General features: G+C 40.1%; 1 protein-coding gene across 1 annotated transcript; it reads right to left on the minus strand.

The window, feature by feature from the left end:
- Positions 1–3,994: 3,994 nt before the first annotated feature.
- Positions 3,995–46,924, minus strand: LOC138831809 (mucin-2-like). Its single transcript, XM_070028843.1, has 6 exons — positions 46,901–46,924; positions 44,314–44,478; positions 36,637–41,968; positions 36,165–36,325; positions 6,119–6,283; positions 3,995–4,582 (listed from the first exon to the last, which is right to left on the minus strand). Exons 1-6 carry the CDS (start codon positions 46,922–46,924, stop codon positions 3,995–3,997), a joined length of 6,435 nt encoding a protein of 2,144 aa, XP_069884944.1.
- Between the last annotated feature and the right edge of the window lie 25,165 nt (positions 46,925–72,089).

The raw sequence follows: 72,089 nt of genomic DNA on the forward strand, positions 1-72,089 counted from the left end.
TGTCAGAGATGGTTACAAGACTAAGCCTTCTGTGTCTGTTTATAAAAAAAAAAAAAAATCTGGTTAGAAAAAAAAAAAAAAAAGGTTATTTTGGTAAATTGTCCTGGGCTATTGTCTAAATGTTCTTAGAAACCAACGGAGTCACGGCCTGCCAAGCCTATGTATTACTTGCATCCTTAACCAGTCTGTGTAGGAATTTGGAGCCACTGAGAGACCCAGCTGTTGCGGTTGCTGCTGCTGTTGCTGCATACCTTAATGGGTAAAGTTCAACGGCGGCCTGACAGTCACCTGGAGGAACTCCTGCTTGATTCCATCACCTGAATCTGCTTCCTGGTTGAAAGCTGCTAAATCTAAGATCTGGTGGGACATTCTTTTGGGTGATATCCAGAAACCCTCTCTTCCCACAGTGGGTATTGGGGACAAGGATATCACTGGCTTGCTTGTCTTAGGCACTTCAGTGCATAGTGACTGAAAATCCACTTAGGGTCACAGCCTAGTTTGACTCTGATATGGTAATAACCTGAGTGTGTTATCAATAGAGGTAATACTCTTAGCCTTAAAATCTAGCAAGCTTCTGCATCATGGTGGTGCCTTAAGGCTGTTCTAAGATAAAGGTTCCGCAAGCCAAAGGAAAATTGGGCAGTTTTAAACTACAGCCACAAAGATGGTCAAGAGATTGTAAAGAAAGAGGGTGGTAAAGAAAGCCTTGGGAAAGGAATTGTAAAGAAAGAAGGAAGTAAAGAAAGCCTTGGAAAGAGAATTGGGGAAATTTGAAAAGTAAGGATTGTCTTTAAGACAAACCTCAGAAAGTTTAAGTATGTCAGAAAGTTTAAGTATGTCGCAAATGGTATGAGTATGTCTTAAAATTGGAGCTTACAAGTACAGCTGGTATAAAATTGATACACGGAGTCAGGACTGGTGAAAAAAAAAAAAAAAAAAAAGGGGGCAAATGCCACGCCGACCCCAGTAGAGTCTGCTTAGCATGGGAAACCATCTATCAGACCATGATAGGAGCCTCGAGACCTATCTCTGAGTTTTGGGACTTCACCGAAGTCTACCTCAGAGAATGGGGCTTTACAGAAACCTATCTCCAAGTTTTGGGACTTCACCGAAGTCTACCTCGGAGAATAGGGCTTCTAAGAGGCCTACTCCTGGGAAAAGGCTGGCAAAAACCCCTGGAAAAGATGTGTTTCTGCCTATCTTTTCCTCATAAGAGTGCCTATTAATCTTTTACTGTTTCTACTGCTCATTGTACTTACTCATTGTCAACATTCCCTTATTCAAAGCTCTTTCTTAAGAGTGTTGACGACTCCAATATCTGATGAGTGTCTTAAAAATATGACTAACTCACCAGAGTTAAGTGCTACCCTGAAACCCCTCTTATGGAGGCTAGTAGACAAGCCATAAGTAAATATAAAAGTATTGGGGGTTTCACAAAGTCACTTCAGCAGAAGGAATTGTTTGTAAGAGATTTACAAAAAGTTGTAGGCGCGGCTAGAACAGAAAGAATGTATGGCAATTGCTGAGATAACTACTTAGGAGAAAGAACTTCCTCATTTACTAAGAGACTTGCTAAATCTAAGTCTCCTTGGTGCTTACTATTAAAGAAGAAACAGGAAAGATCTTAATGGGACAGTTAAGGCCTCTATAGAAAAAAGTAGTGGTTAATTGGTGACAATCATCGAAACCCATTGTATTTCTTAAAAATAGAGGTAAAGCCGGAAACAAGTGCCTATCAGGCGACCAGCTGGTGACCGCCCAAGAATGAAGCCCTGCAGCAAGATTATGTAACCTTTTGCCCTTTCTTATGGAGACTTTTTGCTATAAAAGTTTGTTATCCTCTGCATTAAATCGCACTCAGCACTCAGCACTCAGCACTCAGCACTCAGCACTCAGCACTCAGCATCCACTCCTAATGTGTGTGAGTTGTCTGTTTGCCATCTCCCCGTCCTATTCCAGGTTCCTCCCCTAGGTATCCTCCGTCGTCCCGACAGAACCCAGTCCGCGGCACTGAAGGTGATAAACGTTTACAGTTTTCAATTCATACTGCCAACTTCTTATCGTCTCCCTGTGAGTTTGGGCTGCTTAGTAGCGCCATCTACTTCATGCTCTCCAGAACTGAGTGTGTTTGATTTTTTAAAATATATGGTTTCCTGCTTTCACTATATTTGATGTCAGTATAACATGTGGAGGAGATGGGGACAAACAAGTCGTTTAAGGATTCAGGTGGACCTGTTGCAACAATGAGAAGTACAAAATGTCATGTCAAAACCAACTTTACAATGTCAGTGTGGGGGGGGGAGGGGGTATAATTGGGTGGGGGGAAGGGGGAGGCTGGGAAGGGAGGTGAAGGGTAAACAAAGGAGGAGGCTGCAATGCTTGGTAAGAAATGTATGCATTATCCTGCCCATGTAATTGTAGCCCCTCTGTACAGTATGTTCTCAAATAAAATAAAATTAAATTAAAAATAAATAAATAAATAAAATATATGGTTTCCAAATGCATCAAGAAAAAGAGGTGTCTCAAAGAGAAAGACTGAATCAAACTATAAGCATCAGATCTAGAAAAAAAGAGGTGTCTTATTATTTATAGTGAAGATGTGTTATTTGTAGATAATTGCTGATTTTCAAATATGAAAATTGTGCATCTTGGAGGCAGCAGAAATGGGCAAGAGTTACTTCTACATGGTTCACAATTTGTCTTAAAAGTTCTACAGAGGAACGGAACCAGTTGAATGTGAGAGAGAGAGAAGGAGGTGGGGCTTAATTACATAAATTGATGAGAGAATTTGTTAGGTAAGTTTCCCCAGTCAGAGCTGAATAGCCCCACAATGGCTCTCTCCTGGCTGGAGAGCCAGGAAAACTAGTACTGCTCAGTTCAAAGGCCAGAGGTCTCAGAACATTTACTGCAGGAGAGTGGGAATCAGTCATTTCTCAAAAAAAAAAAAAAAAGAGCCCATCTTTATTTTAAGATAAAATTGTTATCTAAGACTCAAGACCCGGTGCCAGTTGCACTCATTGGAATTCCATTGCTTCTGGGACAAAAAATGTATATATATAATTTAAATTAATGCTAGCAAGTTTTGTCCTTACCTGTTACTTTATTTCTGAATAGTAGGAAGATATTCAATTGTATTTTAATTAGAGTTATGAGACTTTCAGAAATTAACTAATTAAGGTGATAGAGGCATTCTTATTACACCTAAATTATGAATGAAAATTGATAACATAGAGAAATTATATAACTCTCCAAAGTCATACATAAATGGGAATTAAATTTCTAAATTACATAATTTTATCCCTGCCATTCTTTCCAACCACATGCATGGAAAGAAATTAAGCTAGAAATATATTGGCACACATTTTTCTATTCATTTGACCTTACAGAATCAAAATAATTTTTATTTTGACACAGGAACTGTATTATACATACGTGTGTATATGTGCACTTTATGTTGTACTTTTATACATAATGGGAATAGTTCTGAAAACAGGTGCTTATTACCAGCAGATTGATTTCTTATTCCTCACATCTAAACCACCATTATACTCTTAGAATAAGGTGTCACCTAGGGAAAGGGATATTTAAGGTCAGTATATCCTGACTAGAAAGGACAAAGAAGACAAGAGCCATTCCATTCTACCCACAAGGGATTTTGGTAAAAAGTAGATCCATGCAAGTAACCATAGAAGGAGCAAGTCTCCTTCTCAAAGATGTAATCCAGAATCAGGACAGGTGGTTAAATGAACTGAGAGTCTGTTAGTTCAAATAACCTCAGATCTAAAATAAACCCAGAATTCCCACCTCATCAAGATAGGGATAGTAAGAGTGTGGGCAGAGAGCTCCTTGTCTAGGAGCAGATGAGGTACGAAGTGGACATGGAAACCAACTGTATGGTAAAACAGTGGCCGTGGTGGCAGCTAAAGCTGTGACTGTGGTGGTTTAAGATTGAAGTGGAGAGGTACTGACAGTCTGGTGACAGTAGTGACAGATTTTACGCTGACGGTGTTGTTTGATTGGTGGTACTTGTGGAGGGAGATGAAGTTGTGGTCATAGCTGCTGTGGTTTGGGGCTGGGTTGATGTGATGGTGGTGGCTGCTGTAATGGGAGTTGTTGCACTGGTGGTAGATGCTGTTGAAGTTGTACTTGTGGCTACAGTTGCTGTTGTGGCGGTTGTGGTTTGGGATGGAGTTGAAGCGATGGTGGTGGCTGTCGTTGCAGTAGAGGTTGCGCTAGTTGGAGTGGGTGTACTTGGGAGTTCAGTTGAAGCTATGGTGGTGCTTGCTGTGGTTTGGGGTTGAGCTGAGGTGACAGCTGTGGCCGTGGTTGTGGTGGGTGTAGATTCTGCCGCTGTGGTTGGAGATTCTGTGGGAGCAGGTTGAGCAGGAGCAGAGGTTACTCCGGGTGCAATCATGGTAGTCTGTCCATTTGGGAGTAGCTGGATAATAACGGAAGAATTGGTTGCTTTATTATTCACTAGAGACAGGAAGAGGACTCCAATTGCTGTTGTCACCACACAGGCAAGGAGGCAGGCCAGGAAGACTTTACACAGAGACCAGTCTCTGTAGCAACTTGCATTCCCCTGCAAGGGCATAAAGTAAAATGTCAGTGATAAAAACAAAAGTGTGTGACTGCTCAGCTCTTTCACCTTACTTATAATTTATTGTGTTCACATTGTCTGCATCACTAGTTATCTCTGACATATAGGCTTTACAAAAGAAAAACATGACTTATGTAATGGTAACCCCTCTGCACCACCTTGACAATTTAAAAAATCAATTTTGTATAGTTTATGTTAGTCAAAATAAAATAGGGATTTGGCTTAAAGTTCCAAAACAAAGAAAAAGAAAAACAGATTTTTTTCATCAAAATGCTTTCCCTTGATTTGAAAATGACATGTCTTCTCCTATCTTCTTCTGCTATTTTATTTTAAATAAAATTTGTATTTTGTAACGGTTTTAGATTCATAGCAAAACTGAAGGGATGATAAGCAGCTAACTCCAGCATCCTCCTCTAGATGGCGCCCTGTCATGCAGAGTCCATTGTTTAAGGGTGCACTCAGGCTGTTGTACGTTTTACACATGGATATATATTATATATTATATATATTATATGATGCATAATGATGACTATTCACCATTACAGCATCATTCAGAGAAGTTTCACTTTCTTAAAACTCCGATGTCTCTAGCTACTCCTTTGTTCACCCTTGTTTTTTAATCATTTTATGTGACCAGAAGAATATATTTTTGTTTTGTTTTGGGGGCTTGGGGTTTCTGCTTTATTTTGTTTCACTTCTCTTTGTTTTACAGTACTAGAGTTGGAACAAAGATCTTGTGTTTTCTCGGCAAGGGCTCTAGCATTTGATAGAGTTCCTCTGGTTTCCGTCTGGGTTTTATTTTGAACAGGGTTCTAAGAACTTTTGCCTGAGATTGGTCTCAAACGTTCATCTTCCTATTTCTATCTTCCCAGCAGTGGAATTATAGGTATGTACCGCCATGCCTAGATTAAAGACTTTAAAGATAGAACTATGAAGTACGCTTAATGCAGCCAACCAGACATGAAGCATGGCACGCTGAATGAGGTCTCTAAGGCTAATGGAGAAGCTCCAAAGAACAGCTAGGCTTCTAAGTCAAGGTTATGTGTTCCAGAGGCTGGAAGCCAGAGAATCAAATACAATGCCCTGGAGAGATTCAGAGTTGTAAGAGTGCAAGAAAATAATTACCAACAGACTAGGATTTACATAGTAAAAACAAGCATATTTTGAAATATGACAGTTTTCCGCCAGTCTAACTAATCCACTATACTGCTAATGCATTTGCTATTCTGGCCACTCTTTGACCATGTATTTGGCCTTATATTTATTCCTTTCATTTCCATAGGAAACCTGTTTTATTGATTTTCTTGATGTTCTCCATTTCTTGTGACTTTTTGGTTTCCAGACTAGTTCTCTGAATATAGAGATTATCAAATAGTTCCTTCTTGGGTATTGCTTTCAAGTAATCTGCACTGTACTAAAAATAATTAACTACATTTCGAAAGAATAGGAAAAGTGCATCTCTATGCAGAATGCAGAATACATCAGAACCTGGGAGACACGGGCTGTAGCAGGCATTACCTGCGGGTTGGGGGGTTCTGGGTGTGGGCATCCTGCATGCGTGTGGATACTTGGGCTCATCCAGACCCCAGGCAAGTTGGAAGAGACATCGCCAGTTACGTTGTTCGGAGGTGGACACCAGCCTGTGGAGCTGCAGGCCCCTTGGGCATGGGGACACGTGCATACCTACAGAGATGAAATATGGGTGAACCAGAAGCCATGTGTTGAATTTCTCGGATTAAAGTCTCTGTCAAAAACAAATACTGCGTGGAAGGGGGACATTTGGAAGAAAATGAGGGAGGGGGCCACAGTGCTCCAAAAGAAATGTACTCATTGCCTGACTTAGGTAATGTATTATGCGATTGGATGAACAGGCTCCGGTTGAAGTCACTATCAGTGGAATGTAGATGTAGATGTATATGTCATGTTGGAGATGGAGATCTTGAAGCAAATGAGTTGAAGTCATTTGACATCGTGGGGCAGTGGCAAGCACAGCAGCCCACACCTCCCAATACTAAGTCCAATGTCCTTCCATTAAACCATGATAGCTCTATGATATATACTAGAGATGGTGCATTATGTCAATATATAGCATATAATCTATACAGCGTACATTATAATTCACTGTACTCATGGAACATTCTCAAAGAGGCTTCTGTATTCACTTGCCACAGTGCTTTATTCACTGGAACTCGTAACCCCTTGCCAGAGACAAATCATTTATCTAGTTTATGCTCTCCATAGTCCCCTGCTCCTCTTAGGCATATATTAGTGTGAAAACACGTTCAAAGCAAAACAAAATTTCTACTTTCAAGAAAGTATTCACTAAAGGCACAAAGAACTTGTATATACTTAAGAAATTACTGCAATAATTGTAAAAAAAAAACATTAGGAGGAAGGGATAAATAAGGATTGAAAATGAGTGAATTTTGTGGGAAAGGCTTTGGGAAAAGATGTAAATTTGTGGGTAGGGGGGCTTGAACTCAGGGCCTGGACACTGTCCTGGAGCTTTTTTTGCCTAAGGCTAGGAGTCTACTACTAGATTCCCACTAGACTACCACTACAGCTACACTTCTGGGTTTTTTGGGTAGTTTATTGGAGATAAGAGTCTCATAGACTTTCCTACCCAGGCTAGCTTCAAACTGTGACCCTTAGATCTCAGCCTCCTGAGTAGCTAGGATTATAGGCATGAGCCACAGGTGCTGGGCTAAGATGCAATTTTTCTAAGGGGAGTCTGGAAACTAGACTAAGAAAATGAACATAGAATATGTCCAGAGATCTTGGGCAAATTGTTTTGTTATATTTTAATACTGCTAATTCATGTGGGGTCTACACTGCATCAATGAATGCAATGATAATGCCACAGATACATGGGGGGGTCTTCATTTCCTAATAACGTTTGCTTTCTCACTGTGAGTCAAAAGCATCTTTATCTCTCCTTGCTCTTCTCCAAAAGATCGTCTACTTGGAGGATGAGTGATAAGCACGTAAGTATGGAATGCCTGACTCTGAGTCAGGCACAGGGTGTGTCCCCAATAAGTGCTAACTAGATTGACTGTTATAATTGGCAGCATCAGGGTTTTTATTGTTATTACTGCCATTACTACTGTTTGCCTTCGGTCGTATTGATTTAACAAACCATTACTAAATAACTATGGAAGTCCATGGTCAGCCAAAAGTCAGTTCCATTAAGATTGTCACACTAAAACAAAAACCGTCAAACTAGAATCTGCATAGTCCTCGGTCCATTAGGAACTGCTATTTAAAACTACAAAAAGTACAATTTTCATTAAATGTAGAATAACAGACTCCCAGTAGTAAGCAATTCACTACGTTGGTTTTTCCCACAAGTATAATATCAAAAACAAAGACAATGGATTCATTTTTAATGAATAAAAATTAAGCACAATTGCATCTGTTAATCACTAAGCACATAAGAAAAGTTTGAACCTAACCTAAATTAACATTTGCCAATTTATTTAAGTGCCAATTCTGTTCTATTAGTTCTCCTGTAGCTGATGGACTTACTTAGGTATTTTAATATACTTTGTAAATATAGGAAAACTCATCCACTAGGGTGGATTAGGAGACATTTTTTCAGCTCTGATAGAATACCAGTCCTTTGAAAGAAGATGAGGAATGGGTGGACATTAAGATGGAAATCCTATGATATTGGCTGAGCTTTATAGTAACATTGCACCCTGAGTAATAAGTTTACTGTTGTATTGTTTTGATCCATAGTCCTGGTAGAGTCTCTAGACGAAATTGCAATAGTTAGTGAATGTGGATACTGTTTAGTCAGATCATTGGTATCAACTAATAAAAACTGGAAGTATATTACCAACATTTACCAAGAAATAAAATTTCATAGATTTCTTCTGCTAACTTTATAAGGGTAAGCTAAAATCTCATAAATTAAGATCTCTAAAACAAAAAAAAATAGCCAAAATCTATTTTGCTTGTTCTCAATTTTAAAAAAAATGTTCTCAATTTAAAAAAGTTGTATGGTACTACTGAATTTAGTCTTAAGAGAAAACATTTTAGAACTATATCACATATCTACAATAAAGTAAAAACACATCAGCTTTGAGATAATCCTGAGAACCGCCTGAAGATAGATGCTAAGAAACTACCAAGATGATGATATCTCCCTAAGAGGATTTTTTTTTCCATTTGAGTATTTGGATATCTTGAGGACCCAAGTGTAGTGTCATCTTAAGAAGTGACAAACAGAGCATCTTCAGGAAGGCCCAAGAGGGCAAATATGTCCCCTGGTGAATCAGGAGTCCCCTGTGACATTCTATCATTTAAGTAACACTTATGGAGCTGCAGGACTTTCTTCTCTGGTTTATTGCCTAAGTAATTAATGCAAGTTGATTGCCAAAGCTCTGCATGGCAAAGGCAAATATATCTTTCCACACTTTTCATTTATTCCTCAGGCAGTGAATTTTATAAGCCAATCATATCATTAAAGCTTTCACATTCACCTATAATAATTCCTAAAATATAATGTAGTAAAATATACCAACAAAGGTGGTGGTGGTGGCAATGGTGATGTGTGTTTTTGCTTTGGAATTTTTTTCTCTCCTGGGGGAGGGGGATAAAGGGAGAGAACAGAAAGGGAGGGAGGAAGGGTAAACAAATGTGATCATGCTACTCGGTATACACTATGTGGAAAATGTATGTAACTTGTGGGCAGGGATGGGAGGGGGTAACTGAGGGAAAGTAAAAGAAGTGGTTACATTGTACCCCAAAGAAAGGTACTCATTACCTGACTTCTGAAATGGTAGCCGCGCCTCTGCACAACATCTTTATGACAATAAAATTATTTTTTTAATTTGTAACAGTGTATCTAATACAGGGCTACTCTTTCTTGAAAAATGCAAACCTAGGGCCTGGAGTACAGAGTAGTGAGAGGATCACATAGCTTGGAAGTGGTGAGAATAATGTGATAACATAAGCAAGCTACCGACATGGAGCAGCAGTATTCACTCACCAGCTGGCTTCTGGAGGGCTCCGCATTCACTGTGTACGTTCCTTGCTTCCTGTCCATTCTTGGGGGGCCAACTGTACCAACTTAACTCCAGGAATATTCTCCAACGTATTCATGGCCCTTTATATCTGCAGTCAACAGAAAGAATTAAAACAACATTCACTGTGATGCACCCATACAGGTATGCGTTAAATTGAATAATATATAATCATTCACTAAATGAGTGCTCCACCTTAGAGGAGGAAATGAGGTGTCAATTACAGAAAGACACACGAAGACCAGCACTGCCCCTGGAGACTCCCGCACTGTCTTTAAGGAGGCATGAATACTTCATAAATACGTGCATCTACATCACATTTGGAGAATGTGATTGTAACTGTGGGACTGTTTGGGGCCTGTGGATGGAGAGAAAATGCTAAAGGGCAGATAATATTGTGACACGTGGTGTTTGTCTGTTGGGTAATCCTTCCTTCTCTTCATGTTGGACCTATCTTTCAGATGCTTGTCTTCTCTTTGTTCTACATCTCAAGGGAAAAAAATTGAATGTGCCGGTTTGTCATTGAGTTTTCTCTCCCCAAGCACTCATTCTTTTCTTTCCCTTCCCGGCTGATATCACCTCTTGTGTGCCTAAGGCCTTTGAGGATCTTTGGCTTTCAGTTACTCTGCTGATGCCTAAGAAAATTTGCCCCTTCAGAGCTAAAAAAATAAAAATAAAATGGAAGAAAGACAGACTCTTCAGTAAATGGTGCTGGCAAAACTGGTTAATCAGTTGTAGCAAACTCAAGCTAGATCCTTATATACCACCCTGAACCAGAATCAACTCCAAATGGATCAAAGACCTTGGAGTCAAAACAGACACCCTGAAAACATTACAGGACAGAATAGGAAAAACCCTAGGTTTCCTTGGCACAGGCTGAAATTTTCTTAATAGAGACCCAGAAACACAACAAATCAAAGAAAGGTTGGACAAATGGGATTGCATGAAATTGCAGAGCTTCTGCATGGCAAAGGACATAGCTAGCAAGATCAATAGAAAGCCCGCGGATTGGGAGAAGATCTTCACTAGCCATACAACAGACAAGGGTCTGATATCTAAAATATACCTGGAACTCAAAAAATTAAATCCTCCAACAACAAATCCTCAAAGAAACAACTGCCCAATAAATAAGTGGGCTAAAGACTTAAAGAGAAACTTCTCTGAAGAGGAAAGAAGGATGGCCAATAGACACATGAAGAAATGCTCAACCTCTCTAGCCATAGAAGAAATGCAAATCAAAACAACACTGAGATTCCACCTCACCCCAGCTAGAATGGCTATAATCAAGAACTCTAACAACAGATGCTGGAGGGGATGTGGACAGAAGGGAATCTTACTGCATTGTTGGTGGGAGTGTAAACTTGTTCAACCATTTTGGAAAGCAGTATGGAGGTTCCTCAAAAGACTCCACATAGAGCTCCCCTATGACCCAGCAATCTCACTTTTGGGCATTTACCTGTATGATCACAAACAAGACCATACTAAAACACCCAGCACAACTATGTTTATTGCAGCATTATTTACCATAGCTAAGATATGGAACCAACCCAGATGCCCCTCAGTAGATGAATGGATCAAGAAAATGTGGTATATAAACATAATGGAACTCTATGCCTCCATCAGAAAGATGGAGGAAATGGAAAGGAAATGGAAAGACTTGGAAAAATTATATTAAATAAAGTAAACCAAGCCCAAAGAAACATAGATCCCATGGTTTCCCTTATTTGCAATAACTAGTATATGTCTGAGACAAGCAGAAAAGGTCAGATAAGTTGATGTTAGGCAAAATTAACCCCAAGATAAGGACTCAAATGTTTTTTCTTTCATGCTATTGTTTCTAACATACTTATAAGATGATTTTTTGTTGCTTTGTATGTCTCTCCCCCCGGATATAACCCCTGTTTTCACTGTATTTGAAGTTGGTATAATTTGTGGAGAGGAAGGGAAAAAACAAATTGTTTAAATAGGGATACAGGTGGACCCATTGCAACAATGAAAAGTACAAGATGTTATGTTGAAAACCAAACTTTACAACTTTGGCTCAGGGGGAGGGGGGAGGGGGGGTGGAAACAGGAAGGGATGGGGAAGGGGAACTAAAGGAGGAGACAACAATGTTTGATAAGAAATGTACTCATTACCTTGCTCATGTAATTGTAACCCCTCTGTACAGTATTTTCAAAATAAAAAATGGCAAGAAAACCTGCCCCTTCAATTGCTCATGCCATTTACAAACATTAAACTCACTGGAGTCAACCTCCAGGGCAATAACGCCAAAACAAGAAAAGAATATTAAAAACCTTTTGGGAAGAGATTCTGTTGTTGTTGTTGTTGTTGTTGTTATTGCTTAGAAGGCTAATGATCTTAAATTGAAAAAAGCATTAAATCTTCTACTGGATTATTCATTCAACAGCTGAGAACATTCCGTTTGTAGATGCTATGCAATTTTTTTCTAGTGCAAACGCTTTAGTAGCCAAAACAGACCACAGACAGAGTCTTCAGAATCTTTTGGATTCTAAATTTGTTTGTTCTAAACTGTGACCCATTAAAACGTCTCTCATGAATGCCTTCCGCACTTGCCACTTGAAGAATTTTACTGAATCAGCTGCTGTGTTATATATGGCCTCTAACCTTAAAACATAAATTCTATGAGAAACTTAAGAAGAATTGAGAAGTTGGGTAGGGTTTGTTCTGATGAGCAACTTAAAAGGTGATGACTTGTGGATGAATCCTGAGGAACTCACACTAAGTGAAATAAGCCAATCACAGGTGAGCAAATACTATGCATTGCAAAACTCACATAACATCCTTAGAATGGTCAGATCCATAGAGACAGAAAGTGGAATGGTTACAACCAGGGAACAGGAAAAGGGTAGATGATGAATTATTATTTCGTGGATATAGAAGGTGATAAAGCACTGGGGTGGGATGGGGGTGATCATTGCACAACATGAAGAATGTACTTAATACCATTGAACGCTGTGGTGGTATTTGTACCGGGGCTTGAGCTCAGGCTCTCTCACTGTTGCATGGCTGTTTGCCCAACGTCAGTGCTCTACCATTTGAGCCACACCTCCAAGTCTGGCTTTGTGCTAGTTAACTAAGAGAGGGCTGGCTTTGAACCTTAATCTTCAATTCTCACCCTCCTGAGTAGCTAGTATGCAAGCATGCCCAGCTTGAACTGCACAATTAAATAAGGTTGTGATGCTAAAAGTTACAATTAAATAAGGTTGTGATGCTAAAAGTTATAATGTGTGTATTTTACAGCAATCAAAAGTTGGAAAACGAAACAGGTGGAAATACGGCCAATGATACCACTATATGCTTATAGGGTATAAGCATGTAGATGCTTATACCTCTGTGTATACCTCTTTATATACAAAGAAAATGAAAGATAGGAACGTATAATGGGCTCTGCTAGGGGGTGGGTATGGGTGGGAGGCTTGAGGGACAACATAGAGAATGGATGAAGGTGAACATGGTTGATGTACTTTACATGCCTGCATAAAACTAGAACAATAAAACCTACTGGAATTATTTTAACATTGAAGAAAGTGTCTTAGGTTAAGATCATTGACCCATCTTGAACTGATTTTATTACAGAATGAGACAGGGATCTAGTTTGATATTTGGTTTCCCCAACACCATTTGTTGAAGACACTATCTTTTTTTCTTCAATGTGTGTCTTTGGCTCCTTTGTCCAAAATCAGATGGCTGTAACTGGGTGGGTTTATTTCTAGAGCTTTTCTATTCTATGTTCCGCCTGTCTATCTTGATGCCAGTACCATGCTATTTTTTTTGTTACTATGGTTCTATAGTATAATATGAAGTGAGGAAAAGTGGTATCAACAGGATTGCTTTCCTTGTCCAAGACTAGTTTCACTATTCAGGGTTATTTATGCATGTAGATGAGTGTTTGGATTGATTTTTCTATTTTAGAGAATAACATTGGGATTGTAGCAGAGATTATATTCAATCAGACTGCATTCATACAGTTTTTTAGTGGTACTGTGAGTTTTGACTTGTGCTTTTTAGTCAAGTACTCTGCCATTAGAGTCATACTATCAACTTTCCCCCCCCCCCTCTCTCTGTGTTTTAATAAGATCTTATTTTTCCTGCCAGGCCAGACTTGGAACTTCTAAAGACCTCGAGTATATTGTTGGTAGTCTAGACATTTTTCTAGATATTATTTCTGCCACTCCATGAATATGTAAGTTCTTTCCATCTTTTCATAGCTTTTGCATGTATTTCTTTGATGTTTTATGGTAGAAGCCTTGTATGTCCTTAGTTGTTGTATGTCCTTGTTGCTTTGGGAAACTATTATGAATTAGTTTTCTTTATTTTTCTGTCTGTTCTACATATAAAAATGCTAATAATTTCTTTTGCCAGTCCTGGACCTTGAGCTGGGCCTGGGTGCTGTCCCTGAGCCAATTCGTGCTCAAGGCTAGTGCTCTACCACTTGAACCACAGCACCACTTCTGGCTTTTTCTGAGTAGGTTATTGGATGAAAGAATCTCATGGACTTTTCTGTCCAGGCTGGCTCAAACCATGATCCTCAGATCTTAGCTTCCTGAGCAGCTAGGATTACAGGCATAAGCCACTGGCTCCAGGCTCTAATGATTTTTATGTTGATTTTATACAGAGGTTTTCAATTACAATTCTATAATGTTGTATTGCTTCAGGTGAATACAGGATATTGTCCTCTTTTATCTGTTGACTGTCTACTTAATTTGTAAAGAGAAAAAAATTTTGGAAGAGATTTTTTTTTCAAGCAATTTTTTCCAGGGAAAAAAATAACAGGAAAAATACAAAAAAATTCTTTTTTATAAATTTGTATTTGGTGTTTTTTAATATTTTTTATTGTAAAGATACTGTACAGAGGGTTACAGTTACATGAGCAAGGTAATGAATCCATTTCTTACCGAGCATTGTTACCCCCTCCTTTGTTTTTTCCCTACCATCCCTTTCCTTCCCACCTAAAAATCAGATTTTCTATCTTGCAAAGATAACTTGGGTATTAGATGACTTCATTGGAAAGTGAGCAGAACAGCAAAGTGCACCGAAATTGTTACAATGAGCAGATGACCTGGGCGCCTTGTGCTTCATGTTAGATCTCCCATCTTTGTTCTTATCAGGATTTTCAACCAAAAAGAAATCTGAAAGTGTGTCTGAGAGGCGGTGGGAAGAACTTCTTGATAGTTGGCCATTTTGGGGAGGATGAAGGGTAAAAAGCTGAGGAATCTGTTTCCTAATCATCTCACCGAAAGAAAAAATAAATGGATGTCTCAGAGATTAGGTCAGAGCTATTTTTACTGTTTTTTGGTGGTAGTATGGGTTTTGAACATAGGGCCTTTGCTTTTTTAGACAAATGCTCTAGCTTGGACACACCATGGGCCTTCCCATCTCTCTCTCTTTTTTTTAAATAAGGTCTCATTCCCTGCCCTCTAAGGCCAGCCTTGGAACTTCTAAATAGCTAGAATAACAGTCTTGAACCACCATGCTTGACTTGTTTGTATAGATGAAGTTTTCATTATTTTTTTGCACAGGCTAGTCTCAAACTATGATCCTTTCTATGTCTGCTTCCCATGTAACTAGGAATATACGCATAAGCCATCATGCCTGGCCTACAAATTGTTGATATCTGAATTAAGATATCAATCAGATCCAAGATTCTCCTATGAGGAATTATGATCTGGCAGAGAAAAAAATGTTTAAAGACAAGTATGTTCCTTTATATCCACTTTCTCAGAAAAGTTATTTTCTGAAAGAATTCAATTAATAAACTAATAACTAATTCAATTAATAAACTAAGTGAATATGATCCAAATACATTATATTTATTTACAGAAATGGCATAATAAAGCCCATTACTACAACTTAATAGACACCAATAAAAAGTCTGTATTACAAAAATAATGTGGGTGAGGAAAAGAATAAAATGTAGGTTCACCAACCGTAGGAAATCTGCTGTCAAGTGGCGGATATTGACAATGAAGCCTTCTGTGGTTATTGCTAGCAGCATTCTTTGATGCATATCAAGATACAGTGTTTAAATACCTTCCACTCCATTTTGCTGTAGATCAAAAAAATGACTCTGAAAAGTTAAGTCTACTTAAAAATTTAAAAATGAAACCAGAATAGCTTTAACCATCATTTAGTTATAGCGAATGGTTCATCAGACAAAAAAGATTTGATGAAAATATCATTAACATTACAGAGATGTTCATGCCTGGGTCAGTGGGTGTACCACTGCTCATGGTTAAGCTTTTAAATACCTGCAAGAATTAAGTGTTATTATCCCCACTTTTCTGATGAGACATGAGGGCTTTCTGTGACCTTTTCTCCACCCTATGTGTCTCCTGGCTTCTCTACTCACTGTCAGTGCACATTTATTTACTGTCTAATGGGCATCATTTACTGTAAAGACCATAAAACTGTCGAACCGTCCAGACGTCAGTGATTTTTTGCTAAGATTCAGGGAGGAAACACAAATGTTTATTGGAAGCAGGGTGGAGCTGCCAACTAAAATGAGACATCCTCCGAAGGACAGAGAGTGATGGAAGGTAAGCCCCAAAGAACACCAAGGGCTCAACACTCCCCAGGGTGGAGACATGGTTCTTCGTGGCCCTGCAAGTTCTGAACAAGCATCAGACGGATGTCTAGATGCTCACAGAGCATAGGGATTGGGGATTAGCTGTGCAGTCCATATCCTTCGGAGAACAGTAGATGCCTAGATCCACGAGCCGAGGTTCACCCACCACTGGCATGATAGTTTTTGGAATGGGCATGCAAATGAATAGTCCAGAACTCCAAGACCCACTTAAAAGTTTGCAGCAAATACAGGTGTCAGTAGGATGGCAACCCAAGATAGAAACCTTAAAAAAAAAAAAAAAGTAAGATGTGTGAAGCTGGTAAATAGAAAACTCAGGCTTGTCATATTTAGAAACAGACTGCATTACCATATTTGGGGCCCAGATTCAAATCCTTAACTAGAGTGGATCCTGAAAGACTAGTGGTGTGGATTGCACCGCTGTTCAGGGCTAAAATACCCTGGCTCAGGGTCCAGAGTACAAATGCACCTCACTTGGGACAGAGGATGGGTGGTAACAGCTCAGACCTGTGGGCAGCTGGTGTTGGAACAGGTCATAAAACTCCTTTCTGACTCTGGGACAGTGATGGAAAGACGGATAGAGGAAGGACAAAAGGAGGCTTCGGTGAATTCAGCTTTGAGGAGCTAGTGGGAGCAGCAGGCAGTGAGGTAGAGAAATAAGAGAAGGGAGAAGAGCCCTAGAGAGGAGCCTTTCTTTTCTCTAATCATCTTTAGTTTTTGTTGAGGCAATGAACCCTTAGATCATAAAGATGAATTAACATAATAGTTCTTGTTTTCCTTTCTTTCTTTTTTCTTTTTCTTTTTATTGTGAAAATACTGTACAGAGGGGTTACAATTACATGAGCAAGATAATGAGTACATTTCTTATCAAGCATTGTTGCCTCCTCCTTTGTTTTCCCTTCCCATCCCTTCCCATCCTCCCTGCTCCTCCCCTCACTGCCCCCCTCAAGTTGTAAAGTTTGTTTTTTGACATAACAACTTGTACATCTCATTGTTGCAATGGGTCCACCGGTATCCCTATTTAAACAATTTGCTTTTTCCCTTCCCCTCCACAAATGATATCAACATCAAATACAGTGAAAGCAGGGGTTAAGAACCCATCTTTGTCAGGTGGAAAGATCAAGTTCACGGCCAAAGCTTGAAGCTCCTCAATGCATATGGATGGGTTTGTGGGGAGGAGAAGGGGGAATTGGAGCACAGTGAAGACTGGACTGGCAGGAAGATCCTGGGAAAAATGGGAAGGGCAGTCTGGGCTAAAGGTAAGTGTAGAACAGAAATAAGCATGAAAAAAATAACCTCATTTTTTTTCACTTTTACCCTACTGCTTAAGAGCTATTACACATACTTGTCTGTCCTCATGAAGAACGAATGGGTGGAAAAGCCAACAGCCACGACCCGGCTTAAGAGAGAACTTGCTGCTCCACACAGTCAGAGCGCCGCTCCGGAGCCGGCTCCTCACCTGCCAGATTTGCCATCGCTCGCCGTACTTAAGGTCTGTATTTCCTGTGTTTTTCATATTTTGATGTATTTTAAAAATATATCATTGTAATGTATACCTAAACACATAATTTATATGCTTCAAAATTCACCTGAATCTTGTTCAACTGTATTCTTCCCAAGTGTAGGGCAGATTTTATCCAGATGGCGTTTACATGCTGAACCACAGGGAGACTTTAGTTCTATTCCATTCCATCTTTCACTGTTTTATACTATTCTATCAATTGGATAGATACATTGCAATATTATTCTACTCTCTCGATGGCAGACACTGAGCATAGCACATAAACAAGGGTATTGTGAATATTCTGTATCTTCCTTCATGGGAACAATTATTAACTTTTATTTCTAAGCAGAGGACTCGTGGCTCATGACTGTAATTCTAACTACTCGGGAGGCTAAGAATAACAGTTCAAAATCAGCTGAGTAGAAAAGTCCATAAGGCTCTTATCTCCAATTAATCACCAAAAAGTCAGAAATGAAGCTATGGCTCAAGTGGTAGAGTACCAGCCTTGAGAAAAAAGCTAAGGGACAGCGCCTAGACCCCAAGTTCAAGCCCCAGTAGTGGAACAACAGCAGCAGTAGCAACAACAACAACAACAAAAGTAAGATGTTCTGAGGTGCAATTGTATGATACCATGACTGCAGATAATAATCATGTATACTTCCTGAAGCTGGAATAAAGGAGTTCAAACATTTTCATCATAAAGAAATGATGAGTGTTTGAGGAGACAGATACCACCTGGGGAAATTATTTGTGATGCCCACTAATTTCCATGGTGACCCTGTCATTGAAAATAGCAGCGTAGTCATGCAGTGGAGAAGAGTGTATTTCTGAGACAAAGCATTAATGATCCTCTTAGAAAGTGACCATTGCAATGGCCGTGCAAATTGTTGTCAGCATGAAGTGGGAAAGGAATCTGGATTGACCTGTATAAACAGCTCTGCTTTTTTCCCCCAAATGGGTTGAGACTATTACCTAGTCTTTAGTCATTCTGCAGTATGCCTGAGGCCAATGAACTTCAAACATTGAGTGCACTTTGCAGTCAGAGAATCTCACTGAACTGGTCTGCTTTCCTGAATTTCCTTGTGTTGGTAGGAAATCAGCACCTTTTAAGTAAAGCAGTGACAAGTGGGGTCCCAAGCAGTGGTGTAATCCCTGCGAGCTGGGCCACACCTGACCGAAAGACTAGTTTTTCCTTATACATACATTAAATCATTAGCATTTTTACGGTTCTTTTGTTCTGTCTCTTATCTAACACTTGATTTTAAATTTTGTACAGATGGAGAGATGATAATAATGCTTAATCAGAATGTGTCAATAATATCACTAAGTATAACCAAATTGCATTGTATGTATTTATTAAAAGTTATAATGCTACAATTCAAAATATGCTATTTCTTTGAGAGAAAAAGGACATAACTTATTTTGGTGTATAGCTTCTATGTGTTAGTTCCTTCCATTGGTCAAAAGTATCTTCACTAACTGAGAAAATATTTTTCTTATTTCCTCCAAATGAACAGGTGAAAATAAAACTCATCACAAGCTAGGGAAAAGATCAGTGTGTTAAAAACTCTTGACTATACTTTGATGTGTGTCTGTGTTTTTGCCTTGAGTATAGTTTGAACTCAGGACTTTATAGAGAGGCACTCTACCACTTGATCCATATTGCAGCAATCTCTGTTTATTTTTTTGGATCATGTCTCATTTCCCACTCAGCAGTATGCCTGGAGCTGCAATCTGCTTAATTTAGGGTTCCCATCATTGCTGGTATCACAGGGACTCAACATGAGTCCATGGGGGGAGTGGAGTCTCAGAAACTTTTCTGCCCCCCCCCACTAGCCTAGAACTGTGATCCTTCCTCTCAGCCTCCCATGTAGCTTGGAAAGGCCAGGCAATGCCACTGCACCCACCTATGGGTTGAGAAAAGGTCTCGTAATCTTTTCTGCCCAGGCTGTCCTTGATCTATTATCCTCAAGTTACTTACCAGCCTCTCAGTTAACTATGATTACAGGTATGAGCCACCAATGCCCACCCAGCTTATAATTACACATTTTGGGTAATAAATGCAGAAACATTCCTTCTATTAAATTATCAGGAAATGGATACAGTCTTGGTAATAGGTCCACTTGGGCAATATACCAAAGTAGAATAGTGGATACTCACCAGCTGGTTTCTGGAGGGTTCAGATAAATATTCACTGTGAATTTCCCATGGTTTCCCTCCATCCTTGAGTTGCCAGGATCATGAATTTCACTTCAGGATTATATTTCATGTTAACTCTCGTCCTTTATAGCTGCACCCTTGAGTAATATTTTCACTTGACCTATGTACCATGCAAAGAACAAATCAGTCCATAAATATCAGTTCCTCACAGAGGGCCCACCTTAAGTCAGAAAGAAATAATCCATTAATTACGTCAGAAATTAGAAAACCAATCTGCCCAAGAGGTATTGCTGCTGCTCAGCCTACACAAGCAAATTGGTAAGGTTACTTAATACTTTCTTCCATCCACTTTGGACATTGTTCCTCACATACCATTCCTCCAGAGTTCAAGACCAGTTTGTGATGGAGTTGTAAAGTAGATGAAGCCTCCATGGACTTCTTTTAAATCCAAGTGACCATTCTCCCTCTCCCCCTCCCCTGCCCCTGCTGGTTGGTTCTCCCTGGATCATCCAGGTTTCCATGGCAGCCTCTGCCCATGTTGAACCAAGTGCTCTGTACTACTCGGTCCTACAGCTTCTTTTAGGAAGAAAAGAGTCACACAGCTAAATAAATCGCTTAACTTCCAGTACACTTACCAAGCTCCTACAGAACAATATAGAAACCTAATCATTTGAGGTGTTTGGTATACTGTGAGCAATTTAGTTTCGTAGTTATGGTATACTGTGAGCAATTTAGTTTCGTAGTTAAAGAATTTGAGGAGGAGTTCCTTCAAATATTTCCTTTAATCTCGGAAAGAAACTCCTTATTCCTCCTTGTAGAATTTTTTTTTTTAAGAATTTTTTTTTAAATTACCTACTGAGGGCTGGGAAGTTGGCTCAGTGGTAGAGCGCTTGCCTTGCATGCTTAAGGCCCTGGGTTCAATTCCTCAGCACCACATAAGCAGAAAAAAAAAAAGCCGGAAGTGGCGCTGTGGCTCAAGTGGTACTGTACTAGCCTTGAGCTGAAGAGCTGAGGGACAGCACCCAGGCCAAGAGTTCAGACCCCACGACCAGACCCAAAAATAAATAAATAAATAAATAAATAAATAAATTACCTACTGAATTGAAAAGCTATCCAACTAAATCTAACATATGTCAAAGGAGGGCCTACCCTAAAGTAAGCATTAGTTTTTTCCCCCTAAAAATGGCATTAGAATACTTAAAAGTTTTCAAACAAATTCATCTAAGTAATCAAAACTAATGTCATGCAAATGAAGCAATCAAGGCAAACAGTTTTGTTCTCTGGAGAAAATGCTTATGTCAGTATCATTAATTGTCTAGACATGCATCAAACTTGTCAGATCAAAATTACTCCTGACAGGCTAAAATTAAAATATTGAAGGGCTGGTGAGGGAATTCTCATGTATCACTGATGGTTTGGCAGTTTTTATTATTGCTGTGTATATGCCTGTCATGTGATCTAGCGACTTTACTCTTTGAGATATTGCAAACAGACTAGTATATATGCCTTAAAAGACATGCACAAGAATATCCCTATGCCTTTATCCATAAACGATAAATCAAATAATGACAACAGATAAGTATGTTTTGGTATATTTATACAATGTATGAGCATACTATATAAACAAAACTGCACACATATAATTTTAAATTAGCTACATACAAAAATATATTCAAGTTCCTTCATTATTTCTAGGGAAAGGGATAAGCCACATGTATGATTCTAATATATAAATTTAGGAAGAAACAAAAGTAATCAGATGATGATAGAAGGAACAAAAGTAAGCAGATGATGATAGATGTCAGAGCTGTTTATCTCACAGTGCAATAGATTGGTTGATAGGTGAGGCTGAAGGAGATATTTCAAGTATGGACTTGTTCTGTTTCTTCATTTGGGGATGGCTTGTGTGTATATACGTGTATATATGTGATACTTATTAGATACATACTAGATCGCAATAAAGTGTAGACATGGATAATTGAAAATAAATTTGAAATGAGCAAACTTGGCCTAGAGAAAACAAAAGTAGTAGTATGCAATGATATCTATCCCCTGGAGATTCCTTCACAATGTGCCTCTGGTTAGTCTAGCATCCTTCCCACATGCCTAGTTCCTAAGACATCATGGAGAATGGTGAGCTTCTCTGTTAATGTCATGATGGACCCTGTGGAAACAAAGAAAAGAGATGATTGAATTCTCTGCATTGGGGAAGATCCAGTTGGCAGCTGTTTCTTCTCTCATTGCAAACTTCATGAACCTTGGCTGGGCTATTTGGGTCTTTAGATGTAAGCTTAGGTTGGAGGTGTGGCATAATAGGCCAGAGGTGTGGCTCAGTTGTAGAGTGCTAGTCTGGAAACATGGGTAAAACTTAGCACTCAAAAGTTTTTGAGGGGCTGGGAAGGTGGCTCAGTGTAAAGTGCTTGCCTTGCATGCCTGAGGCCCTGGGTTTGATTCCTCAGCACCACATAAGCAAAAAGAAAAATACCGGAAGTGGCGCTGTGGCTCAAGTGGTAGAGCGCTAGCCTTGAGCTGAAGAGCTGAGGGATAGCGCCCAGGCCCAGAGTTCAGGCCCAACAACTGGACCAAAAAATAAAAAATAAAAAAATAAAAAAAAATTTTTAAAAAAGTTTTTGAGTTATCTCAAGTGAAAATATTTAGGCCAAGGAGATGGACTTTCCTAAATAGTCCTTCAGGAGAAATGTTATAATAAGTGTAAATTTTATAGACCTAGAAATTATTCACTTTTAAAAAAATTAATAATTATTATGTTCTATATACTCTATTAACTATTGTGTATTCAATGGTAAACAGACAATAGTCACGCTAGGCTAGTAGTGTATAGGTTGCAAGAATATCTTCAGAAATTTGTTTACGGACTTTAGCTTAAGGGATTCTAGTGTCACAAAAAAGCTCTAAAAGAATACATGTTTCTCAAAATAGGGAAAGTTCCCATCCAAGGGGCATTGGGCAATCAGTGTTGTTCTTGTTTAATTTTCACAAGTGACAGAGAGTGAGTGTCATTGGTATTTAATGGAAAATGTGGCTAATAAGCCCCCAACAAAGTTCAACATGCTAATAGTGCCCAGGTTGAGAAAGTCTGATGCTGACACCATGAGCATGGAAAATATGTGGAAAGAGGAAGAAGGTGAGGGACGAATTTGAAAGTCTCCCAGAAAACAGTGAAAACCTGATGCTTGGGAACAGAATGAAACCAATCGAGCCAACACGTGTTCTCAGGGAGAAGAAGATAATGTGCACCTCAGCTGATGCGAAGCAAAATGGACTCCAAGACAGGGACACAAGAGGTTTTCTTTGTTGTTGGTGTTTTTAATGTACCACATGAGTTTTTGTTTCTTTTGTATGTTCTTTTCCCTGTGGTAGATCCCCTGTTGTCACTGTACTTGATTCTGTACCCTGGTATTGTATATATGTTTATTTGAATTAGGGAAGGGAAGGGAAACAAAAGAATAGTGAGACAAAGGACAGGGCGGAATCAATGCAACAGCGATATACACAAGACAGTATGTTGGGAACGACCTGTACAACCTGGAGGGGTGAGGTGGGGGAGGGAAAGTGGGAGAAAAATGAGGGAAGGGGTAACAAATTTCACTAGAAATATCCTTGTTACCTTACTTATGTAACTGTAATCCCTCTGTACATCACCTTGACAATAAAAACATTTAAAAAAAAAAGATTTAGCAATGAGCATGACACAGAATGTAGCTGATTCAATTGAGAATCCCTATCTTATTATTAGCCAACAAAGCATATAGGGTTTAAGTAGAACAGAAATTAACATGAACTTTCCTTCTAACATTTAACACCCCCTGTGGTACTGTGATGTTAAGACTAAGTTCTCTATGAAGTGCTGTTGGCTTAAGGTATGCAGGCAACTTCAAAGCTAATCACTTAAAAGGAGGGACTATTGTCTTTTTTTCTTTTCCCTTCTTGACAGCTGGAATGAAGATGATATGGTGCAGAATCTTGGAACCTGTGTTTATGGCAAACACCCTCCAAAGGATGGAGCAACAGGAGGAAGTTGAGGAGTGTGCACCAATTGCTTACAGCAAAACCCAAGAACAGTCTATAGTAGTGTCTTTCTAAAATAAGAGACATGCATTAATTTGGCATGTGATGCCATAACCACAGCATAAATAAGCCTCCCTACACATGTCATGGAACTTCTGTGTTATTCAAGAGCCTGGAGAATGGCACATTATTCTATTACTAGTACAGGAACTTTCAGTTCTTTCTTTTTTTTTTTTCCAGGGCTGAGAATCGAACCCAGGGCCTTGCACACGCTGGGCCAGCGCCCTTCCGCTGGGCTAAACCCCCAGCCCACTTTCAGTTCTTATAATAAGAATTGTCCCAATCACTAAAGAAAATTCAACGCAAGCCCTGCTTTCACTGTATTTGATGTCAGTATAATTTGCGGAGGGGAAAGATAAAAACAAGCTGTTTAAATAGGGTTACAGGTGGACCCATTGCAACAATGAGATGTAAAAGATGTTATGTCGAAAAATAAACTTTACAACTTTGGCGGGGTGGGAGGTGGGTGGGGTGGAGGGGGGAGGGGGAAGGGATGGGAAGGGGAAACAAAGGAGGAGGCTACAATGCTTGATAAGAAATGTACTCACTATCTTGCCCATGTAATTGTAAACCCTCTGTATGTTATTTTCACAATAATAATAATAATAATAAAAGAGAATCCAATGCTCAACACTTAACAAGTGTGTCATTGTGCAAAAGCCATGTATTGTGATATAGAGATATTTTATCTTTTACAAGAACATATATTTCTGGGCCTGGGCTCTGTCCCTTAGCTCTTCAGCTCAAGGCTAGTGCTCTACCACTTGAGCCACAGCTTCACTTCTGGCTTTTTCTGCTTATGTGGTACTGAGAAATCAAACCCAGGGCCTTGTGCATGCAAAGCAAGCACTGTACCACTGAGCTATCTTCCCATTTTTGAACATTTCTTATTCCACAAATCAATCAGCTAGTTTAAATGTATAAAAATGTGGATATTGAGAGTCATTTGAGACATTTAGTCTTTCATTCATTAAGTTGTATTAGAAGTGGACTATTTTAGAATTTATTGATAATGAGTGAATGCCACCATTATCTTAAATGCTGGGCCAATACTGGCTCTTTCTAAAATTATATGACCTATGTTATTTGCTTCTTTTATGGAAAAGTTGATTATTGTCATTGATAATTTAGACAAAATGATAGCCAAGAACCTGTAAAACTGCTTTTCTGAGCATTGGACTTTTCTTCAACAAAAGGATCATTATATTAATCACAACCCTCCTCTACTTTAAACTTACCCTTCCTTCTGCATTGCTTCAGTTCTGCTGATGTTGACTCTTTATCAAGAACAAGCTCAGACTTTCAAAAGATGTTCTCTAATACTCTCAAACAGAGGAAGCCAGGGTTCAGAGTTAGGTTAACCCAACCACCTGCCAATAGTCATCCACCAAACCATATCCACTTTCTTTCAAGGCTGAGGGCTTAAAAATCATGCTATGAGGGGTGGTAAATACAAAAACATGGCAGTAGGTCAGAAAAATTGGGAATTCAAATCACGGCAAATAGATCCAAGGTAGAAACCACAGGGAAACAAAGCAAGACTTCTAAGTCAAAGTAAAATGCTAACATCAAAGCTAGGAGGGCAAAAGAAAGATTGTGAAATCTAAGGGTCTTTGTGGAGACAGCTAATTCTGTGTGAAGCCAGAAAGTTACAAAATAATGTTCTTAGGATATTTGTCCTTCAGTGGGGAATCTGCTCAAAGTCCAGTAGGATCTTTTTTTTCAGTAAGGTGAAAGAATCAACCAGAAGGACCTAACTGGCCTAGAAGGAAAATTGAAAAAACAAAAAAACTGCAGTTATCAACGTTATCATGGTTCAAAGACAATCTGACTTTCTTTTTAACCTGTCATTTTTCTATCTGTGCTTCACATGAAACTGGAATGAAAGATGTGAATCACTATATCCAGTTCTCTATAAGTTAATATGAAGGCTCACTCAGACAGTCTTCAAACTTAGTCCTCACAACCTCCGTCTCCAAAGTAATCAGGACTAAGGGGCATGAGCAACAGTACCCAGATATCTACATTCGTTTACATTTTTAAAAAATTGAGGGCAATGTAATTAGATTTTCTTACCTACAAGAAATGTAGTTAATAAATATTACCTAGAAAAGATTAACTCTGGCATAAAACAGTCATCTCTACAAATTTCAGATCATTAAAGATAGGATTTTTAAGAGAGGCTCCTTCTTTGACAAGGTTGTATTGGTTAAGGCATATGGAAATGAGCAGCATTTCCATTCTTGACTCATGTAGTTGAATAAATAAGGTGCTTTAAGTGCCACAGTAACAGGTGTAATTACTGAGGGTTGTTTGATAAGACTTGGTAAAGCCTTTTTTGATATACTTCCGAGAAGCTAGAAAAATGGGTAGAAAAGCCTTTGACTAGTCAGGTGGTTTCTGTGCTTTTTATCAGCACTGAAGAGGACGTAATCGAATTGTCAGCTGAGAGATCATTACACGTAATTTTTGATGATAGATCCCACATAACCTCAAAGGGACTTAGAGAATCGAGGGTTACTGCGATAACAGAATTCTTTCTGTTCCCACCTACATGTTTATGTGAATGAGGTTTCTCAGTGCATCTGATAGGAACTGAACTTATGCTGAAAATTCTGTACTAAATCAATGAGCAGTTTCTATCCTTGTGCACCAAAACAATTGAACAGCTCGATTCTTTTACAGGTTCAATCCAGTTCCATCTAGCTCAAACTGGCTCAATCCGGTTGAAACTGGTTGGATCCAGTTCAAACCAGTCAGACCCGGCTCAATCTGGTTACATCCAGCGTGAACCGGTTCATATCAGTTCAATCCAGGTCGATCTGGTTTAATCCATCTCAAAATGCCTCGATTCGGTTCAAACTGGTTGGATCCAGTTCAAACTGGTCCGACGCAGCTCAAACCAGTTAGATCCGGCTTAAAACGGTTAATAACAGTTCAATCCGGTTTAATGCAGCTCAAACCGGCTCGATGCAATTGAAACTGGTTGCATCTGGATCAAACCGGTTAGAGCTAGTTCAAACCAGTCAGATCCGGCTCAATCCTGTGAGATCTGGCTCGAACCGGTTCATACCAGTTCAATCCGGCTCAAGCTGGCTTGATCCGTTTGAAACTGGTTAGAGTCAGTTCAAACCGGTTTGAACCGGCTCAAACTGGATCATGCCGGTTTAATCTGGATCTGTCCAGTTTAATCCGGCTCAAATCGGCTCGGTCCGGTTCAAACCGGTGAGATCTGGTTCAAAACGATTAGAGCCGGTTCAAATCAGTTTAGACCGGCTCTAACCAGTTCAAACTGGCTCATGCTGGCTTGATCTGGTTGAAACTGGTTAGATCCGGTTCAAACAGGCTAAAGCTGTTCCAAACCAGTTCAATCAGGATCATACCAGTTCAATCTGGATCTGTCAGGTTTAATCGGGCTCAAACTGGTCAGAACCGGTTCAAACCAGTAAGAACCCTATCAAACCGGATCTGACCTGTCAGAACCGGATCAAACAGGATCAAACGGTTTAGAACCAGTTCAAACCGGTTCAAACCGGTCAGAACCGGATCAAATCAGCTCAAACCGGATCAAACCGGTTCACACTGGTCAGAACCGGTTCTAACCGGTCAAAACCGGATCAAACCTGCTCTAACCGATTCAAACCTGATCAGACTGGTTAGAGCCAGATTGAACCGGATCAAACCGGTTCAAACTGGATCAGACCGGTTAGAACTGGATCAAACCGGTCAGAACCAGTTCGAACCGGTTCAAACCGGTCAGAACCGAATCAAACTTCAAACCGGTCAGAACCGGATCAAACCGTCCCGAACCGGTTCAGACAGGTCAGAACCGGCTCAAACCGGATTTGACCGGCTCAAGCCGGATCAAACCGGTTTGACACAGTTTGAACTGGTTCTAACCGGTCAGAACCGGCTCAAACCGGTCAAACAGGTCAGAACCAGATCAAAACGCCCCAAACCGGTTCAAACCGGTCAGAAACGGATCAAAACGGATCAAACCGGTTAGAACCAGTTCGAACCGGTTCAAACCAGTCAGAACTGGATCAAACCTGCTCTAACCGGTTAAGACCGGTCAGAACCGGATCAAACCGGATCAAACCGGATCAAAACGGTCAGAACAGGTTCGAACCGGTTCAAACCAGTCAGAACCGGATCAAAACGGATCAAAAGGGATCAAAACGGTTAGAACCAGTTCGAACCGGTTCAAACCGGTCAGAGTCGGATCAAAACGTCTCGAACTGGTTCAGAACGGTCAGAACCGAATCAAACTGGATCAAACCAGCTCAAACGGGTCAGAACCGGATCAAACCAGTCAGAACCCGATCAAACCGGCTCAAACCGGTCAGAACCGGTTCAAACCAGTCAGAACCCGATCAAACCGGCTCAAAACCGGTTCAAACCGGACATAACCACATCAAACCGGCTAGAACCGGATCAAACCATATCAAACCGGCTCAAACCGGTCAAAACCGGTTCAAACCAGTCAGAACCCGATCAAACCGGCTCAAACCAGTCAGAACCGGATCAAACCGGTCAGAACCGGATCTAACCGGTTAGAACCGGATCAAACCGGCCCAAACAGCTTCTAACCGGTCAGATCCGGATCACAAAGATCAGAACCGGATCAAACCGGTTCACACCAGTCAGAACCGGTTCTAGCCGGACAAAACCGGATCAAAACGGTTCAAACAGCATCAGACCGGTTTGAAATAGAACCAGTTCGAACCGGTTCAAACCAGTCAGAACCGGCTCACACGAGATTAGACTGGTCAGGACCGGTTCAAACCGGTCAGAACAGGATCAAACCGGTTTGAACCAGTTCCAACCGGTTCTAACTGGTCAGAACCGGATCAAAACATCCCGAACCGGTTCAGAACGGTCAGAAACGGATCAAACCGGATCTAACCGGTTAGAACCGGATCAAACCTGCCCAAACCGGTTCTAACCGGTCAGAACCGGATCAACCCGGTTAGAACGAGTTCGAACCGGTCAGAACCGGATCAAACCGATCAAACCAGTTCACACTGGTCAGAACCGGTTCTAGCCGGACAAAACCGGATCAAACCGGATCAAACTGGATCAGACCAGTCAGAACCGGATCTAACCGGTTTGGACCAGTTCGAGCCGGTTCAAACCAGTCAGAACCGGATCAAAACGTCCCGAAACGGTACAGACTGGTCAGAACTGGATCAAACCGGCTCAAACCGGATCTGACCGGTCAGAACCGGATCAAACCGGTTAGAACCAGTTCGAACCGGATCAAAACGGTCAGAACCGGATGAAACCTGCTCTAACCGGTTCAAACCGGATCAGACCGGTCAGAACCAGATCAAGCCGGTTAGAACCGGATCAGACCGGCTCAAACCGGTCAGAACCGGTTCAAACCAGTCAGAACCCAATCAAACCGGATCTGACAGGTCAGAACCGGATCAAACCGGTTAGTCCCAGATCTATCCAGTTTAATCTGGCTTGAGCAGGTTCAAACCGGTTTGGATCAGCTCTAACCGGTTCTTGCCAGTTCAGACCGGCTCAAGCTGGCTTGATCCGGTTTAAACCAGTTAGATCCGGTTCAAACCGGTTGGGACCAGCACCAACCAGTTCATACTGGTTTCATCCGTCTCAAACCGGCTGGTTCCGGTTCAAGCCAGTTACATACAGTTCAAACTGCTTTGAGCCAGTTCACACCGGTCAGATCTGGTTCAAACCGGTTTGGACCGGCTCAAACCAGCTCGTTCCGGTTCAAACCAGTTACATCCAGTTCAAACCGCTTTGAGCCAGTTCAAACTGTTCAGATCTGGTTCAAACCGGTTTGGACCGGATATATCCGGTTTGAACCGGTTCAAACCTGCTCAGGCTGGCTTTGATCCGGTTGAAACTGGTTAGATCCGGTTCAAACCGTATTGGACCGGCTCTAACCAATTTGAACAGGAGCTTTGATCCAGTTGAAACTGATTAGATCCGGTTCAAACGGGTTAGAGCCGGTCCAAACTGGTTTGAACCTGATCAAACTGGCTCAAGCTGGCTTTGATCCGGTTGAAATTGGTTAGATCCGGTTCAAACTTGTCAGAGCCAATTCAAACCGGTTATAGCCGGTCCCAACCGGTTTGAACCGGCTCGAACCATATCATACTGGTTCAATCCAGGCCTGTACGGTTTAATGGGGCTCAAACCAGCTTGATCCGGTTCAAACCAGTTAGAGCCAGTTCAAACTGGTCAGATCTGGTTCAAACCGGTTTGAACCGGTTCCGGTTCAAGCTGGCTTGATCCGGTTGAAGCTGGTTAGAGCCGGTCCAAACCGGTTTGAACTGGCACGAACTGGATCATACTGGTTCAATCCGGGTCTGTCCAGTTTAATCCGGCTCAAACTGGCTCGATCCGGTTCAAACCAGTCAGATCCGTTTCAAAATGGAAAGTTCAAGTGCTCACTGGATCTGTTTGAGAGAGTTCCCCGCTCACTATGTATTTGCCTGTTTTCTTAAAAACAGACTATGGTCCATTTAACTTCAGGAACAGGTGTCAGTTCCATCACTAGCCTTTATACTTGAACTCGAGAAATAATTGAGCTGCTGCTGCTGCTGCTTATCACCTCTGAGGTATCAGTGCATACTTCTGTGTGAATCCACCTTGGAGAAAGAGTGAGAGGTAATTAGTACAAGAAGCAAGAAAACCAATCTTTCCAGTAGGAACTTATGATGACTTCTCTTTCTGCCTTCCAGAAGAAAAGCAAGTGTGAAATTATATGTCATATTGCATTCTCTGACCTTTTAGCTCCATTACCCTTCTTTCTTGACTTTGATGAGGCAATCTCCATCAAAATTGTCTGAGGTGAATGATGGTTATTGTTGCTTTCTTTCCAACTCAACATGACCATCTTCCTTCCTTGTTAGCATCTCCTCCTAGATGCTTTTAGTCCTCTGTTCATTAATACGTGGCATTTCCTGTCATACTCTTTCTGAGTCTTTCTGCCCCAGTTACTATGGGAAAAAAGTGTCCATTCTGAATCTACCTCCTTGGGGAGCTGACTCTGAGATTTGGGTTATACAAACAACTGTGAATGTACTCAACAGGGTCCCTACTTTTTCCTTTCAGAAGCCCCTGAAAATTTACCAAAAAGGAACTTGATCTAGCAAAGATCTTATAACAACTAATTTCATTAGTGAAACAGCCTCTGTTTTACATATGTAAAATGATAATAACCCAGATTTAAGAAATCACTATGAATTCAGAAGCAAACAATGTATGTCCCACACAGATAGCTTCACAAAACTGACAGGGCAAGTTCTTAGTGAAAAATACTATTTGAATAGCTATTCAAATACTCAAATAAGCTTTCTAAAAATGTCTCTAAAATAGTGAATAATCAAAACCTCATTCAAAAGTAATGTTCTATGGTAGATGTATCATTAGCACTAATTAGTGAGCTAGACATCCATCTGATTTGATGTATTTCAGTCTCCCGGGGATAGAACTCAGGCGTGTTGGACCTCATTTACTCTCACCCTGCTAATTTATAATTCAGGAAAGTGAGATCCGCAGAGGAGAAATGAGACCATCGGTTTCATAATAATGATCAGGAACTCCCTTCCATCTCTCAAGCTAGTAGCTTTCCAAGTTCCAGAACAAGAAGGCAGATAGTCTACTGCAGAGTCCTTTAGCTCTCCTTTTGAAAACAAAGAGAAGTTTTTAAGTTAAGACCTAGAGTTGAGAAGGGATGAGAAGACCTCTTGGAAATGCTCATTCCTGGGCTTCACCCCAGATAACCTAACTAGGTGGCAGAGTTTGAGCTCTATTTCAATAACTTGAATACACAAGGAGTTTGAAAACCAAGATCATAGAAAAGAACTTAAAGAGAAGTGACAGAATCACCCAAAATATTTAAGTCTATTTTTCTGTTCTGAAAAAAAAAAAACATTTTAAGCTTTCAAATTATGGGGCTAATTTTTATCCATTCAACATTTGTCCACTTTTCATGTTGGGAATTAGATAAACAATACAAGCTCTCTGCATTCTCAAGGATGAGAAAAACTCATCTTCTTCTACACACACTGCATGCATGTGTGTACGTGTGTACACGCATGATTTTACCCTTTCAAATCATGTGGTTGCTTACAAATGCAATCACCACTTATAGCTTAAGGTTTCTGTTTGGAGTCAACTAACTCAGGATGTCATTGTCCCTATGCTCTAAATCACGTGAACTGTGACAACGCTAAGGAAGGACAGAAAAGAAACAAAGAAACTGGGAAAGCAATTTATCCTAAAAAACACTATAATGTCATGATTTCCAGGAAATCAAACTTGGGCCTGTGGGAATTAGATATTTCAGTGGTACCAAACATTAAATAAATGAGATCATTTTAAAATGTGTATAATAAAAGCAGCACCCAAATGGCATTGCAGTTGACCACATATTGGGCCTTTCTGTAATCAGGCTACCTATTTGACTATAACAAACTCAGAGATTTTTTAACCAGCCACATTTCTCATCAGGGATAACACTTCCCAGCTTCCCACAGAGCGAGTCATGGCCATTGATTGGCTGAACTAGTATAGCAGCTCCGGTTCTCTAATATTGGCAATTTTCAGGCAATGCATTTATTTTAGTTTCTCCTCTGAAGTGATTGACTGATGCAACTTTAAAAGTCCAGACAAGAGAATTCAAAATACACTGTGGTTAGGGACAGTTACATTTCTACTATCACCTAGTTAATTTGAATGTATGCAAACCATTCATGAGACACACAGAAAATGCAAAGAAATTGATTGTCAAACGTTCTAATAGAATTGGTTTTAATTCACTTAGTGCATTGTAAAAATGGTAAAAAAAAAAAAAAAAAGGAAAATTTCATATTCTCTTGAAGGATGTTTGTGGATGTTTGTCTTGTTTTGTTTTATTCTATTTGATTTTACTTGAGACAGATTTTCACTATATAATCACAGGTAGGCATTAAACTCAGTCTTCCTGCCATGGCCTATTCCAAAGCTGATGCTAAAGGCATGGGGTGGAGGGTGACACTCTTAAAAAAGAAATGTACTTATTACCTGAATTATGTAACTTTAAGCCCTCTCTCTATAACCTTCATAATAGAAATTAAAAATAAAAAGGCATGTGCCACCACACTGGTTTAAGAGTAGTTTTTTATTTTACTCAAATTAATTCCCAGTATTTATGACAGAATGAGTTTCAACAGATTAAAATTAATGAACCACTGTTAGATAACATTTTTATAATAATAATTAGTGCTTCTTAAAATGAAAATGAACAGCTGAAAAATATATTTTGATACATGTCAGAGATTTTCTCATATCTATGTTACATATTTTCCAACTCTACTAAAAATTCAAGTATGTTCTTGATACAGTTTTATCTTTTCTCATTCATTTACAGTGACATTTTCTGGGCAATAAGAATCTACATGACAACAAATCAAAAAGACAAGTGCTTGCCCTATTAGAGTTTACATGCTAGTTTTATCGCAGTGGCTAAATATTTAATAGCATTTGACTTGATTGTAAAAGTTATGGTTAAGTTAGATTAATATTTTGTTTTGTTATGGACAACACTCCTTTTTGCATTTATAAATACATACAATAGTGTTCAGAGACAAACACTCTAAACATCGAGTTCAGATTCTAACAAATGAAAGTGAAATCTCCCTTCCAGCTTCTATGGGCAAATTACAGTGATGTTGAGTTCATTTATTTTCTAAGATTCGACAGTCACTAGTCAGTGAGCTGACTCTCACTGTTAGATCATGTTTCTCTATGTTGACCTAAAGCTTTTTTCTCCATAATTTCAACTTATAGGCTCTGATAATGTTTTCTAGACATAAACACACAAACTACATTCTTCATCCAAATACTACTACCTCATGACTCAAGGTTGATTTTTTGTTTGTTTGTTTTTAGGAAATCCTTCTTTATTGTGTGTGACGGTTTAGGGGCTTGAACTCAGAACCGGTGCTAAGCTTTTGTGCTCAAGGCTGGCACTCTACCACATGAACCCACTTGAAACGCAGCTCCACTTCTGCCTTGTTGGTGGTCAGTTGGAGATGAGAGTCTCTCCGATGTGTCTTCTGTGAGTGGCTTCAAACCAGGATCCTCAGATCTCAGCCTTCAAAGTAGTTAGAATTACATATGTGAGCCACCAGCACCCTGCCTGGAAAATTTTAAAGAATCAGCTATTTGACATTTACATCCGTGATGACTATTTGTAATGACAGAGATGTAAGCAAAGAATACTCTCTGCTGTGAGGCGTGGTATTCTGGTATTCTGGGGCAGCATTGCCCCCTTTCCAACTTGCCATTTCTATGACCAACAATTTCTGTGGAGAAATGCATGCTTTCTCAAGAATAGCTGTACTTTTCTGGTCAGAACTCCTGACTGCTTTAAGGGGTAAGAGTTGTCCCACTCTTTTGATGAGAAAGAAAATGGTCTGGTTTTCCTGTTTTGTCACTGTTTTGGGATGTCTGTACCTTTCATCTTATATGTAAATTTATTTGATTTGGAGAGAGGAAGGGGAAGCACAGAAATGGTGGGAAAAGGTTGAACTAATTCATCAGTGATACTCACTAGTTACTATGTTGGAAATGAACTATACAACTTGGCGGGCAACAGGTTGGGAGGGAAAAAAAACTGGGAGAAAATGTGGGAGAGGATGACAGTATTCAAAAAGAAATGTATTCAATACCTGAGCTATGTAACTGTAATCCCTCTGTACATCACCTCTGCAATAAACACTTCTACAAAAAGAAAAGAAAAAAGAAATAATGAGTCCCATGTAAAGTGTAGTGTGTGAGTCTAAGGGGAAATCACTGGTCCTACAATCATTTAATTAAAGTCACTCTATAAGTACTATACACTTTTAAAATATAATAAGCAAGAGGAACTACATTATTTAACTTAAAAATATTTATGGTCTATGAATTATATCTCAATAAAGCTATTAATCAGAAAATATAGTGGGGAAATATTTGGGAAGCAAAGTGAAAGATACTTAGAAGTCAATTAATCAGAGACCAAACAAACCATGGTGTTAAAAAAAAATACTGATGATTTAACTCAGAATGCATTCGAGAGACCTACATATTAACAAGATGGAGCACCAAGACAGGTTACTGCTTGGTACTAGAAAAAGACAATTCCACAAGGACATAGAGCAAGAGTCCAATCTCTAGGTAATAGCAATGGTGTAACAAATCCTGTCAAGGATGGCAGGTTTTCCGTCCAAGCAAACACTGCAAACTGCCCATGGTGCATATAGATGAGGAGTGCAAGAACATTTCCCTTGAGGACAGGACCTGGAATCCATCAAGAGCTCTGCAGTCTTGCACTCTTTGCCAAATTCCTCCAAGAGTCCACTGGACCTTAGCTCCTGGCACAAACAGTCATGGAAAATATCTAGGCTTGGGTGGAGTGGGGAGGGGGGAGAGGGGAGACAATTAAAAGCACGTACCCTATTGGGAAGTAAAGGGTATTGAACAAGACACATATTCACCTCAACACAGAGGGTTTCACCAATATCAAAGGCTGCAAACTAACTCAGAGACAAGAACTCTAACAGTGGTGTCTGATCTGGAGTCCTGTGAGAGCTGGGGTAAGCAATCAAGGTGGTGAGAGCTATTGTACTGGTAGGTGAAGTACTCAGTAGAGGTGACTATCATGACGAGGGCCTCATGGGACTGCTGAAAGTAAAGCAACTGCAGCGTTGCCATTGTAGATTTGGTGGACCCTGTAGTAGCAGTCCTTTTTGTACCCCCAAGAGCACTGGCAAAAGTAGTGGTGGTTCATTCAGTTGGAGTGGTGGCTACTGTTGGAGTGAAGGGGTCAGGGGAGATGTTAGAGACAGCTGATGTCATTGCAGTTCTATGGTAGGGCGTGCCATTATAGTAGTTGGTTCTGTAGAGGTCCTGGCTGCCATTGCAGTACTAAGTTCAGTGGTGATAACTGATGTGGTAGAGGATTGCTGTCAGTGATTGTGGAAGTCAGTTGAATTAAAGTGACGGGTGATGTTGGAGTAAGGGACTGAAGGGAGACAGCAGTGGCAGCTAATGTCGAAGTTCATTCAGTGGAAGTGCTTTCAGACAAAACAATTGGTTCTGTTAAAGTTACTACCTACAGTGCCAGTAGTTGATTCAGCAAATGTCGTGCTGGCCGATAAGTTTTGGGTCTTGTACTGGTGGCATATGGTTCTGATTAAACGGTGGTTGCTGTATTTTTGGAAGGTTAAGAGAGCCAGTACTGGTCACTACTTTGGTTACAGCTTCAGAGGAAGTGCCTATACTTGTTGTTGTATGTGGTTCAGATGAAGCAATGGGTACAATTGTGGTTGGAGACTCTGGAGAATTAAAAGTAGTGGTCATTATTGTAGCTGTAGCCAAAGTGCTTAAACCTGTAATAGTTCAAAGGAAGCTGTGGATTTGTTGCAGTGGGTTGCTGGATGAAGAAAGTAGTGCTGTTAGATACCCACTATCTACTTCCCAATGCACTAGTCATTTCAGATGAAGTCGTCGTTCTTACTGTAGTTGAAGGTTGATTAAAGATTGTAGTAGCTGATGTGAATATCGATTCGGGGGAAGTGTTTTCCATTGTGTCAAGTAGCTCAGATGAAGTGGTGGCTGTTGTTGAAGAAGATTGAGTGGAAGATACCCAATATAGACGTAGCTTCAAGGGAAGTGCTTGAAGTAGTAGTCATTGTTTCCATTGAAGAGGTTGCCGCTACTGATGCAGTGGGTTCAGTAGAGAAAGAAGCAGTGCTGGTTTGTGTGGTTGTAGCATCAGAGGAAGTGTCTATTGTTGTGGTGATATCTTGCTCCGATGAAGTAGTGGACACAATTATGGTTGTAGATTCTGGAGAATTAGGACTCACAGTCAATGCTGTAGGTGCAGTGGAAGTGCTTACACTTGTAGTAGCTGGCTCAGGTGCAGTTGCTGATGCTGTTGAAATGGAGGGTTTTGTGGAGGAAGTAGTAGAGGCCAATGCAGGGTTAAACTCAGTGGAAGTGCTTCCAGTTGTACTGGGCATTTCAGATGATGCCGTATGTCCTGTTGTAGTAGAAGGCTGAGCAATGATAGTGGTGGCAGGAGTGGAGGAAGAGGTAGTGGAAGTGTTTTCAGTGGTAGCAGTTGGCACAGATGTGGTGGGGGCAGTTGTTGGAGAAGATTGAGTGGAGACAGAAGTGATGCCCAGTATGGTGGTAACTTCGGTAGAAGTGCTAGCACTGGTAATAACTGGTTCAATGGAAGAGGTTGCCGCTATTGTTGTGGTGGGTTCAGTGGAGAAAGTAGTTCTGGCTTCCGTGGTTGTAGCTTCAGAGGGAGAAACGACCGTTGTGGTGGCTGATTCTCTTGAAGGCGTGGCTGCACCTGTGGTTGTAGGTTCTGAAGAAGAAGGAGCCGTCATCACTGTGGTGGAAGTGCTTACACTTGAGTGAGTTGATTCAGGTGAAGTGGTGGGTGCTGTTGTAGTAGAAGGCTGAGTGGTGGTGACAGTGGTGGTGGGCCCTACTGTAGATTCAGCACTTACAGTGGTAGCGATTGGCTCAGGTGAAGTGGTAGCTGAGGTTGCTGTGAGGGGTTTAGTAGAGGAAAGAGTGCCAGCTTCTGTGGTTGTAGCTTCAGAGTAAGTGCCTATAGTTGTGGTGGTATCTTGTTCCGATGAAGTAGTGGACACTGTTGTAGATTCTGGAGAATTGGGACTCGCGGTTGTTGTTGCTTCAGTGGAAGTGCCCACACTTGTAGCAGGTGGTTGTGATGCAGCTGTTGATGCTGTTGAACTGGAGGGTTTTGTGGAGGAAGTAGTAGTTGCAGGTGCAGAGTTAAGTTCAGTGGAAGTGCTTCCAGTGGTACCAGGCATTTCAGATGATGCCGTGTGTCCTATTGTAGTAGAAGGTTGAGTAGTGGTGGCAGGAGCGGAGGTAGAGGCAGTGGAAATGTTTTCAGTTGTATCAGTTGGCACAGATGAGGTGGGGAATGTTGTTGGAGAAGATTGGCTGGCGACAGAAGTGATGCCCAGTGTGGTGGTAGCTTCAATGGAAGTGCTAGCACTGGTAGTAATTAATTCAAATGAAGAGGTTGCTGCTACTGTTGCAGTGGGGTCAGTGGAGAAAGAAGTAGTTCTGGCTTCTGTGGTTGTAGCTTCAGAGGAAGTGCCTATTGTTGTGGTGGTAGCTGATACAGACGATGTGGTGGACACACCTGTGGTTGTAGATTCTGAAGAAGAAGGAATGCTAATCCCCGTGGTGGTAGCTTCAGTAGAAGTCATTATACTTGTACTGGTTGATTCAGGTGAACCGATGGGTGCTGTTGTAGTAGAAGGCTGAGTGGTGACAGTGGTGGTGACAGTAGTCGGCACTACTATAGATTCAGCACTTACAGTGGTAGCGATTGGCTCAGGTGAAGTGGTAGCTGAGGTTGCTGTGAAGGGTTTAGTAGAGGAAAGAGTGCCAGCTTCTGTGGTTGTAGCTTCAGAGGAAGTGCCTATTGTTGTGGTGGTAGCTCGTACAGATGATGTGGTGAACACACCTGTGGTTGTAGATTCTGAAGAAGAAGTAATGCTAATCCCCATGGTGGTAGCTTCAGTAGAAGTCATTATACTTGTACTGGTTGATTCAGATGAAGCGATGGGTGCTGTTGTAGTAGAAGGCTGAGTGGTGACAGTGGTGGTGACGGTAGATTCAGCACTTACAGTGGTAGCGATTGGCTCAGGTGAAGTGGTAGCTGAGGTTGCCGTGAAGGGTTTAGTAGAGGCAAGAGTGCTGGCTTCTGTACTGGTAGCTTCAGAGGAAGTGCCTATTTTTTGTGTGGCAGCTACTTCAGATGAAGTAATGTCTGCAACGGTTGTAGATTCTGGAGATTTAGGACTCACGGTCAATGCTGTAGCTTCAGTGGAAGTGCCCACACTTGGAGTGGTAGTTGTAGTAGCTGGCTCAGGTGCAGCTGTTGATGCTGTTGGACTGGAGGGTTTGGTAGAGGAAGTAGTGGTGGCCAGTGGGGTTGTGGATTCAGTGGAAGTGCCTGCAGTGATAGTCACCGGTTCAATGGAAGTTGTAGCTGCTGTTGTTTGGGAGGGTTCAGTAGAGAATGACATAGTGCTGGTTTCTGTGGTTGTAGCTTCAGAGGTAGTGCCTATAGCTGTTGTGGTAACTGGTTCAGATGAAGTAGTGGCCCCAATTGTGGTTGTAGATTCTGCAAAATTAGGACGGGAGGTCATTGGTGTACCTGCATTGGAGGTTCCTGCACTTGTACTAGTCAGTTTAGGTATGGTGGCAGTAGAAGATTGAGGGGGTCCACTAATCACTGTAGGTTTAATGGTAGCGCTTTCCGTTATGCTACCTGGTTCATTTGAAGTACTGTCTGCCGTTGTAGTTGTAATTTCAGTGGAAGAAGTACTGGCGACTGATGAGGTAGTATGTTCCATGGAAGTGTCTGTAATAGTAGTAAACTCTTCAGTTGAAGTTGTCATGGAAGATTGAATAGATGAGATACTGCTGGCTTCCGTGGGGGTAGTTTCCGTGGAAGGGCCTATAGCTGTTGTGGTAGCTGATTCTGGTGAAGTTGTGATTGAAATTCTGGTTGTAGATTCTGGAGAATGAGGAGTGGTGGGCATTGTCATTATCTCTGCAGGAGAAGTGCTTATACTTGTACCAGTCACTTCAGATGAAGTGGTGAGAGCTGTTGTAGTGGAAGGTTGAGTTGAGACAGTAGTGGTGAGTAACATGGCCATAGGTTCCGCGGCTGTACTGGCACTTATTGTGGGAGACAGCTCAGTTGTGGCTGATGCGGCAGTGTGGGATGGAGTGGAGAGAGTAGTGGTAGCTGGTGTGGAGGTTGATTCAGTGGAAGTGCTTTCAGTTAAAACAGTTGTTTCAGTTGAAGTACTGCCTGCAGTGGTTGTGGTAGGTTCACTTGAGGTAGCAGTGGTGGCCAATATGGTTGTGGGTTCAATGAGTATGCTTCCAGTGTTAGTAATTGGTTTCGTTGAAGTTACAGCCGCTGTTGTGGAGGGCTCAGTAGAGGAGGTGTTGCTGGCTTCTGTGACTGCAGCTTCAGAGGAAATGCCTATAGTTATTGTGCTGCCTGGCTCAGATGAAGCAGTGGGTGCAGTTGGGGTTGTAGATTCTGGAAAATTGGGACTCGTGGTCATTGCTGTGGTTGCCAAGGAAGTGCTTACACTTGTAGTAGTCAGGTCCGATGAAGGGGTAGACACCGTTGTAGTAGAGGGTTGAATGGACAAAGTAGTAATGGCAGATGCAGAGTTAGATTCAGTGGAAGTACTTCCAATTGTGCTAGTCAATTCAGATGATGCAGTTACTCCTGTTGTAGTGGAAGGTTGAGTAGAGACAGTAGTGGTGGCTGAGGTGAAGGTAGGTTCAGTGGAAGTATTTTCAGTCGTATCAGTTGATACAGCTGAAGTACTGTCAGCTCTTGTAGTGGAAGGTTGAATAGTCACCAATGTGGATGAGCTGGCATTTATTACAGTGGTTAGTTCAGGTGATGCGGTTGCAGCTTTTGTAGTGGAGAGTTGAGTGGAGGAAGTAGAGATTGTGGATGTTAATTTGGAGGAAGTCCCTGTAGTGGTTGTAGTAGGTTCAGTTGAAAGGGTGGCTGCTTTTGGAGTGGTAGGTTCCACAGGGGCAATAATGGTGGCTATTGTAGTTGTAAGTTCAGTAAATGGGCTCACAGTTGTAGTTGGTTCCGTTGAAATGTTAGTTACAGTTGCCATGGGATATGTGCTTGTAGGTGTAGTGGAAGTACTGGCACTATTTGTCAGAGTTGGTTCCATAGAGGGGATAGCTTCTATTGTATTGGTAGATCCCATGGAGGCAGTAGAAGTACCTACTGTATTTGTTACTTCCGTGGAAGTATCTGTGATTGCTGTTGATTCTGTTGCAGTACTGGTTGTCACTGTAGAGGTAGGTTGGGTAGAGAGACTAGTGGTGGTTGATGTTGTAGTAGGTTCAGTGTAAAGGCCTTCAGTAGTAGTGATCTCTGCAGTTGAATTGGTTGGGGCTGTTGTAGTCAAGAGTTGAGAGGAGATAGTGTTAGTCAATGTAGCTGTAGATACGGTGGATGTACTTGCAATCGTAGTAGTCAGTTCTGTTAAAGAAGTGGCTGGTGGTGTACTAGTTGATCCACTGGGAACACCAGTGATGGGTGAGGTGGCTAAAAGTTCAGTAGAACTTCCTGCAGCAGTAGTAATATTTTCCGTTGAAGTAGTGGCTGCAGTTGTCATAGTGGCTTCAGTAGAAGTGATCATATTAAGCACCGTGACTGCAGGTTCCATGGAAGTTCCTGCAGTTGTGGTGGTTAGTTCAGATGTATCTGTGGCCACAGATGTGATTATAGATTCTGCAGAAGTGAGAATGGTCGAAATTGCGGTTGAGACTTCAGTAGAAGGGCTAACCATTGTAGTAACTGGTGCCGTTGAGGCGGTAGCTGCAGTTGTAGTGGTGGATGAGACGGGAGCAGTTGTGGTAGCCACCGTTACCACATGTTCAGAAGTGCTTGTAGTTATGGTAGCCACAGCAGGTAAAGTGCTAGCCGTTGTTTTGGTTGTAGGTTCAGTAGAGGTAATATTGCTGATTAATGTATTTGTAGCCTCTGTAGATGAGCCTGATGTGGCAGGTGTTCCTGTAGATTTACTTGAAGCATCGTTAGCAGTTATTGGGCTGGTAAGCTGCATTGAAGTGCTAGCAATCATTGGTGTGGTAATAGGCATATTTAAATTGGATGCAGTGGCAGTTTCAATTATACCTTCAGTGACTGTAGGTTTTGAACTTGTAGTTGCAGTTGTGCTAGTAGTACATGAAGGTGTCTCGCCTCTTTGGGGAATTTGGATAATAATGGAGGTATTCTCTTTTTTCCCATTATATACCAGGGACAATATAAGTACTCCAATCACTGTGGTTATTATACAAGCTGAAAGACAAACCAAGAAGATTTTCCAGAAAGACCAATCACTGAAGAAATTCTGTGCCACCTGTAAAGGATTTTAATAAGATTATTATTAAAGATGAAAATAAATGTTTCAAGAAAATTAATGCCTTTGATCATCTTTTGTATACCAGATTTCTTCTAGTTTTACAGTTCTAAGTAATAATATTAAGTCTTCAGTTTTGTACTGATATTTATGATGTGAGATAAGGGCTGAATTTTGTTCTTGGGTGGTTTTGTTCAGTTTTTTAAATCCATATTTACTGAAGAAAGTGTTTGTCCCATTGTGTGTTCCTGATATCTTTGTCAAAGCCAATTGGCCATGAAGCAGATGTATTCATGGGCTCTTTATTCTGCTCAACTGATAAATGGATCTTTTCCTCTATTTCAGTGTTGGAGATAAAACACAGAGCCTTGTGACTACTGGGCAAATATTCTTTCCTGAGCTTCATACATCTCCAGCCTTTAATGTAGCTGTTTAGTAATACCAAAACCACCCTGTCTTGATTACTATAGCTATCTAGTATATTGTGAAATAGAATATTTCATTGAGATAATTTATAAACAAAAAAGTATCATAATGCCTTTAAATAACAAGAAGGTACAAATTTTAACTTTTATTAGTCAAGCTTGTTTTCCTTAATATTAGTAATCATCATAAATTGACATAAATGGTCTGTCATTCAAATTGAAGAAATAATAAATGTCTTTAGACATAGAAACTCTTTATACCTTTACTATCACACAAAAAAAATCTACATATGTGGGGGGTAACTATTGTACACAGTTATGTAAGGGACCAAAAACATTATGTAGTTAAATGTTTCTCCCTTTCATACCTGCCTGTCAACTATCAGAAATTTCACCCTTCAGTGAGCTGCTTTGTAGCTCCCCATTTTCACAACATTAATTAATAACATATCCAATTTTTTCAGTAACCTTTCTTGCAAGTCAGTATTTGGCAGCATGACCTTTGGATTCTGAAAACATTTCTTGAAACAACTTCTGCCACCACTAGTTGAATTTAATTAGGTGAGATGCTTACTTCTTTTATTTGAGTCTTTCATCTATAATAGCTCATGGCAAGATTAAATTAAAACTGAAATTATTTTCTGGACTCTGAAGTACTATTCAATACCTGTAGTATTTGTCAGTGTTCCATGACAGTATCTAATTCTTGAAATCAGAGAACCTTAAATTTAAGTCCTATACTGATATTTTTGTTATTTCTTAACTTGCAAGTTTTTAATCTGCTTCTCAAAATTACATCAAAATTTGGCATAATAATTTCTATTTCAAAGGGTTTTTTGAGAAAATTAGTAATAAGACATGTCCCCTAGGTTATGTTTTTGCAAAGGTGGTTAAGAGCATATACAAGGGAATCTGACATATTATTTTTTAACTCTGCCTTTGCTTAGGAATTTTAATATTTGAAACAATGTCATATTGTGTCAAGCTTCAAAACATATAAGGTCAGAGCCAGAACAGCTTAAGAATGGGCCACAGTCAGAGTCAAAGGCAGACGGGAAGGCAATGAGACATATTACCCACAGACCAGAGCCAAGAGTTCTTCTGCCACCTGTGCAATGTCTACAAATAATGTCATATACTGCCCATGTGTTTGGTCTGTAGTCACATTCTCAGTACTCAAAAATAAGAGTCCCACATGTTTCTTTCTTTTTTTTTTTTTTTTTTGGTCCGGTTGTGGGGCCTGAACTCTGGGCCTGGGCGCTGTCCCTCAGCTCTTCAGCTCAAGGCTAGCGCTCTACCACTTGAGCCACAGCGCCACTTCCGGCTTTTTTCTTTTTGCTTATGTGGTGCTGAGGAATCAAACCCAGGGCCTCTGGCATGCAAGGCAAGCACTCTACCACTGAGCCACCTTCCCAGCCCCCCACATGTTTCTTGATTGTCTTTAATTCTCATCTATTTTCTCTACATTCTGTTTAAGTTCATCTACCAAGTCCCATATCTATATGGCATTCTTTGACGATTATAGATTCAAAGGCTTACTTTATCTGAAAAAGAAAGGTGTTAACTTGCTGTTGTTGTTTTTCTGTCGGTTGTGGGCCTTGAACTCTGGCCTGAGCACTGTCCCTTAGCTCTTCAGCTCAAGGAAAACACTCTACCTCTTGAGCCACAGCACCACGTCTGGTTTTCTGGTGATTAATTTGAGATAAGAATCTCGCAGACTTTCCGGCTGGGGCTGACTTTGAACCATGATCCTCAGATCTCAGCCTCCTGAGTAGCTAGGATTATAGGTGTGAGCTGCCGCTGCCCAGCTAAGATGCTAGTCTTAATTGATCAAATGTTTTCCTCCATATATTGGACCAACGATATTTTCATGTGGATTACACCTTAACTCAGAAAAATAGTATTAACCCCATACATTACTTGACAATGTTGACGTTCTCTGTTTGGAAATTCTGAGTTTCCCAGGGTCTCTGGGTTGGTGCAGACAGCAGTTAAATTGGCACCAGAATCTCCAGTTATAGCAGATGATGCAGAAAGCTGGCATGCTACATTGTGTACTTCTTGGTTTCTTGGGCTTGTGAATGGCTGTGGATTTTAAAAATAAACAAAATGGGAGAAAGCATAGAAAGCTATTATAAATAAACAACGAAAGTAATATAATTCTAACCAATCTAAATCAGATTTGAGACATCATGAAAATGTTTTGATCCAATACCATTTGAAGCAGGACTGAGGGAATAAGTGAATTTCAAGAGAAAAATCTACTTACATCTCCATCAACCACTCACATAAGTACAGACATAAAGTTCAGAGATAAATGATTTCTTTTAACCTCATCATACCTAATTCATTTGTTAAATATAATTATGTTGTAAGTTAATAATATTTAAGGAAAGACTAAAATGAGTGGAAAAGTAAACTATGTTTGTGGATCACAAAAATATTCAAATGCCAGTTCTCGCAAATCAATAGGCAGATTCAGTATTCTACCAATTCGAATTATGTATTTTTGCAAAAATAAACAAACTGGCTTTAAAAACTTATAATAAAATGCAACCATCCTTGTACAGCTAAAATAATCAAGGCATCATTGTGCTGTGAAGAATAGTGGTAACAGATTCAAATATATGAAAAGACCGAGAACAAGAATCTAGTAAGGAAAACCTAGACAACCCAATTTTTGAAAGCCATAAAATGTTAACCTTTAGTTCAAAATAGAGAAGTTGAAGTTTTCCCATTGGGAAAAAACCTTAGGAAAAATACTTCAACTTCAACTACTCATCAGAGAAACACAGGCACAGTAAAACACAGTGAGATACCAACATATACCCATAAAAAATGATAAATCAATAAAATGAATCAAATACTAAAATAAGACACATTTTTCCTCTTTTAGGACCCAACTGGTTTTCACTTCTAGCCTTCTTCTTTCTTCTTCTAGCCTCCAGCCCCATGAAGTAGCAGAAGACTTTTTTTTCTGGATTCTCTTGGCAGTGAAATGATCCTTGGTCATCTATCCCTAGTCCACCTAGCCCTTGCCGAGTGCTTTTCCATGAAAATAAAATAAAACACGGCAAAGGCTGGAACTCTTTCCCTTTGGGTCTCTTGTTTATATTACTGTAGTAGGTAAATACTTTCAGGTTGAATCAAAGTTGTAATTTTCTACCTAGACACTCGTCACCTCGCAACACCTATCCTATGATTTCATTTCTTCATATTTAGCCAAGTGATATGGCAGCATCTCCCACCATAAGCCCTAGATGGGAAGTTCACAGCTACAAGTTAGAATAGCCCAAAAAATGAATAACTCAAGTGTTGAGCAACAGGAAAGTAGATAAATTGTGGTTTATTGATACAAGAAGAAAGTTACATAGCAACCAAAAAAATAAATAAACAGTGCCCTACGTATAACAATAAGCAACATAACAAGATAACAGGAAGACAGCAAAAGAAGGGGTGACTTTGTCCAAAAAGAAATGTAATCATTTACCTGACTTATGAAATGGCAAATCTTCTGCACATCACCTTTACAATAACAATTTTTAAATATTTGATAATTTTAGAAGAAGCACACACTTTGTCATTCCACTTATATGCAATTGAATAAAATGCAGAACTTAACTCTAATGATGAAAGGAGTAGTTGCCTCCGATCAGATAGAGCACTGACTGGGAGCAGGTACAGGGGAATCTCCTTACAGCCTGGAAGAGGACCTTTTAGAGCTAAGTGATGTTTACCCAAAAATGCTATGTCTCTGTGTGCATTTATATATATACTCATATACATTTGTATAGGTACATAGAAATGCACCAAGCTGTACACTTACTATGAATTCATGTAATGTATGATTCATATGGGATCCATATCCTAAATTACCTCTACTCCTAAAGGAATATCAAAATAATGTTGCTATTTTCAATTCAATTAATACATAAGTTGCTCAACACAATTCTTTACCAAAAGGAAACATTCTAAGTAGTTATGTTGAGCTCAGTCTAAAGGAATTGATACATAATTTGCATCCCAAGCCTATACTTCACTGAGAGACTGCGTTTTGGAATCTGTATAAATCTCTGACAAGTCTAAACATGACACTAAATCTAGACAACTAGCATCCAAATGGACATCACATTTTCAATACAATTTTTATGCAATTTTGGTGCCATATTTCTTAGCTTATACTTGAAATATACGTATTTTTAAACTATTTTAAATGATTTTAAAATTATTTATTATTAATTCCATCACTCCCCAAGTTGTTGATATTTTAAGTTAGTGAACATCTAAAATAAAAATTCAATCATGTACATGTTGGTATAAAGAAAAAAACTTCTTACAAATAAGTAATGATTGGATAAATGAAATTAGCTTCCATGTAAAATTTTGGTTAGAAGTTGATTGCAATTAGAAAATTGGTGGGATAAGAAACATTGTTTGTGCTGTATACATATTGGAAATAAAGGTATGAACTATAAGAATATAACCCAGTGTCACTACCAACACTCACCAGCTGGTTTCCAGAGTGGTCCATATTCACTACGTACTTCCCATGTTTCCTGGCCATTCTTGAGCTTCCAAAATCACAATCTTAACTCCAGAAACATTTTTCAACCTGTTCATTGCCCTTTATACCTACCACCTTGAGAAATAATGAAGTTGATTAATATCAAATAGACCATGATACATAGGTGTCAGTGTGGATTAAACTACAATAAATAATCGTTGTTTATATGGGATCCTCCTTAAACGAAGAGGCAGAATGTTAATAAGTACTTAAAACACAGTACTCTACCTGGTTCCTGCCCAGTAAGCAGAAACTGCCATTGTGAACAATTCTCCCTTCCCTGCCCCAGTGTGTCATCTGGAAGGACCTTCCTTTGGCTTCATGAATAGTCCAGGCTGAAATAAGTGCATGTTGCTTATTTCCTAGTCAGATATGACTGCTCCCCCCCTTATTGGCTTTCAGACATTGGAGACTCACTTGCTGTTCATCAAATCTTAACTTTTTAAGATTCTTTTCATGCACTGCACATACTCTCTTTCTCTCCTCTGTCTCCTCTCTTTTGAAAAGTAAATAATCATATCACTTGGCTTATAATGCCTCAACTTCCAACCCAACATGAATCATTAATCTACTGAACAATTCTTGGCCATAGGGAGCCTTTTCAACGTCTACAAATTATGCTCTAAAAAAGATGTTTTCTTAGCTGCATAAATATCCTTGGCAGGGTTTAAGATAACTTCTAAATGAAAATTTTTTGGGTAGTGAGTGCCCAAAACCAGTATCTAGGGACTCCCAAATAAAACCGACCATAGAGTTGTGAAATGGTGCTGAGATGATACATCTAAACATATTTCTTAAATATTCATTAACTCGCAGATATTTTGTACAAATAAAATAAAATAAGTTGTGCTATTTTCTGTAAAATGTTTTATAGCACACTTTGTCTAGATATCTATCCAGCTTTGCAAAATCACAGGATGGTAAAGCACAAGGTCTGAGAGATCTGGAAATTTAGCCATGCCATTTAAAAGTTGTAGAAATGTGTGTTCACAGAGGAAGTGACAAAATCACTGTCTGATGAAGCTACTCTATTGCTCGTTCTATACTCAGTGAGTGAAAAAGGTCACTGAGACAATTATCAAGTTGGACATAACATCCATTAATATCTCTGGAGCTAGAGTTGATAGTGCATGCCTGTAAAACCCCAATATTTGAAAGATTGAGGCAGAAAGACAGTGAGTTCCATCCCAGCCTGCAATATATAGCCTGATCATATCAAAAAGAAAAGGAGGAGGGGGGGGGAGGAGGAGGAGGAGGAGGAGGAGGAGGAGGAGGAGGAGGAGGAGGAGGAGGAGGAGGAGGAGGAGGAGGAGGAGGAGGAGGAGGAGGAGGAGGAGGAGGAGGAGGAGGAGGAGGAGGAGGAGGAGGAGGAGAAAGAGAAAGGGGAAAGAAGGCAGGGAGTCAGGAAGGCAGGGAGGCAGGGAGGGAGGGATGCAGGAAGGGAAGGAGGGAAGGAGGGAACAATTCTGGTTACTAGGGAGAAATCCTAGCCACTTGGGAGGCTGAGGAAAATAAAAAGGATTGAGGTTCAAGGCTAGCCCAAACAAAAAAGTCCACAAGATCCCATCTCAACCCACTGCTGACTGCAATGGTGTGCCTCTGGCATCCCAAGCTACATAGGAGACCGAGATTAGGAGGTGAGACTAGGCAGAAAAAGCTGTGAGACTCCATCCCCATGGAGGGAAATGGGACTCTGTGGTATATCTGTGATCCTAGTGACAAGTAGGAAGGTATGCACCTCTACCCTATGCTATTTCCCCATCCTAAAACGGCTGGAGGCATGGCTCAGTGATATTGTGTTAGCCCAAGGAGCTCCGGGCTGAGTTGAAACCCCATCTCAAAAGAAATTATTAGGTTATATAACGCTTATTCATTGTACTCAGTAAAATACAAACTATTAATAGAACAGGACAAACGAACTGATATCATTGTTTAAACAAAAAGGCTTATTTTGATTTGTGGTTTTGGAGGTTCTGGTCCATGATATTTTTAAATAACAAATATCTATAACATGAGGGGATTTCATTGTGATATTTCTATACATTTATGTAGTGTACTTCAAACAAATTCAGTCCCTGCACATTGCCATTACTCCCCTTCCCTCTTCCTCCATTTTTTCAGTGTTTGGTGGATTTTATTCATTATATTGTCTCTCTATATAAACACACACACACACACACACACACACACACACACACACACACACACACACTATAATGACTGCTGATCCTCTACCCCTCAGTACCTCACCCTTTCCCCAACCCAACTCCCACCAGTCCCCTTCAGTTCCCCTTTAACACTTATGTCCTGTTACCATTTTTGTTATTATCATCCTCATTAAAGGTATATATTCATACACTGAGAGAGATAGATTGAGAAGCAACTATAACAAATATGTTAGAGGAGATGATTGCAAATCAGTGGTTGACCTTCATTGGAATCAAATTCAAATTACAAAAGAGAAAAAAAGGAGAGAGAGAAGAGGGTGAACTGGGGAAATCTAAAAACTAAATGAATGCATAGTTAGTTGAAGGTACATTTTAGTAATGTTACTGGGTAGCCATGCTCTAAAAAGACTTTTGCTATTAAATACATTCTGAACTCTGAAATCTGCCTTCAAATAATCAGATGGAAGAGAAATGAGATTGAGGACACAGAATATCACCTATGATTTGATCATTATTGAATACTACACACTGAAGATTCATTATATTTTTCTTTTGTTGTTGTTGCTGTTGTTGTTACTTTTGGGTGGTTACTTATTTTTTTATTGGGAAAATACCATATGGAGGGGTTACAATTACATGGGCAAGATAATGAGTACATTTCTTATCAAGCATTGTTGCCTCCTCCTTTGTTTCCTCTTTCAATTCCTTCCCAGCTCCCCCCTACCCCCTCCACCCCCGCCAAAGTTGTAAAGTTTGTTTTTTGACATAATGACTTGTACATTTCATTGTTGCAATGTATCCCTATTAAAACAAGTTGTTTTATCCCTTCCCTTCCACAAATTATACCAACATCAAATACAGTGAAAGCAGGGGTTATACCATGGGGGAGGGACATACAAAGCAACAAAGAAATCATCTTATAAATATAGTAGATGAATGGATCAAGAAAATGTGGTATATATACCCAATGGAATTCTATGCCTCCATCAGAAAGAATGACATTGCCCCATTTGTTAGGAAATGGAAAGACTTGGAAAAAATTATATTAAGTGAAGTAAGCCAGGCCCAAAGAAACATAGGTCCCATGGTTTCCCTTATCTCATTATATTTTTCTATCTACTTTATGTAACTGAATGTTTTTCAAAATGAAATGGTTAAATAACAGTAAAATGCTTGTTCATTTTGAATTAATGAATTTCTGCTATACTGGGTCAACAAGCAGGGGTCTGGGTAGTATGCATGGGGCTGAGGAAGAAAGAAGCCATTTGCCCTGCAGAGAACAGTAAAAAACATCCATAGATTATGTATTAAGCTTTTTGTTCTGTGTCAGTTACTTCTCTGAGAACTAAAGTAAAATAGCCCTGGACATTTATTCTGAGGGAAAAATACTTCTATAAATAATTTCTCAAAGGCAACAGAATCCCATACAAATGGGAAGTTTTACTAGTGCTGAACATGGGCACTGGATACCAAAATGTATTTATGTGATTTAATTTTATTATCGTTAAATAGCTGTACAAAGGGGTTTCAAATCAACATGCCCATTCTGAATGCGATACATCATGATCAGCATCACCCTTTCCATCCTTCTCCCCACAAGCTGATACATTTCATACTTCTAACTAACACATATTTCACTTTTATAGGAATACACACTTTACTTGAGGCTTTATTTTAAATGGCATCATGGTGCTGAGACACATACATTCTAAATTTTGCACTAGAATCCCCAAAAGTATTCCATAGATGAAATCCCGAGGTTTATGTCCTTATTTCTATAACATATGGAGTATTATCTTTCATTCTGTCACTGACAAAATATTGTCGGAGTCCTAAACTCATTTCTATTAATTAACGATTACAAGAGCCAATGTAGGATGAACAAATAAATTACCATGGACATAAATTTTAAGTATGAAATTCAAACTTTGTGTATTTTCCAAGCACACTCTTTGTTCATTTATTGTGTCACAGACCAAGGATGAGTTCCAAGTGCACCTGGTTTATTACAAGGTACAAAGAAAATTCAGGCATCTCTCGTCAGTATGTTGAGTATCTCCAAGGAAGCCTTTGATAGCTGTTGAAGTTTTTAAGCCAAAAGAATTTGGAAGTCTGTGTTAGCCAAGAATAAAAAGTCCTGTAACACCGAGTCCCTTTTATAGCCACGATAAGGCAGACTTTGTTAATATAAGTCCTCTGTCATTACAAAAGGAACCACACTGTAGTCTTAAATACTACACGAAGCTACTGTTTGGATCATATTTCCCACATCAGATGTTTTCTTAAGTGCAATTTCACCATGGTCTGAGGAAATCAAAACATGGTCGTATCTCTGCTTTGTTCTTTTTATGTGGTGATAAGCAATGTGACAGCTCTAGTTCTCTCATCGTTAGCAATTTTTTTGTAAGACAGGATATTATTACAGTTCATCATGTTGCAGGGAGTGATTAAATACTAACCAAATAGATACCAGGCTTCAAAACTTTTAGGACAACATCATGATTTACATTTTCCATGAACTAAAACTTATAAAAAGATAGTTGCTCGAAATGCATAGAAGTTTTCAAGTATCAGGACAGGGGGTGGGGAGGGTATGATCATGTAATGAGTGTGAAAAAAAGCTACCAAAAATACTACAAAAACACTACAAACTAGTCCTTGGAGCCAATTATTCTTTTGCACACCTCCAACAAATACAAAGTGACAACTAAATTAAGAGGTCATTTTTTTTCTTTCCTTGATATATGGGAGAGGATGCAGAGAGCAGTTCTGATATGGGCACAAGTCACAGAAACAAAAGTCGCCTTCCTGGCTGAAGAATGTAGGGGGCCCACTAAGTGGAGGCCACTCTATACCCCGGTGACCTCTGAAGGAGCCAGGGCTTGTCATTACCCTCATTGACATCATGGAGAGAAGTTTCCTCCAGAACATACCATACTGATCACCCTTAATCCTCCTAATCCCTTCCAGAATGAACTATCATTATCCATTTTCCTGTTGAAATACCAAAGTATTTAGTGATACCTTATGAGTCCCAAGAAAAGTTTGCTACTCTCCCATTTATTCGCCCATGTTGTTGTTAAATTCCCACTCTATTCTCTAATAGGTCACATTAGGTACCTAGAAAAAATTAGTAGATGGATAGAGATCTTTACCAACTTATTCTTTTTTAAGGATAAGAAAAACAATTTAAAAAAACAACTTGGAGACTCTGTGAAGATGTGCCAAGATATATCAAGGCAGCAGGAGCAAGAAATAAACTTTGACGGTCAACAGACATTACAATATTCAGGCTACTTGTTATGGTAGCATAACCTAGCATCTCCAGACTGACAAAGGGATCTTCATGATCCATTCTGAGACATTAAACTTTAGCAGCGTAAAGACTTCAAGGATACAACCTAGATAAAGTAAATGGTATGTCATTCTGTCATTCCAGTGCTCAAAATCAAGGATTAAATGTCTGTTCAGCTTACTTTGTCTCAGATTCCCAATGCATTTACAAAATCATAAATCAGAAGCAGAAAGATGCTGCCAACTCCAGCTCCATCAAAGCCTGGAACTTTCACTTGCATTGTTGTGTCCCTCACTTGCTAGCCTTCAGACATATTCTTCTTTCCACAAAGTTGGCAGAAGTCTGTGCCAAAGCACTTGTTTACCTGTGTTCTGTTTGTGATGTCTTCCCCCTCCCCACCCACCATCCTCCAGAGGCCCATTCTTATACACATAAGCAAACTAATGACTCTCTCAGAGACTCCTGTTGTTAATCGCCACAGAGGTGACATAGCTAAGAGGAATTCATATTACAGATGGAATTTAGGTTGCTGAATAGCTGATCTTAAAATAGGGAGATTATTTCATATTATCCAACTAGACCCAATTGTAATCACAGGGACTTTAAAAGTGGAAGAGAAATGGGTGATGGAAATAGATGTTATTAACATGAATAAAGATACATGATATTGCTGGCTTTCAAGACTGAAGACAGAGGCTTCAGCCAAGAAATGGTAGATTCAAGAATCTGGAAAAAAGTAGGAAAAAAATTTCCCTACTCTTCTAGAATGTACATCACTTTGTCAGTACCTTGACCTAATCTGAATGAGACCTGTGCTAAACTTCTAACCTTCCCAACTGTAAAGCAATATATTTGTGTTGGCTTTGGTCACTAAGTTTGGGGAGGGGGGAGATGTTTATTTGTTTGCCAGTCTTTGGACTTGAACTCAGGGCATGGGCACTGAGCTTTTTTGCTCAAGGCTAATGCTCTCTCACTTTGAGCCACAATATCTTTTTGGTTTTCTGGTGGTTAATTGGAGAGAAAGTTTCATGGACTTTCCTGCCCAGGCTGGCTTTGAACCACCATCTCAGCCTCCAGAGTAGCGAGGATTATAGGTGTGAAGTTTGTGGATTTTGTTATAGCAGCCACACAAAACAAACACATCATCTTTCAGGTCAAGTTTAAATCTGACTTTTTAATTTGAATCTATTCTTTACCTTTCTAACCTCCCAGGACTTCTTTGAACTTGCCGTATTCATCAAGTAATTAATTTTAATGGTATTTGTATAATTTCTATCCTTATTTGGGGGGTCCAAGTTAGGGAATATGCCATTTTTTTCACCAATGTGACCTTGGCAACTGACAGAGATAGGTTCTGAACAAGTATTCATAGAATAAACAGAGAAAAGAGTTCCATGTGTCTACAACAAATTTTGCAAGTAAAACACAAAAATTGAAATTCAGAGATGTTCAATCAATTACCTAAAACATGCACAGTGAAATTGCAGATTTGGCATTCAAACACAAGGCAGTCTTACTTTCAACTGTGGTCTTCCCTCTGGGCCATTTGTAATCCATTTCTTAACAAAATCTCCAGGGGGTGACAGAAGTGATGACAGTTTTCTGTATTTGCATGACTACATTCTCTATAGCTTGCCTTAAAAGCTACTAGAACTTTTGCAGCTAACACTTGATACCTTCCCAGAATTCAGTGAGACCCACTGCCTGTGGCATCCAAACCTCTACCCAAATCAATCAAGGCAGAATCCCAAAGGTGATTCAGGAAACACTTTTTAGAAATAGACTTAGAATATAAGCCAACATAAAAGACAAATAAGTACACCTGGACATAATTAAACAGCAATCTGAACATTCACAGAGTGAGAACAAAGGAGGATATTCTTAGGAGAGAATAGCAAGGGCTCACTAGCTATGTGTATATGACCATATAAAATGATCCTTATCAAAATGAACTCCAAGCACTGGAAGTAAGAGGTTTTTTTAAAGGTTAAGTCCCTTCTGTCCCTGTTTTTTATTTCTGTCCCCTTTTCTCGTATATAAATTTATCTGATTTGAAGAGGGGAAGGAGAAGCACAGAAACAGTGGGACAAAGGGTGAAGCAATTCAGCAGTGAAACCCACGAGTCACTAGGTTGGAAATGAACTATACAACTTTGAGGGGAGGGAAAACTTGAGGGGAAAAACAGAAAGAATGAGGGAGGGGATGACACTGTTCAAAAAGAAATGTACTCACTACGTGAATCATGTAATTGTAATCCCTCTGTACATCACCTTTACCCTTTACAATAAGTTTTTTTTTTTAAAGAATACAGGAAAACAAAGAGTGCTGAGCATTTTTATATTTTGACCTTTGAATACAAAGATGAAGGTCAGTGGCTCTTCATGATTTAGAATTTCAAATTAAGAATCCTGGACAAGAGTCCCTTAGCCAGACAATGGACAGTGTCTCTTAATTGCCAATCTTGCCATGACCTTTCCTGACGGGGCTGCAGCACACTCTCATTCATCCGTGCATGCATGCCACAGCATTTGCTGAACCTTCTGTTCCAGGCCTGGGGCCAGCACACCATAAGCATTTTCCCATTTAATCCTCACAACTGCATTCAAAGGCAGGCCATTCTCATTTCCCACCAGTGGCAGAGATTCTGAGGTGTGAAACTTTCCTCAAGGTCACAGCAGCAGCTGAGTTCCAGCTTTTCTCCTGGGAAACTTCATGCTCCTTTCAAAACCCAGTTTTAATGCCACCCCTTGGTCCAGCCTTGCCACGTGGCCACAGGCAGCCCTGCCCCTGTGCTCCTAGCAGGATTGCCTCTAACTGGCTCCTGGATGGGCCTGTCATCGCCTGTATATTCCTTCCTAAAATTGGAGCACCTCAACAAAAGCAAATGTTATAGCATTCCCCCCTCATCTTCTCTTAATTAAAAAGCAAAATAGGGAAAGCATAGACTGATATTTGCAAGGCTGGTTGCATAGCCTTCTAATCGCAATTTCTCTCTCTCTGTGTCTCTCTCTGTGTCTCTTTGTCTCTCTCTGTCTCTCTGTCTCTGTGTCTTTGTCTCTCTCTGTCTTTCTCTTTGTCTCTGTGTGTGTGTATCTCTCTCTGTCTCTGTCTCTGTCTCTCGCTCTCCCTCTCTCTCTCTCTTGCTCTCTGTCTCCCCCTCTTCCTTCTTCTTCCCTCCCTCCCTCCCCTTTTTGGTAACATGAGTCTGGGTTACATAGCATTAATGAATTAATACAGTTAAAATTAAGGAGAAAACAAATGTTCTATGCCTAGCACAATGGTCCATAATTGACCTCAGGCCATACCATGGCTTCTCTGAAATCAGTCCCTAGGTGAGTGCCACCTCCCCTCCTTCACCCCCAGCCCACACTGCCCTTAGGGCCAGGGTCTAGCAGCAAGACCACCCTGCAAAGGTCTACTGACCAGAGAAGCCTTAGTCCTCAGGGGTGGAACTGTACACTTTCTCTAACTTAGTGTACCTGCCATAAAATCCCAGCCAGCTTCACAAGAAAAGAGTTTGCTGCAGGGATTAAGGGCGAGGCTAAAATGAGAACAAGGTCCAGGATACATTAGTTTGGGAGCATTGTTGGTTTCTTTTTTTGGGGGGGGGGCGGTTGTGGGGCCTGAACTCTGGGCCTGGGCGCTGTCCCTCAGCTCTTCAGCTCAAGGCTAGCGCTCTACTACTTGAGCCACAGCGCCACTTCCAGCTTTTTTCTTTTCGCTTATGTGGTGCTGGGGAATCAAACCCAGGGCCTCATGCATTGCAAGGCAAGCACTCTACCACTGAGCCACCTTCCCAGCCCCTGTTGGTTTCTTTTTAATGAAAAAAAAAGTGGGGAAAAAAGAAAGTACAAGTGACAAATATATGGAGTAATGTTCAGCATCAGAGAGATGGAAATCAGAACTACACTGAGATTCTGCTTCACCCCAGTCTGAATAGATATGATCAAGAGATGGATTCTAGCAAAAGTTGGAGTGGTAGAGAAGGAAGGAATCCTCATATACCGTTGGTGGGAATGTAAATTAATCTAGCCACATGGAAATCTGCATGGATGTTCCTCAAAAACTAAAAATAGAGCTACCTGTGATCCAGTCATAATTCTGGGAAACACACAAAAGAATCAAAGTCTTCTTAGCATAGATACCTGCATACCCATGCTTATCATGGTACTAAGTTGACAGAAACAGGCTACTGCTCACTAATGGATGAATGGGTAAAGACGATGATATGTACACACAACATTATAAAAAAGAAGAGCAAAATGTTATATGCAAGAAGACCTGTGAGACTGGCAATCATCATATAAAGTGCAATCAGCCAGTCCTACAAAGTCAAGTATAACATTTTTCTCTCCTATGAGGATGTGGAGGACAGGGAAGGATTTTCTAGTAAAAAAAGGGGAGTGGGAAGAGTATTTAAGGGAATTGGGGATAAAAAAGGATGGGGGTGAACATGATCAAAGTATATTATATGCGTGCATGGAAATGTTTTAATAAAACTCATTATCTTGTACAAGTACTACACACTAATAAAATATTTATACAGTAAAAACAAAACACAGATGAAAGTTCCCCAGGCTCCAGAAACACTGGCAACAGTTTTCATTATCTAGTCAGCTCACCCAATCTAACAAGAGGCCCTTTTCTGTTGCTACTCTCATATTCCGCAGCACAGTTGGACAACTATGGTTGACAACAATTGATTAAATATTTCCAAATATCTAAGGATGGAGGATTTTAAAAGTCCCCAACATGAGTAATATCAAGAAATAATAGATCTCTGAGGTGACAGGCATGTCACCTGATCTGATCATTACCTGTCACACTGTGCCCCATAATTAGGTACAATTGCTATGTGTCACATCAAAATTAAAAATGTTTTCAATCCTTCCCGGTGATTTCACCCAGCCAGAGTATAAAATCTCTGAGGTGAAGGGTTGCTCATTTTGTTCATTTGCTTTGTTTCTCTGATTGCTTGTGATTTTGTGTATCCTGTCACACACTTATTCCCATTCTGCTTCTGCTTTGGTAAATATTATGTCGTGCAGAACATGTGTGTGACTGAAAGCAAGTGAACTGATGATCCGATATGAGCCCGAAGGGGAAAAGATCATACGTAATGGCCTGGGAGACATGTAACAGCAAAGGCAAGATTAGCCTCAGTGCTATTAGGATGGGAAGTCTGTCTTAATGTCTGGGGCTCCAGTCCTCATCAGTCCTCTCTAGAAAGCCCCTGTCTCACCCAGGTGCTGCTCCCTGAGGCAGTCCTCAGCCCAGTGACCTCAGCAGGGACTCCCTTTGTGCTTCTGTCCCCAGGCGAGCTGTTTGGGCCAGCAGGCTGCCCTTGCCAAGTGTTCCTCAGCGCCAACCCCTGTGGGAGACGTGCCTGGCAGCTGTTACGGTGGAAGCTTTTCTGTCATCACTGGCCACAAACAGGATGTTAGAGTCGCGTACATATCTTGCCAGGCAAAGCATTCTGCAGGTGAGCTGGCAAAGACAACAATCTTACCTTCAACCCCATTACCAGCGGCCTACTGCTAGTTTATCTAGGCAGGCCTTTAATGTCTGGGATCACGTACAAAGTTTCAGACTCCGGGTGCCAATTCATTACACTGCACGCGGTGCCAGGCAGGGAGCGGGAAGGCAGTGCAGTCAATGAAATGCCTGTCCCTGTTTTCCACCTGTCTTCTAGGGAGTTGCTAAGGATTGTGTCATCCATCCATGCCAAGAAACTGCAAGGGTCTACAGCAATAGCTGTTAGTCAGCCCCCAGTGAGGGGGAAACAAAGTAATGACTCTCTGTACAGTGTTTTTACAATTAAAAAATACACAAAAAAGTAATGACTAAAATTTCTAAGCTCACATTTAAAAATTAATGATATTATCATGTATTACAATTTGACTATGTAATTGTGTCCCATGCTTATTAGGGGATGTGGTTATGATGTCCTATGCTCGAGATAGGGTATCAGGTAAAAATTCTCCAGCATAAACACAATAAGCCATGAAGGGAGTAGGCAAATGGCCCAAGAAAAAGCTATGACCGACAGGGAATCAAATCAACATTCAAGCCCTGGGTTTTTTACATCTCTGCTCCAAGTGGTTGAAGAAATGTGAAGCCTATTATTTTAGGTGGTGGGATCGTAGTCCTGTTACCCAGCACTGGTCATTGGTCTCAAGCCTCTCTGGCTTCAGATTAGAAGTACCTGGAGAGCTTTTAACATTTTCCAATGCTGAGCTTCATCCCACCCTAGTTGCAGATAGATAGATAGATAGATAGATAGATAGATAGATAGATAGATAGATAGATACATACATACATACATACATACATACATACATACATGATATATACATATAAATATCTAGATATTTAAATATGTTTAGTTATACTGAGAGAGAGAGAGAGAGAGAGAGAGAGAGAGAGAGAGAGAGAGAGAGAGAGAGAGAGAGAGAGAGACTCTCGAGGCATTACCCCCAGGTAATTCCAATGCGTAGCCAAGTCTGAGAGCTGCTGAATTTGAGGATATCTTCAATTGGTTATTTTATTTTATTTTATTTTTGCCAGTCCTGGGGCTTGAACTCTGGGCCTGGGCGCTGTCCCTAAGCTTTTTTTCTGCTCAAGGCTAGAGCTCTACTACTTAAGCTCCCAGCACCACCTCCAGCTTTTTCTGCCTAGTTTATTGGAGATACCAGTCTCACAGAACCTTCCTGCCTCAGCTGACTTCAAACCAGATCCTCAGATCTCAGCCTCCTACATAGCTAGGATTACAGGCGTGAGCCACTGCCGCTTAACTCCCTACCTCTTTTTAAGTTGATAACTTCAAGTGTTTGTTACAGTAATGGAAAGCTGACTCCTACAAATTGTAATTGATTTAATGTCCAGTTTGTATCACTCAAGTAAATCTCAAAGGCTAGCATGTCCAACCTCCAAATCAAATTTAAGTACATTTCCAATCCTCAAATTGACAAATTAGATGGGGAATTTCTTGTTTACAAACATCTTAGAGGTGAAAAATGCAATAGGGATTATCTGTGAATTTGCCGGTGATTTTTCTCCCAGTTATAGACATTAGTCATCAGTGTATCAGAGGAGAGAGACTTTCTGAAGAAAAACAATTTCTATGATTCAACAACTTTATGTACTCTGAGGAAGTTTGTCTGAATCTGTGCTAAGGAAACAAGATTGTAAGTATCAGAATCACCAATGAAGAAAGTAATTATCAGAGAGATCGTGTTCCTTCAAGCTCCATGCCTGGGTGGACCAGCATGTGGATTAACTGTCCATGCTCACTCCTGCCAGAGTAGCGTCCCTCTCCTAGGGACACTTGACCTTCATCTTTCCCTTAAACACTGCCTCCAAATCCATGCTCATCATCCAGCTCAGGTTCAAACCACCACAAAGCCCTCCCCACATTAGAATACTGTGTTTTCAAGTATAAATATGGGTTGATAGCTCCCTAACTGGCTTGTAAATAAACCGAGGATAAAACTAAGGCTGACAAAAACCTTAAAATCTATAGCACACCCCCATTGATCACATAGTTGTCTGATTGGCTGTAATTTGTTGTCAGAATGCTGTAAATGAAATTTCTACCCAAGAACACATAACTGGAGTTCTGTCCTGGACATAGTGGTATTTGGACATAGCACATATACTAAGAGCTTATAATATCAAATGTAGGAATGGACTATACCATGATGGGCCAGTGGATTCTAAATGCCAGGGCTGGATTTAGGGCCTTACCTTGAATCGGGAATCATGAACGTGTCCTGTCCCTCTGCCACACCACTCTGGCTACCACCAAGTCTTTCTCTTGGTCCATGATTTTATATGAAGAAATCTTCCATTTTTAATGACACCTTTCAGCAGTTTTCCGGGTGATGTGTTACCTTCAGCTGTGACCTGCTTGTGAAGATGTTCTGCTGAGCAGGCTGAAGGCTTGGGGACCAGATCTTCATGGGTCTCAGAGGACCCAGGCCCTCCAGACTCCAGCACAAACACCCTTGGTCTAAAATCCGCCTAAACACCTCTGAAATGCGGTTTCTGTCTCTCTGGGACCTTCCCACCTTTGTTTTCTGGGTTTCTATGGAGATTATATTTGCTGCTGCAATTCTGCCTCAAGAGAATCAAAATATTTTACTGGCGTATTTTTGTTTCAGTTTGTGATTTCTATGTCCTTTGTTTCATAGCCAAGTTATTTTGGAGATAAAATTCTGAGGTCTTTTTTTTAATAAAGTTAAGGTTATAGCTGATGTTTGCTTTTATTTTTATGATGTGTTGGGTTTTTTTGTCCTAGACTTTATACAGGTAATAAATTACACATGCTAGCGGCGGGGGTGGGGGTCGGGAGGAGGCTGGGAAGGGATGTGAAGGGTAAACAAAGGAGGAGGCTGCAATGCTTGATAAGAAATGTACTCATTATCTTGCCCATGTAATTGTAACCCCTCTGTACAGTATGTTCACAATAAAATAAATAAATAAATAAATAAATAAATTACACATGTTAATGATGGAAGAGATTTATGTGCTACTCCTTTGAAAGGTAGTTTCTATAAAAGTTTCTATTAAGACCTTTCAGATCACTACTGCCTCAGTAATAAACACTTAAGTCCTTAAATATAAATTCGCCTTAAATTGTTCTCTACATTTTTTCATGGTTATTTTTCTTTTTCTTTTTCTAGTCTTTATTGTAAAGGTAATGAACAGTTACGTAAGTAAGGTAATGAGTACATTTCTTTTTAAACCGTTATCCCCTCCCTCATTTTCTCCCACTTAGCCCTTCCTACTCCCCTCTCTCTCAAGCTGTATAGTTCATTTCCAACATAATGTCTAGTGAGTACCATTGTTGCATTAGTTCATCCTTTGTCCTGTTGTTTCTGTGATTCCCTTTCCCTAATATACAAGACAAAGGGTACAGAACCCTTTGTCACGGTTAATTTTTGAGGTCAGTGCTGGGGTTTGGGAACTCATGGCCTAATGCTTTCACTTGACCTTTTACTCAAGGTGGGTGTTCTACCACATGAGCAGACGAGCTTCGCCTCTACTTCCAGTTTTGTGATAGTTAACTGGAGATTAAGAGTCTCACAGAGTTTTTCTGCCCTAGCTAGTTCAAATCCATGACACTAAAATCACAGCCTCCTGAGTAGTAAGATTACATGAATGAATGGCCAGTACCCTGCTCTTCCTGTTTTATTTTATTTCCTATATATAATATCTAACCATTTTGTAATTCACCTATGATTTTCTCTTTAGCCCATGTTTGCTTCTAACATGTGGAATTTATTTTCCTCTTTGTGTCTTTGGTTTCTTATTCTATTGCACTGTGGTCAAATAACAACAGCTATACAGTTTTTAAATTTTTTGAAAATACTGTGCCCAGTTCAGGGGAGGTTAAGGTGACTATGTTGTACTTCAAAGAGGTGGATGTTCTATTTAAAAATTATTTTTCCTACCTTTGTTCAGGTACTCAAACACAGTGATAGCATATCATCTCGGTGTGCAAAATCACAAATGGCAGAAGTCTTATGCATGCAGTATTCAAAAGAAAAAGTATAATTTGGAGGCTTTATTGAAAAAAATTGTAGGTGCACCTTTTATGGCTGTATCTGAAATTAACTTCAATTATACCTGCTAAAAGTGTTATTGTATCTAAAGCACAGGTACAGTTAGAGACCTGCATTCTACATTGCATTTCCTATAGCGGTTGCTCACATCAGTTCAGTCTCACAGTTGAAGGCAGAAGTGTAGTTCTCAACTATAAATTACAAAAAAAGAAGGCAAATGGAAGCTATATGTATCATGCTTACACTGCAGTGATGCCTTCTGTATTAACCATTAACATAGCTGTATTAGGAGAATGTGATGCAAACCATACATGGGATTATTTTCTAGTAGTTACATTTTTACGTATATACATAGGGTGGTGTCACCCCATTTGATCTTTTCAAGTCAAGAGGTTAATGTTGAATTCAACTTGAACATGGAGATCTGAGCAGATATGTTATAGTTATCTCCTTCCCACTCATAAGGGAATGGTCGTAAGTATTTGACAACGAAGTGGAAGAGGATGTTGTAGAGGTTCCATAATGTAAGTAATGATAGAAAGTGGTGGTGGAAGTAAGACTCCGTGATTGTGGGTAGACTGGTAACTTGTTTTTATGAGGCTATCCATAGAAAAGGAGGTGTTTGTGGTACACTTTGTCCTTGAAATAGTTATTAGAGTAATGGTTTCTGAAACACTGGTACTTTTCCCCAGACATCATGATGGCCGATCTAGTAGGTACAGAGCCTCATGCCCCTCATAAACTCCTCTGTATACATCTCTATATCTGAGTCTACCTTTCAGGGAACTTCACCTGAAACACACTGGTATGTCTGACGGTTAGTTTTGTATTCCTACAGGTGTGCTATTAGAAGATGATGTCAACCAAGAATTTGGCGAACTTGCAGCTATAGCATCAATACAATTGGAGGCATTTGTCTTTCCATTGTATTTTTTAACAAATGTGAGCTCTTCTTGACTAATAATGCAAAATGAAATGAAGTAGAAGGAGATCTAGGCCCTCCCACAAATCTTCTCGGGTTCTTTCTTCACGTATCAATGCACCAATGCTCTTTGGTCCAGAATAAGAGTTGTCATGGTACTGTCTCCAGACATGGGACTATAGTAGCAGATGTTGCATCAGCTGGGGTGGTTTTCATGGGTGATCATGTCCTAAAAGGCAAATTTGTCACAGTCAAGCTTGTAGGTGGTGAATTTTCATTGCTGCTGGTGTCGTGTGTGTTTTCAGTTTTGCTTATGCTGGAAAAGTGAGATTGTCTCAATGGAAGATTGGAGAATTAGAGATTGTGGAACTGGGATTTTATTTTGTTGTTGTTGTTGTTGTCATGGGGCTTGAACTCAGGGCTTGCACACTTTCTCTGAGTTTCTTTGCCTCAAGGCTAGTGCTCTACCACTTGAGCCACAGCACTACTTCAGGCTTTTTTTCTGTTTATGTGGTACTGAGGTATCAAACCTGGGGCTTCAGGAATGCTAGGCAAACACCCTACCACTGAACCACCTTCACAGCCTGGAACTGGGATTTATATGTGGTCCTGTGATTCCTGGAAGTCCTGGATTAGTAACCTTTAGTAATAATTGTCACTATAACTATAATCTTTTCATTGAAGCCATTCATGACAGATATGGTGGTTAGTCCTGTGAGCATGGGGTAATTATTCCTGACAGGAGTATAATTGATGATATTTATCTTCATGAAAGTATTTCCTTCTGTTGAGCAATTGTGGTCTTACTTGCAGCAAAGTAAATGGTGCTTCTATGAGTCATGTAGAAGGGAGTCCCTTCCCTCTGGGATGGATTTCAGTAGGTATCCTAGATACTTCTACAGATGGATGCTATTGTGAGCCTACGAGCTACATTCTGATCTGTCTTGAAACTGCAGAGAGAAGCAGAGCTGGTGATAGAACTCTGGCTGCCATGATGCTGAAATCAAGTGATACAGAAAGCAGATGTGTCAATCCTGAGGTTACAAATGGTGTATTTTCAGATGTGTTGATTAACGATTTTGTTTCATGTGTTCTTGTCAGGAATAACGAGGGGGCTCTAGTAGGAAATGAGGTAGCAGAGGCATCTGTAGTGGAGGGGTAGAGAATGTGGTTGCTGTGTCGCACGTTGAGGTACCTGAAATGAGGCCTTTGGCCTCTGCCATTGAACCCCTGAGTGCTGTACAAGGGCCACCAGCAAAAGCTGTGGCAGATGACTCTGCATTGAGACTGAAGGATTCTGTGTGGCAGCATTTGTTCAGGGTCAGTAGCCACACTTGTGACATTTGTTGTTAGGAGATGAGTGATGTGACTGGGAGTAGGAACACTAAGTGGCTGGTAGAGTTCCTCATCCTTGGATGCTCCAATGCCTATAGTTGTGCTAACCTTTTCTGCAGCAGCCCACTGGGCAGACCATGGTACACTAGCTACTATGTTGCTGGTGTTAAGTGATAGAGATCAGAGACACATGGTCAAGGGTAAGGTGGTAGAAGATCCATTTTGTGGAGAACTACTGACCTCTGCTGTTTGTAGTACAAGACAAAGTGGCCTCTCTGGAAACTAGGATCTGAAGCTGCTGAAAGCAGAGTTGTACCTGGGCTTCTGGCATTACTAGTAGTGGTTCTTAAGATGAAGTGATCTATCTGTAACTGAAATTTCAGTAATTGATATTATTAAATCAAGAGCAGTTGGTAGTATTTCCTCGGCTGTTGGTCAATGATAATCTCACATCATGAGATAGAATTCTTATCATTATTCCTACTTTAGTCACAAATATATATGCAAAGAATACAGATAGCCCTAAAAAGATTCTCCTAAAAGAAAAAAATAATCGCAGTGATCCATGAAATGCTAATTTCAAAATCCACAAAGTAAGCCAGGAACCAGTGGCTCACACCAGTAATCCTAGCTACTCGGGAGGCTGAGATTTGAGGATTGCAGTGTGAAGCCAGCATGGGCAGGAAAGTCCATGAGATTCTTATTTACAATTAACCATCAAAAAGCTGGAAGCAGGGTTGTGGATCAAGTGATAGGGCACTAGCTTAGAGGAAAAAAAGCTCAGTGACAGCCTCCAATCTCTGAGTTCAAGCCTCATGACCAATGAGAGAGAGAGAGAGAGAAATATGATATTAAACTAAGATAATAATTGTATGTTCAAGTTTGATTGACTTAGGTCTCCTATAAAACCATACAGAGTTATGAAAAGTCTTCTAAATATCAAAAAAGAGAAATCAAGAAAATATGTTTTCTTTCAAGGAGTATTTATTTAGAAATAAATTTTAATTCGATTCTGATTTTTAGATTAACTATCAAAATAGTACACTGATCATCACAATGTATGTAAGAGTTGAGTCTTACGTTGTGTTAAAGTGCCATCTGCAGCAAAAACTGAAATATCAGCGCAAATGTGGCTGCTAGATCCTCCTTTCCCTGTTCATTTCAACAGCAACTGCTTGTATTAGGCCCTACTGCATCAACCCTGGTCCATTTTTATTCCATGGTTATTTCCATTCATTATTAACATCTTTTGGAATGCAGGGACTATTTTTGAAAGGAAATGAGCCAGTCAGACATATCTGGAGGCTTCACAGATGGCATTTTTTAGAATAGTTTTGTTTTCATCTTGCTATTGAAAAGTCCTCTTAGACCCCTTTGCAACGTGCAATAATGCACTCACATTAACTGATACATGATGCGTGCTTCTGCTATTTTTCCTCTGCTTCGCTTGGCAATTAAACACATGATTTCCCTGCAAATGACTATAATTTTTTGCTTCCATAATATTTATGTCAACTCCAAAGGAGCTGGGAGTTGGCACCCTGAAAACCTGACCATCTGAGGCAATGGCAGTAGCATGTAATTTCATCTGCATCCACTAATTACTGGATGATCAGAACACCAGAAATAAAAAATCATATGCTAAAAAACCATAATGCGTGCCCTCAGCTGGCTAACTCAGTAATTTGAAGCCATGTGCAAATGAGCACATAACTTTCTGAGTGATTTATTGCTGTTTTGGGAATTCATACTGAGCTTTGAAAATACTCCATTTTGACCTGAACTACCCACTTGCCAATGAAAATGACTCAATGCACGGCTCAATGTCTGCAGAAATGGCTCCTTCAGGTATCAGAAGGTTTGATCAGAACACACATCCTCTGAGGAACAGTCCATGGACTGTCATGGGAAGGCAGAATTCAGACAGGAAAACTCCTGTGGTTTTTCTCTACCTGTGCACTTGGGCCTCGTGGGAAGCAGAGTTCATGGAATGCTGCTTTGGCTTCATCTCAAGAATGCTGGTTCCCTCTCTTCACTTTCTAAGCTCACAAACCCTTAAACATCAAGCTAGCGAGTTGTCTCAGATGGCATCCAACGTGACTGAGGCCTAAAGAGGTAAAATATATTCTCTTACCAAAACAAAACATTGAAATAATGGCGGGCCTAGCCAGAAATGCAATCCATCCATTCCAGAGTCGCTTCCATTTTCCTAGCTACAGTCTTTGCTGTGTTCAGACTTTTCTACAATGTCGTAACTTCCCCGACCAACCAAGAGAAAAAATATCCCCCAAACTAGGCCTAATAAACTCTTTTCTTCCCCTGGGTTCTGTGCCACTGTCCTGGTTTGCAGTAAGTGAACTCTTACCATTCTATTAAACAGACGTATATTGAGGTTTATCCTTCCCTAGAACCTAAAGATATATAAACCACATTTAACCATTCCCTGTTTTCCACAGTAATTATATCCTGCAGTCATCACAAACACTGACTTAGCAAGCACTGAGCCATTGCTCCTAAAGAAACGGTAGGTTAAGTTCCTGCACGCCTCTATCACATTTTTGTCAACTCATGAACATGTGACTTTAGTTCATTTGTGGTTTGTTTTTTGGTTTTTTTTTTGCTTTTTCCTTCTGTCTTCTGTTGCTGTTTTATTTTTATTGTGAAAATACTGTACAGAGGGCTTACAATTACATGGGCAAGATAGTGAGTACATTTCTTATCAAGCATTGTAGCCTCCTCCTTTGTTTCCCCTTACCATCCTCCCCCTGTTTCCCCCACCCAATCCTCCCCCCCCACCACCAAAGTTGTAAAGTTGGTTTTCAACATAAGGACTTGTACATCTCATTGTTGCAATGGGTCCACCTGTATCCCTATTTAAATGATTTGTTTTCCCTCCACAAATTATACCGACATCAAATACAGTGAAAGCAGGGGTTATACCGTGGGGAAGGGACATACAAAGCAACAAAGAAATAATCTTATAAATGTGTTAGAAACAATCGCATGAAAGAAAAAAAACATTTGAATACATATCTTAGGGTTCATTTCCCTAACGTCAACTTATCTGACCTTTTCTGCTTGACTCAGACATATAATAGTTATTGCAAATAAGGGAAACCATGGGACCTATGTTTCTTTGGGCCTGGCTTACTTCACTTAATATACTTTTTTCCAAGTTTTTCCATTTCCTAACAAATGGGGCAATGTCATTCTTTCTGATGGAGGCATAGAATTCCATTGTGTATATATACCACATTTTCTTGATCCATTCATCTACTGAGGGGCATCTGGGCTGGTTCCATATCTTAGCTATGGTAAATAATGCTGCAATAAACATAGTTGTGCTGGTAGCTTTAGTATGGTCTTGTCTGTGAACATTTGGGTAAATGCCCAAAAGTGGGATTGCTGGGTCATAGGGGAAGACACTTTACCTCATATGTATTGTTGATTCATTACCATTGAATTCATGGCCAACAGCACCATAACTCCTACCTGAATGAAGTTCATCCAGTATACATATTTTCTCCAGAAGGTGCATCACAGCCTTTGTGAGTTTAAGAACATCAGACAGCACTTCAGCACCTGGGAGCCGCTTTAAGCAATGGAATCAACAATAAAAAATTCCCAGAAATATGGCACTAAATGGACTATGAAAAGACACTCATGGGCCGGGCGCTGGTGGCTCACGCCTGTAATCCTAGCTACTCAGGAGGCTGAGATCTGAGGATCGCGGTTCAAAGCCAGCCCGGGCAGGAGAGACCGTGAGACTCCTATCTCCAATAAACCACCAGAAAACCGGAAGTGGCGCTGTAGCTCAAGTGGTAGAGCGCTCGCCTTGAGCTGAAGAGCTGAGGGACAGCGCCCAGGCCCAGAGTTCAAGCCCCACGGCCGACAAAAAAAAAAAAAAAAAAAAAAAAAAAACAAAGAAAAGACACTCATGCACACTGTGAAAGCTGAAACAAGAAGCCAGAACAATGTCCTGTTTGACCTCATATTGGATGGTGTATATCAAACAAGTCAAATCATTTGTACCTCTGTATGTCTCCAGAGAGGATGACAAAAGTACCACAAGTCTTGGTATTAGAAGTACAAATACATTTTAGGGAGCAAGCCAGTTCACAAGTATGAGACTCTGAATGGTGAGGGCTGACTCTGCTGCTGACACAGATAAGTGCTCCAATTGTCAAAGGAGAAAAGATTCCCAGGGAGCAATACCCGGGCAGAGTACCATGAACTCATAGACCCACACAGGTACCGGAGATGGTTTTAAAGAACTATGGCAGCTAAATAAATGAAAGTGGATTGTAGATTTCCCGCGCGCTTTCTCTTAGATTTTCTGGTACAGTAAAATGAAAATGTTTCCTTTCTTAAAAACTTTGAGCGGGGCGCTGGTGGCTCATGCCATAATCCTAGCTACTAAGGAGTCTGAGATCTGAGGATCACGGTTCAAAGCCAGCCTGGGCAGGAAAGTCCATGAGACTCTTATCTCCAATAAACCACCAGAAAACCAGAAGTGGCGCTGTGGCTCCAGTGGTAGAGCATTTGCCTTGAGCTGAAGAAATGAGGGATAGAGCCCAGGCTCAGAGTTCAAGCCTCATGACTGAAGGGGGGAAAAAAACAAAACAAAAAAACTTTGTTTGCAGGGTCTTGGTACCTTAAGACAGAGTAGTTATCATGGCACAGCCAGTCTGAAACACAGTTGACAATTCCTATTGTTGTTTTTGTGTTAGAAAATTTTAAAATATTTATATATATATATATATATATATATATACAAGTATGAATATAAGTAGATACATATGTAGATATATCCATACATGTATATATATACATATATATATATATATCCCTCTTAATAGCAACGTTGGAAGAACTTTGAACACAAGAAAGTTTAACAACCAACAGGTGGATTCTGAAGCACGCAATGGCAATTGTAACCTCATGGTTTTTCTTTTGAGTGCAATCTTACACTAACACTGACTGTGTGCCTAATCTGAGTGATCTTTAGCTTTGTCTTAACAATCTTACTGCTAACTTGTTGACTAATGAGTTGAATGTAGTTTTTAACATGTGCTCATTTTACATCTGTGAAAGATTCATCACAGGACCTCCATGAAAATTATTATTTAGCATCTTATTTATTGCCTGTCTCCTCATAATAGAACATAAGTTGAATGAAGGAAGGGGTTTCTGCCCTGTCACCGGTGCCTATCACCATTCCTATAACATCATGTGCACAAAGCCCTGTAATCCCAGAACTTCATTCTGAGTAAGTCTAAATCATTCTGAACATCTTTCCTCCTTCTGTTAACCTTCAAACAGAGATCTACAAATCCCTGTTCTTTGATTTTATTGCTTTTTCCTAGTGAGGGCAAAGGGGGTACATTGGAGGAAGAAAGGGGGCTTAAATCTGTTTCTTTCAGAGGGCCTCCTGGTGGTACAGATTTGTGGTCAGGCAAGGTACTTAAGTGGAATTGTGTAGTGGAAGAGAAAATTAAATTAGTCCTTGGGGAAAAAAAGTACTAATAAATTGTGCTTCTGCCACATACGAACAGAGACCAATCACCTCAAACTAAACAGAAGTCATCTCACAGTTCCTGAATATTTGTGAACTGAAGGAATGTTCATGGGATTCTGCTAGGTCATTGTACCAAATATGTGTCTCCTCTTCAATGGAGCAAGGGCAAAGAATGAGGACAGGAGGAAAACGTGATTGAGGACTCATTTTCCAGGTAATCACCAAGAGATTTTCTTTAGCCTCTGAGTTAGTGCCTTTTGGAAGAAAGGAATAGGAAGAATGAATGTGGAGAGAGGAAATGGATCCAAAGCCTATCCAGGCTTTTAAAGCACTTTATATCTTATAGTACTCTACACAGTAGCAAGAGAATGGGTGCCTCAAATGCAAGGCATGCATGTAGTTTTACATTTTCCAGTAGCCACATTCAAGAAAGAAGAAACAAAAGTGAAATTTATTTTTCTTTTGTGCCAATCCTGAGGCTTGAACTCAGGGCCTGAGCACCGTCCTTGAGCTTCTTTTGCTCAAGGATATCACTCTACCACTGGAGCCACAATTCTACTTCTGGCTTGTTTTTAGGTAGTTTGTTGGAGAGAAGAATCTTCCAGATTTTTCTGCCCAGACTGGCTTTGAGCCATGATCCACAGATCTCACCTCCAGCACCTGGTTGAAATTAATTTTTTTATAATATATTTCAACCCAATACATCTAAAACAATATAACATAGGCCAATGTAAAATAAAAAATAAATTAAATAAATTGCATATTTCCGTTTTTTAATATTAAGCCTTTGAAATCAAACAGTACACAGTGACTGTTCATTCTACCCAGATTCTCCATGTATCAAGCATTGGACAGCCATACTCAGTGTGAGGCTACCTACTAGACTATGGCAGCTTAATGGAGGCCAGTCCTTCACATAGCCATGGACCAGTCATTTACATCTACTCTTTCTCTATCCAGTGCTAGCCCCAGGGATGCTATTATCTTTTTATGCCTAAATGAAGAAAAAGAACCAAAACTTATCAGGAAGCCACCTGAGTTAGCAAGCAAGGATTTTCCTTTTCCATGTTGATCTTTGCAAAGAATAAAACCTCAGGACATACCTTGAATCACAAAGGCAGGCAGGAAAGCAATTTCTTCCTGAGAGCTCTCTCTCATCCAATTAGTTCACTTCAATCCTAAAAACAGCTTGAAATAAATGATTTGGAAGTATGAGAAAGGTTATATCTTATTACCATCGATTATGCTTTGTATTTTTATGCTTCTTTATTTACCCTATGCTAAGTCCTATTAGACTCTATACAAAGTAAAAATTATTATCTAGATCTCCAAACAGCTCTTGTTCCCAGTACCCTCATTTTAACCTAATGACCATAATTGTTTCTAATAATAACCATAATTACCCTTGATATTTATATTGTTTTTTCACACATATTAACTTGTTTGAGCCTCAGAGCAATCTCATGAGGTAAGCCCAGTTTATGAAGGAAGAAACCGTGATTCCCACAGGGTTCAGCACTTACCAAGGTCACAGAGCTCAGACAGAACTGGAGAAAAATACTAACAAACATTCAGCATTGAAATGCATCTTAGTGCCTGATTATGTGGAAGCACTCTTCCTGAGATGAACTTACAGATCATTTGGGTTTTGAGAAGTTAATGATAGCATTGTTGGCACATAGTTGTGAGAATTAGGCCAGGTAAATGTTTTTAGAGAAATGTTATTAAATTTAAATAGTTATGTATACCTATTACACATGGAATCAATTAAGTTTTCTATCTCCCAAAGTGACCAAAGGCAATAATTGGGAGCTGTTCAATAGTGAGTAACCCCTAGCTTATTGTCTGCATAGAGCAACATCAATAAAAATTGGTGAATAAATAGATGAATAGGTTTATTTTTAGCTCAGTCAGATACTTTTATGTTGGGCCAATGAGGAACAAACAGGTTGTGGAAAATACATGCAACCAAGCACAGTGACTCACACCTGAGCACATCAGGAGGATCATAGTTCAAGAACAACCTGAGGAAGGAGCATTTGTTTATAAGATCCTGCCCCCCAATCTCAATAGAAAATGTTGGGCATGGAAATTCATGCCTGTCTTCCCAACATAAACTAAAGGATCACAGTCCAGACAGCTTGAATAAAGAGCAAGACCCTATTTCAAAAGTAACTAGTGCAAAAGAGGCTGGTGATGTGGCTTAATCAAGAGAGCTCCTGTCTAATAAGCACACTGCCCTGAGATCCAACCCCAATACTGAAAAGAAAAAAAAAATACTTGTCTTATTACTCTTACAAAGGAACATAAACATTCACAAAACAATCA

The sequence above is a fragment of the Dipodomys merriami genome, unplaced genomic scaffold (assembly GCF_024711535.1).
Source record: "Dipodomys merriami isolate MVZ:Mamm:240054 unplaced genomic scaffold, mDipMer1.0.p SCAF_2, whole genome shotgun sequence".
Lineage (NCBI taxonomy): Eukaryota > Metazoa > Chordata > Mammalia > Rodentia > Heteromyidae > Dipodomys > Dipodomys merriami.

Excerpts from the sequence above, each read along its gene's own strand:
- LOC138831809 (XM_070028843.1), bottom strand. The coding sequence starts at position 46,924 with ATGGACCACTCTGGAAACCAGCTG. Across the intron at positions 6,284-36,164 it reads ATCAGAACCATATGCCACCA|GTATGCACGTGTCCCCATGC; the intron begins GTACAAGACCCA and ends TCATCTCTGTAG. Across the intron at positions 4,583-6,118 it reads CAGAACCCCCCAACCCGCAG|GGGAATGCAAGTTGCTACAG; the intron begins GTAATGCCTGCT and ends ATGCCCTTGCAG.